General features: G+C 43.9%; 1 protein-coding gene across 1 annotated transcript; it reads right to left on the reverse strand.

Moving 5' to 3' along the window:
- Nucleotides 1-2,997: 2,997 nt before the first annotated feature.
- Nucleotides 2,998-50,360, reverse strand: LOC126235133 (transmembrane protease serine 9). Its single transcript, XM_049943865.1, has 5 exons — nt 50,255-50,360; nt 21,612-21,798; nt 14,635-14,968; nt 10,004-10,129; nt 2,998-4,966 (listed from the first exon to the last, which is right to left on the reverse strand). The coding sequence occupies exons 1-5, from the start codon at nt 50,358-50,360 to the stop codon at nt 4,805-4,807; spliced, it is 915 nt and encodes a 304-aa protein (XP_049799822.1). The 3' UTR covers nt 2,998-4,804.
- Nucleotides 50,361-72,089: the final 21,729 nt, after the last annotated feature.

Below are 72,089 nucleotides of genomic sequence, written 5' to 3' on the forward strand. Positions count from 1 at the left end.
AGACGTAGGTTGGAAGTGCAGCTCTGAGGTGAAAAGCTTGGCGTAGGAGAGGAATTCGTGACGGAACGCATCAAGTTAGTTAGAAAACAGATGAATCAACAATAAATGCATAAAAAAAAACTGGGACATGTAGATAGTCATTTTTCTCTCCCTCAATAAGCAGGTGGAATAGGATAGAACATATTGGTGAGAAATACCGTGGCTTGAGAAATATGTATGTAGATGCAGAATTACTTCTTCATATTACATGTACCACACTCTTTCTTTTGAAATTTATTACACGTTATTGCCCATATCGTACGTTTACCAATGTATTCATTAGTGTTTATAGTTTTAAGATGTCCTTCAGGTGATTTTCTTGAAGGGAAATATGGCCACCTTGGAATCCTATTCCTGTTTCTGAAGTATATAAAATGAATGAACAGATCACCTTTCGATTAATTTAATCTGGCGACCTGCTGTCCATGATGTCACGGTTTTCAATTCAATCATTTGAACGAAACACACACTATGACTATTTTAAAATCAAGGAAACAGAAAGTTTTCTGTTGATCAAGTTTGCATCTCATTGAAGACATGTGACAGGTGCCAACATAACAGAAGACAGTTTTGATAGCGAAGTCATCTCTATCCCAGGCGGAGAAAGTTCCACCTTGACTTTAATTAAAAGTACAAGGAACTTGAATTTAGTGAGAACGACTGTTTAAGTATACATGAAGAGGTAATTCCTATGGTGTAGTAGTACTATTACTAATGTTAAATAGCAAATCGTGGTAGAGTGAGCCTGCTGTCTCCTCCCACTCCTCATTCATTCCCACATCAAATAGTTTCCTCTTATTCCTGGTGTCTGTACCTAGAGGCCTGCACTAATGTTTAAATAGTACATACTCGTCGCCATCCACTTCTTCGAGGCCTTCTGCTGGCGACCGCCGGCAGCGCCACTAGTTCCACAGTTCGCCACTGCGGCCCTGCTATAGTTGCCGAAACTAGGCCAGCGATAAGCGGAGCCCGCAGCGACCCAGTTGGCGGGAGGCCCTGGGTTCGGCTCCTGCTCATACGATTCTACCTGATATACCGGCTTCCATATTTACTGTAGACAGCTCAATACAGAGAAAGCGTTTCCTGTATCACGAATGCAAAGTGTCCCGTCTATCAGTGGTATCAGAGGCCTGACTGGCGTATTTGTGATACAAACTGGGTTCGCGTAATTATTACATTTGTTGTCTCTATGAATCAAGCAAAGAATTAAGTGTGTAGTGCTACAAATTTGTATTCTCGAATACTGATTTCATTAGCTGTTTGGATGACGTCAAAGGAAAAGACACATTTTGGAAAACCATCAGAAAAAGTTAGATTTATAATCATAAACATTTTTTATTAATTTGAAGAACGACAAAGAATACAATTTTTGTTCACATAGCTTTCGAAATAATATTTCATCTTGCAATAATTTCGTTTTAAAATGTGATTGAAATACAAGAGATACGTATAAGATATGCTACCCGTGTAAAATTCAGAATAAACATGGATTATGCAGCAGAAACCCGAAACACATCATCTGAACTTTTGTATTTATGTTTTGCGCTTCATATACGAAAATGTAATTTACATAGTCAGTTGCTGGTTCACTTTACTAATAATATTTTTCTTTGAAATCTTTCATCGTCACGAGGCTAAGATGGTGCAGTTGAAAGTAATGATAAGGACAGTTCCAAAAAAAGAATACAGACATTTGGGAAAAGCTTTCGACTTTGGCATTCGGTGTAATGTTATGCATTTCCTGTTACAGAATCCATGTTACTCAGAATTCATTGATGATATATTGGCACTCTAATGACTAGAAACGCAGTGACGCATGATAACTGAGTGTTGGTGTTAAGTCACAAAAAACGTCTTTGACATAACTTAAGTACCAGTAAACTCAGTTATTTTAGGATAGCGATAGCTGTAAGTTTCAGTACAGTCTTACGTCTTTTCTGCTTCATCAGGAAGTGGTAAATAATATTCAGGTACAATGTAGCCTAGATAATAGGTTCAAACAAAAAATGTAGCTTTACAAAAATATTCTCCTCTTAGATTTCAAAAAGCATCGAATGATGTTAACTTCGCAGAATTTTGGGTGGAATTATTTAGTTTTAACAAACTACTACCCTTATATTAGTTTAAGAACAGATCATTTGTCCTGTCTTTGACATTTTAGTGGTCAATAAGAGATCTGTTTACAATATGAATCAGTAGTGTTATTTGTGTGGAAGACATCAGTACGTTAAAAAATTGAGATAGTTTTTCGCATTATAATATACTAATTACCTGAAGTCTTTTAATACTACCCTGTGTGCCCGAACAATTTCAGTGATGATTTTCCAAGTCCCAGACATAAAAATTGCGTAGAGTATTTGGGTCCACTCATATTCTAATCTCGTTTCCAAAACTCTAAATGGAACTTTCACCCATGAATTCAAAGAAAATTTCTTATCTTAAAGCTTATAGATATATACTGCTCCTAAAACGTAGCTTTAATTAATAAATACCAATAAATAATGATAATGAAATGCATGATGAAGACGGATTCACTGCGACACAACAACATAAAAAGAAACAAATGTTGCTGAAACAGAGAGGACGAAGTAGTGCTGTGTTACATATTCGAAGGAAGTTAACAGAGGCTATCAGTTCAGGGAGACACATCTCGTAGCAGAAGAACGCTTTCCTGCAGACCTCACAAAAAATGCCTAAGAAGGAATATCATTACCATGTACTGTTGGAGGACTATTATTTTTGAGGCAATCTTTAGGGAATTTTAGTGAGCTCTGGAAGCTTGTGCGGTTTTACGTGTTTGAAATGCCGTCGGAAACAGCTGTGTCAGGAATGACCAACATCTTGGTCGGAGGTCGAAAATTTCAGACATGCAATAGGAGAGAGCTCTGGCACTTATTACGAGGTGGTACGAAATTGAGGTTTTGTGTGTGTGTGTGTGTGTGTGTGTGTGTGTGTGTGTGTGTGTGTGTGTGAGAGAGAGAGAGAGAGAGAGAGAGAGAGAGAGAGAGATAGAGAGAGCGAGAGAGCGAGAGAGGAGGGGGGAGGGGGGTGAGTTGAATGAGAGAGAGTCTGGCATCTCGCCGAGATAGAGCTCATTACAGTTTGATTTAAATTAGTTGGCATCTGAATTTTAAAGTGCCGAAGTTGCGACGTTGTCCCGACAAATATTGTCACCAGGTAGGCGCCACAGCACTCCACTTTAAGTGGTGATAGACAATCGCTTTAATCTATTAAACTCGCGTAAGGAAATTCACATATGGCATAGGCCACTGTAGTGACTAAGGAAGTCTAAATTTTATTCTTATTTTTAATTAAAGCTAGAAATATGTTGGGGGCGGACACTGTATACTGAATGAAAGCAAAAATGGACGCTTGACGCTTGTAGGTAGGCGAGAGCGACAGCCGCAGACCTGGCGCCGTCCTGACGCACAGAGGCCCACGAAGAAGGCAGGCCATATCGCGTACATCACAGCACGAGTGCCAGTGCTCTCCGGCGGAGAGCGAGTAACTGTTTCAGAGGAGTTTAATAATTCCTGACGGCGCGTTTAAATACGTGCAAGCTCTCTTTTTCACTTACATATTGATTTCTTGTGGGCCCTGCACGGAGCATAGCGATCACGAAGTGCGACGGACAAGCCGAGTAGTATGACGTCACAGATTCGATGAAGGGCCCGTATTTCTATTGAGCCCCGCGTTGCACCACCTGACTTTACTGGTCCCGCGGCGGATCAGCACCACCTTAATGTTCTGTTAGTGTTGGGCGGACCGCAGCTGCTATGAGCTGCCTAAAGCGTTTTGCGCGCAAGCGTGGCTTCGGCCCCCTCCGGAAGATTTCAAATGCCTCTGTGAGGCCTATATAAGTGAAACACTGTGCCGGCTACTGCGCTCAGTGGCTTTTACTCCTGATGATGGTGGCGGGGACAGTCGTCGAAAGCTGGAGTGTTTTATTTGAAGTTTTGCTGCTTGTAAACCGAGAAGTTTTAATTCACAAATAAGTTAATTTTTTTTATACCCGGTAACAATTTCCCGTCTGGAAACCAGCTTTAAATTTATTCCGTCACATCTCGTAAACTATTTAACTCGATGAAACACTATTTTGTTTTTGCTGATTACGAAAAGACCGGTCTTTCCAAAGTTATCTACGGCATTTCTTTGGTACGTACAAGCTTTGGGAAACGGCGTTTTCTTGCGATTATATTAGTTTTTAACGTGAAACAGGTATTAAGTTTGAAGTCGCTAAAAAATCTGTAATTCGTATATGGTATAAAATACCTATAGTGACTCTAAGGGTGTCAAAAATATTTTTTTCATTTTAATTAGGGACGGAGTTAGTTTTTTTTCGTGGAATAGGCTCATTTTCGTATCCGTGTAAGTTTTCTACTTGAGAATTGATAAGCATTATACTTTACGCAGAGGAAGTGGCCATAATGCCAGCACAGCTCCCACTGGTGTATTGCTAGAGGTAGCAGACTAGCACGCTAGCTGTCAAACGCCAACTACTTTAAATCGGTCTACAGAGGGCTGGGCATTAGAGGGAATAAGTGTGGAGAATAATGACGTAATCCACTTCCGAAGAATGGAGACTATTTCGTTAGAAAAGGGGTTCTCTATCGAGCTGATGTGCCTGATTGTCCTTTAAGATGACGCAGAAGAAATGAAGTTTCCCGCGCGACGGTCGCGCCGCCGCAGCAGATTCGCAGCGCAGTCAAGTCCTCGGCGGTCCGGCACCTGTCAGTGGGTCCCAGCTGGTGGAGAGCGGCGGGGGCTAGGGCTCGCGCACGTGCTCCTGTATCCACAGGACGTAGTCGGAGAGGCGCGTGTAGAGGCCGGGCAGGCGCGGCCGCGCGCACCCGATGCCCGTCGACACGATGCCCACCACCGTGGTCAGCTCTCCGTCCGCCACCATCAGCGGGCCGCCGCTGTCCGCCTGCAACGCAACGGTCCTCTCACAGTCCTTACCAGCCAGAGAGCCTTGTCGCTCATATAGCTCCGTAATTCACTACAACATACATCTCATACTGTTACATACACTACTCGCCATTAAAATTGCTACACCACGAAGATGACGTGCTACAGACGCGAAATTTAACCGACAGGAAGAAGATGCTGTGATATGCAATTGGCGACGGTGGCGACACCCACAACGTGCTGACATGAGGAAAGTTTCCAACCGATTTTTCATACACAGACAGCAGTTGACCGGCGTTGCTTGATGAATCGTTGTTGTGATGCCTCGTGTAAGGAGGAGAAATGCGTATCATCACGTTTCCGACTTTGATAAAGGTCGGTTGTATACTATCGCGATTGCGGTTTATCGTATCGCGACATTGCTGCTCGCGTTGGTCTAGATCCAATGACTTTTAGCAGAATATGGAATCGGTGCGTTCAGGAGGGTAATACGGAACGCCGTGCTGGATCCCAACGGCCTCGTATCACTAGCAGTCGAGATGACAGGCACCTTATCCGCATGGCTGTAACGGATCGTGCAGCCACGTCTCGATCCCTGAGTCAACAGACGGGGACGTTTGCAAGACGACAACCATCTGCACAAACACTTCGACGACGTTTGCAGCAGCATGGACTATCAGCTCGGAGGCCATGGCTGCGGTTATCCTTGACGCTGCATCACAGACAGGAGCGCCTGCGATGGTGTACTCAACGACGAACCTGGGTGCACGAATGCCAAACGTCATACTTTCGGATGAATCCAGGTTCTGTTTACAGCATCGTGATGGTCTCATCCGTGTTTGGTGACATCGCGGTGAATGCACACTGGAATCGTGTATTCGTCATCGCCATACTGGCGTATCACCCGGCGTCATGGTATGGGGTGCCATTGGTTACAACTCTCGGTCACCTCTTGTTCGCATTGACGGCACTTTAAACAGTGGACGTTACATTTCAGATGTGTTACGACCCGTGGCTCTAACCATCATTCGATCCCTGCGAAACCCTACATTTTAGCAGGATATTGCACGACCGCATGTTGCAGGTCCTGTTCGGGCCTTTCTGGATACAGAAAATGTTCGACTGCTGCCCTGGCCAGCACATTCTCCAGATCTGTCACCAACTGAAAACGTCTGGTCAATGGTGGCCGAGCAACTGGCTCATCACAATACCCCAGTCACTACTCTTGATGAAGTGTGGTATCGTGTTGAAGCTGCATGAGCAGCTGTACCTGTACACGCCATCAAAGCTCTGTTTGACTCAATGCCCAGACGTATCAAGGCCGTTATTACGGCCCCCGGTGGTTGTTCTGGGTACTGATTTCTCAGGATCTATGCACCCAAACTGCGTGCAAATGTAATCACATGTCAGTTCTAGTATAATATATATGTCCAATGAATACCCGTTTATCATCTGCATTCCTTCTTGGTGTAGAAATTTTAATGGCCAGTAGTGTATTTCTCCGGAAACACTGATCTGACGATACCGCTCGTCTGCTTTGACCCTGGACGTCTTCACAATGGGAATTCAGATGTCGGGTAAGTTTGGGTGAATCGGGACAGCGGCTGAATAGGGACAATTTTTGAATGTCTGTTTACCAGTAGAAATGGGCTGAAACTACACTTAGGTGACAAAAGTCATGGGATAACGGTATGAATACACACAGATGGCGGTGGTATCGCGTACACAAGGCTTTGCGTTGGCGGAGCTGTCCTTTGTACGCAGGTGATTCACGTGAAAAGCTTTCCGACAGGAATCAACAGACATTAAACGCAGTGTGTTAGTTGGAGCGAGACGCATGCAACATTCCATATCGAAAGTCGTTAGGGAATTCAGTATTACGAGATGCACAGTGTCAAGGGTGCGCCGAGAACACCACATTTCAGGCATTACCTATTACCGTGGACTACGCAAGAGAGCAGCGCATTTTGATTACATTCGTCAGAGCTAACAGGCAAACAATGCGTGAAATAAGTGCGGAGATCAAAGTAGGATGAACGACGAACGTATCTGCTACGACAGTGCGGCGAAATCTGGCTCTGATGGGCTAAGGCAGCAGACGACCGACGCGAGTGCCTTTGCTAACAGCGCGACATCGCCTGCAGTGCCTCTCCTGGCCTCGTGACCATATCGGTTACACCCTAGGCTATTGGAAAACCGTGGCCTGCTCAGCTGACTCCGGATTTCGGCTGGTAAGAGCAGGTTCTACGCAGAGTAGGAGAGGAAAATGAATATGTGGAAAATGTTGACAAGGAGGAGAGACAAGATGACAGGATATCTCTCAAGACATCTGGTACCACAACCAGACAGAAATTGAAGTACATCCAGAAAATAATTGAGCACGAAGGTTGCAAGCGCTCAGAGAGAGAGAGAGAGGAAGAGAGAGAGAGAGAGAGAGAGAGAGAGAGAGATCGTAGGTTTCCAATGTTGCGCAGGCCCCACGAAACCATGGACCTGGGTTGTCAACTGGGCTCTGTGCAAGATGGTGATGGCTCCATTGTGATGTGGCCCGTGTTTACATGAAAAGCACTGAGTCCTCTGGTAAAACTGCTGAACTGATTGACTGGAAATGATTATGTTCGGCTGCTTGGACAATATTTGCAGCCATACAACGATGGTGCGTTGTCATCCATAAAAATTCCGTGTCACCTTGTCACAATTGTATGCGATTGGTTTAAAGGGTGAACAATTCGAGCAAATGATTTGGACAACCAGATCGCCCGTTACGAATCCAATCGAACATTTATGGCACATAATCGAGAGGTCACGTCGTGCACAAAATCATACACCGGCAACACTTTGGCAATTATGGACGGCTAGAGAGGCAGCATGGCTCTGTATTTCTGCAGGGGAGTTCCAGCGTCTTGTTGAATCCACGCCACATCGAGTTTCTGCAATACGCCGGGCTAAAGGAGGTCCACCACGTTATTAGGAAGTATCAGATGACTTTTCTCACCTCACTGTAAGAAGTTGTTTCCATCCCCAGATTATTGTCTGGATGTATCAGAAAACTACTTGACAGAGTGTGAGTCTAGTGTCATATTCTTAATTTCTCACAACAAATATCAGGTGTTGAAGGTAACACGAACAGAAACTTTCGATGTCCGATATTTTGTTCTTTAAATTTAATATAATTAGTTAACAGTTACCCTTATTATGTACTCGTTTGTGCTACATTTTAAATAAGGTCTGAAATGAAGTTATGGTATTCTCCTGTTCATGGGAAATGGTTTCAGTGGTACCAACCTCTGTACACTAAAACACTACTTTTTTGGTGAATAGGGACATTGTATTAAGGATGAATAGGGATGACACATCTTGATTTATTTTTCACTGTTCTCTCGCAGATGGGTAATGATAAAGGTGGTTGGGCTGAAGATGATATGCGCAAAACTATGCGCATTCCACCAAGAGAGGAGCATACGCCGTGCTGAATAACTATTTGGGGTGCCTCGGTCATGTCTTCACCATCATCGACAAAGTGCTAATGATCTACAGCTTAAGAAGAAAGGTGGCCAAATTACGTTTACCGTCGAAGAAGAAAAGCAGTTAGAACGAATGCTTAGGTTGTCCGCTCGTAGTTCCGGAGTGGATTCTAACGTCGTAATAAAAGCGAAACAACATGAAATGACAGGAATTAATTGGGAGTGTCCACAGCAAGTGGAGATGTAGAAGAAACGGCAACAATTGTTTACCAAAAATGATGAAATAAACACTTTGTTTCATATTCACGGTAACTTGACTGCGATGGACACAAATCATGGTACGGAAAGCACCACCAAAACATTACAGAACCACCTTCGGCCTAAACTACACCCACCAACAGGGTTAAACACGCAACTGGTCCATCGCTGCACTAGATACCTTGCATAATTTGAAGAGAGACAAAATCGCGATTCGTCGGAGCACACTACACGCCTACAGTCAGTTAACGCCCAGTTCCTCTGTTGCTTGGCCCACTGAAGGCGCGCAGCATTTGGAGCCACTGCGAGCAATGGCCTTTTGGGAGATACCCGACTCAAAATAACGATTGCTCGGAATTCCATTCGCAATGTTCCCTCCGACGCTGATTGAGATGACCTGCATCCACTAAGATCAGTAGCTCCTGTCGGGTTATTATTGACTAGACATGACTTTCTTGTCAACTGGGAAAACCTGCATTTGCTATGCAAACTCTGATCATTTCTGAACAAGAGAGTCTCTGTTTCAGAATTTGTTGATGATGCTCAGAATGCTTGAATATACAGAGTATCTAGTTCCGTTAGGATAGCTTGTGTGACATTCCAAACTGCATTGCTATCTCGTGGCAAGTTGTGGCGCTACGATCTTTGAAGTTTCAAAACCAACTGTGTAGAAAGTCAAAACTCTAACATTGATTCGACCAGAATACCGAGATCCAGGTTCCTTCTTGCTCCTCCGTGACGACACCTCAGCTACAAATCGAACACTGTGCATGTGTTTTTGGCCAGAAATGGATCACAGTCCTGGATCACCCACTGTATTCGCCCGATTTGGTCCCAAGCGACTTCTGGTTGTTGCCCAGACTGAAGTTGGCAACGAAATGACATCGCTATGACGCAGTTAAGAACATCCCATAAAATTGTACCGCACTTCTAAATGCGACTCTAAAGAAGGACTACAGTGACTGTTTCAAAACAGTTTTAAAGCGATTTCAGCTGTGTTTTGATTCAGTAGGAGACTATTTTGAGTGAATACAGTGATTTTGTGAACGTAATCCATGGCTTATTTTTCATAGCCACAGTCCTAACGTAATACATCGCGTATTTTTAACTTTGTAAAAGTAACAGTCGTTTTTAGACGGTTTTTTTAGCTCTATTCTATATAGCTATTGCACTATTCGTTAATTTCTCCTCAGTTACCGCATCATATTGGTTGAGGTAGGCCTTAGCCAGCCTGGTATATATCGTTAAGTAATAATACATAATAGTTTTTTTAACTGTAGGACATTGGTTTGTGCTGCAGACCGCACGCACCGGGATATCACCAACACACTCACCCAGCAGGAGTCTTTGCCTCCGACTTCGAAGCCAGCACAGATCTGCGAGTCCAGTATTTTGGTCTTCTTGCCTTGAGATTTGTACCAATCACGGCACTGCTCGTTGTCCACTACTTGCACATTCACCTGAAATGGAAATTTTGTCATTCTCAAGAGGACAAATGATGAAAGAGATGGACATGCTAACGATTTGTTACGCCCCGTTCGAGAAATAAACTACTTTTTTTGCTGGATGTAGACAAGATTTTACCAAGAACATTTACTTGCGAAAAATTTGTTAAATGTCATAAAAAAGCACAGTCTGGTAATGAGTTCCGAAAACACTAGCTGTCGAAATGTACAACAGTTTTGAGGAAATGCTAAATCTTTAAAAGTATTGATTACAATGTGACTCCTTTAGTCCCAGAAATGAAAGTTGTACGTAGTATTTTGAGTCTCTCTTATTCTAATCTTGCTTTTAAAATTCCAAATGAAAAATATAAATGCTGTAATAATTTTAAAGTTTACATATCGCTCCTAAAGCGAAGCTTTAAGTACTGGTCGTTAAAAAAGTGTTTTGTATTTTGAGAGGTGGTAATATGGACCAATACAAGACAAAAATATCCATAAAACCTGAGTCAACATCCATACTTTAAGAGCTCTGAGTACTTATTCATCTTCACTATTATGAAATATCTCCTCTAATGCAATCTCTTTGTTGTTACCAACGACCTGAAGGATGCAGTAAACAAATGAATGTGTCTGTTTACTATTAGATGCGACCTGAACTCGTGAGCCATCCTAAAGGAGGTGCTGTGTACAGTGTCCATAAGAAGACCTGCTTCTGTCCGATGTCTCAGCGAATCACGCCCTCCTGGAAGTCTACGAAGTGACCGCCTTCGTCTCTTGGCACTTTTACGCGCTGCTCAACAAGTTGACGAAGGCTGATTGAAGCTGGACCGCTGACATTGCTGCAGTATCGTCCGAAATGTTGTGCCGCAGTTCTTGAAGACTATGAGGGTTGTTGCGATACACCTTAGACTTGAGGGCTCCCCACACAAAGTAATCGCACGTTGACAGATCAGGTGACCTGGATGGCCAGCTACGGCCGCGACCAAACTGACCTCTGCTAACAGCTCAGTCAGGCGTGAAGATTGTGAAAATGTGCTCCAAGATTCGGCTGGCTGTATGGGCTGTTGCTTCATCCTGTTGGGGAGTAGTTATGAGCATATATTCACGTCCAATCGTATCCACTCTGCCAGGGTACTTATGTGTTACACCCTGTACATATTAATGGGGCTTGCATACACCAAAGGTTATAAGTGTCCCCACAACCAAAAATCCAAAAGATTAACATCGGGGGAACGAGCTGGCCGACGTGCAGGACCTACCGAAGAATCCATTGCTCATTTCACATTTCACGAACTTAGCAGAACACAAACCGGCTCCATTACGACTAATGTATGCGCTGCATTTACCCGGAACCGTGAATACGCCTTACGTATTAATGCTAACGGATGTTTACTGCTTTCTGGCTCTGAGCACTATGGGACTTAACATCTTAGGTCATCAGTCCCCTAAAACTTAGAACTACTTAAAGCTAACTAACATCAAACACATCCATGCCCGAGGCAGGATTCGAACCTGCGACGGTAGCAGTCCCGCGGTTCCGGACTGCAGCACCTAGAACCGCTCGGCCACCGCGGCCGGCTTACTGCTTTCTGTATCGACGGTCAATAGCAGAGGAATCTGTCAGTGTCTGTTTGCTGCATTCCGTAGGTCGTTCGTCACAGTTACGAGCTTGCAGTAGAAGAGATGTATTTCACAGTAGCGAAAATGTACAAATGGTGATAGCTGTTACGGTATGCATTTTGGTGGCCATGTTTACTGGACATTTATGTCTTGTTTTGGTCTATGCTACCACATCTAAAAGTAGGGGATACGTTTTTAACACTCAATATAACAGCAAGTAATGATAATGGAATGTATTATTAGACAGGTTCACTGCAATACCAATAATTTTAGACGTAAGTATAGTAGCGGAACTCAGAGGAAACTATGCTGAAAAATGCTCTAATCACTACCAAATGATATCATATAATGCCTTTTGTTTCGGCGAACAACGAGAACATGAGACAATTCAAGCATTCTACGTAAGGTATGCAAATAAATATTAACTGCTTAGGTGGGTGCCTGTCATCTTTCTAACTACAACATTTCTCAATAACTGCTTACATGGCGTGCCGACAGTGCTGCATCAAGGATGTCAGAAATGACCACAAGCAGCTACTTAATTTCTGTGGTGTGGTGGCATTAGATATTATCTACTGAACTTTGTGATGCCAATCTAGGAACTATTTGATTTCGGAAGTAACCTCATGACTACAACTGTTAGAGGAATTTCAACATATTACCGACTACCGAACTAGAAGAAACATAAGGCAGCAGTTAGGTGCTTAGCCGGCCGAAGTGGCCGTGCGGTTAAAGGCGCTGCAGTCTGGAACCGCAGGACCGCTACGGTCGCAGGTTCGAATCCTGCCTCGGGCATAGATGTTTGTGATGTCCTTAGGTTAGTTAGGTTTAACTAGTTCTAAGTTCTAGGGGACTAATGACCTCAGCAGTTGAGTCCCATAGTGCTCAGAGCCATTTTTTGAGTTAGGTGCTTAATAGGGTCAAGAGCGTAGATTTAGACAACAGGAAAAGAAGAAAGTGAATTGAGGTGGAATAATATAAAAAAAGTTTCTCAACAACCATCTTGCTTTGAACTTGTGTGAAATGTGTGAACCAGTCTTGACATCACCAACACTGAATAGGATAACACAAGAATTTGGATCATATGGGAGCCCAATCGAGGTGATTCCACGGACTCTCAACTGGCTTTAAATCCGCGGTGATTGGTGGTCAGAAAAGTACAGTAAACATATCCTGGCGCTCTTCTCACCACGCACGTACACTTCGAGCTGCGTGAAACGCTGCATTGTCCTGCTGGTAGATGCCATTATTCCGAAGAAAAACAACCTGCATGGCGGATGGGCATGGTCTCAATGATAGATGCATACTTTTCTAGATCCACTGTGCCTTCAACAAAGACGAGATCACCCAGGGAGAACGTAACGAAAACATTGCCGAGACGATAACGCTCCCTCCTCAGGCCTGGATCCTTCCGAAGATTGTTACAGGGTGGTTCTTTTCACAAGTTTCATGCCGTACACGTCAAAGGCCACCTGTCCGATGGAGCATAAAACGTGATTCACCTGGAAAGGCGGCCTGTCGCCACTCAGTGGACGTCCAGCTGCGGCACTGGCGTGCAGTTTCCAGCCTTCGTCACGATGATTAGCAGTCTGCATGGGTGATTCAAGCAGGCGCCCGGTGCAGATGCCTGTAACCAGCAACTTTCGCTGAACGGTCATTGAGGAGACACTGTTGGTAGCGCCCTGGTTCAACTGGGCAGTCAGTTGCTCAAGTGTTGCACGTCTATTCGTCCGTACGGATCTCCGCAGCAGCCATTCGCCCCTGGCATCTATGATCCTTGGTACATCACATTTGGCTCGGCGCCGGTTTTGGACTGCGTCATTTTGCCATACACGGCATAGTTTATCCACGGCAGCATGCGAACAGTTATAGATTTAGCCATTTCGGAAATGCTTCCACTCCCGGCTCGAAAGCCAATGATCATGCCCTTCCCGACGTGAGATAAATCGCTTCGTTTCACGTTACAACGACTGCACTGTTTTCGGCGTCCTCCCGACACGCTTTATATACCCTCCGCTGCTAATGCTGCCACTTGCCGTGTGTGAATGGTTATTGCATGTTGAAGTGGAATATAGGCAGTGGTCACAGTGTGAGAGGACCGAGTAAACAAATAATAAAGTGTTGTGTACATAGTTCCGCGTAGTCAGCGCGTACACAACTTTCCCAATAGAGCGCGCCCCGCTAAGCACAACAGCGCAGGCGCAGCGCTCGTCCGTCTCCGCACTAAGAGATGGCGCTGTCTTAGAGACGGACAAAATTCTGCTTCCGCCGATCCGCGTATTAATATGTAACGCAGCCAATGAGATTGCTGCTAACGTAGAACCTTTCCTCCTCGCGGATCACATTTGCGCAGTGATACCTGAACGCACGAGGTATTATAACGAGTGTACAGACCTCCGATTAGTCAGTCTGCATTTGTCTGCATTAGTCTGCAGTCAAGTTTCAGTCTGCGCCTAATAAGATTATCATATTCCTGTACATAGCCATGAAGAGAAATGTATAGACACTTTGTCAAGTATCAGAGATATGTGAGAATAAGATTAACGTACCAAGACCAAAAGAACTTCAGATTGTCAATTGTAAATAGCATCCAGAACCAAGTTAAGTAGTTTTTAGGCTTGTTATTATTTTAATAAATGTGTGTGAAAATTAATCAAATTGGTCACCGTCAATCTGCTACTCTAAGCGTGCAAGTGGCATTTCTATCGTCTGACCTAACGGCAGAAGATAAACGCGCCAAGATAAGACCACGAGACATATTGCTGACACTCGCCTACTTCGTTAGAGCGACAAGTCAAATAATCTGATGGTGTGTGCACCGAAGGTCTTACAGTACGCACACCACAATAAGTAAGTGTCGTAATAGTGTAGATAAAAGGTATAGTGAGGGAAGTGCTGACCTTCTGCAGGACGTCCGCGCGCACGCCCTGGTTCTCCTGCATCCAGCCCCAGCCGGCGGCCGTGGCCTCACGGCCCGAGAAGCTGGAGGACCCTGGCGACCCGGAGGGCGCCGGCAGGCAGGCGGGCCACGCCGAGTCGGGTCGCCAGCGCACCTCCGCGGCGAGCCGCAGCAGCGCCACGTCGTGCGCGAACTTGCGGCAGCGGTAGCCGGGGTGCACCAGCAGCCGCTCCACCGCCAGCGCCGGGCCGCCGCCGCCGCCACGGTGCGCCGCCGACAGGTCGTGCGCGCCCACGGAGACGCGCACCTGCGAGATGGGCAGCTCCACGCTGCCGCTGCACCGAGCGCGCACCCCGTTAGCACTTTCTGTGGTCGCCGCGCGGCGCACATAGGGGTATTTTGCCCTAAAAGCTGGCCCGAAGTCCACTTTCCAAATGCGAGTAATTCCTAGAATGCGTAGCCTCCTGCTGTAGTCTGATCGGTGGGTATTGCTGAGGCAGCGTGTTATTTGCTTATTGTGCACCGATTCGTGGTAGAACTTGTCTGTATTTACATCTGGCTTGCAGTGCCTCTGAAGCTCTTCTGCTGGCTTAAAATCAATCTGTGTTTGTGAATGTGTTAAAGGGTGTTTTTGCTTTGAAGTGTGGTAAAAAGAAATATAGATTCCGAAGATCCGGGTATGTACCGTTATTTGTAATTATTTTCATTCTTGTTATTTACTACTTTTATTGGTAATCTTTTTCTTAGTTATAGCTTAGGGTGTTTCCCTGCATATTTGTTAATACAGTGTGATAGAAAAAACATTCCTCTACTGGAAATTTAAAGAAGTAGCCGCCGAAAACCGCAGTATGATTTTTTACGATTATTTTAAATTAATGAGTTGTCAGCTATAAACAGTGTCTTCCTCATAATTATGAAAGCAGTTTGTTTTCATCATAGGTTCTTCGACAGTCAAAATTATCACAAGAAAAGGTCTTTATGACCTTATGAAGAAATGTTCCGAAAAAGAGTTTGTAAAAAGACTGGATTTTGTGGAAAATTACATATCGCCAGATCCTACCGTCGCTGATGAAGAAAATAAAGGTCTTAAAAATAAACTGTTTTACATAAAGTCACACCTAAAAAACGACGATCTGCTTCACACAAAATTGAAAATTTTAAATGCCGCGCGGGATTAGCCGAGCGGTCTAGGCCGCTGCAGTCATGGACTGTGCGGCTGGTCCCGGCGGAGGTTCGAGTCCTCCCTCGGGCATGGGTGTGAGTGTTTGTCCTTAGCATAATGTAGGTTAAGTAGTGTGTAACCTTAGGGACTGATGACCTTAGCAGTTAAGGCCCATAAGATTTCACACACATCTGAACATTTTTTTGAAAGTTTTAAATGATCTACCCAAAAAATAACTACAATTAGCTGCGAACTACCGTTAAAATTTCATGTTTGCAAAACTCGAGTTGGTAGGCAGTCGAGAGGGTTCCAAAGTAGTTAAAGACATTACTTCGTCTCCTACACGAGTTGCACCGCTGACAAGGAAACAATAGGAAATAATCCGAAAAGTTGATAAGGTCTGTCCATGTTAGAGTATTCTTCAAGAGGTTAAAAAGCAGCGCTGCCCTGTGACTGAATCCTATCAGGTGACTGCCAAATAGTCGCAGATTCAACTTTAAGCCTTACTTAATCAAACATGTGAATATATTATATCTGGAAGAGTTTTTAAATGATCTTCCAAGTGATGACATAAATGTATTCGAACTCCGTTATAAACAGGGGTGTGATGGTTCACAGCTAATTCAATTTAAACAAAAATTTGAAAACAACCATGAATATGATGCGAATAAAATTGAGTCATCTTTAGTGAATCCCCTACTTATCAGTCACACGAATAAAGATCTAATTGTTCGGAAAAATCCTACACCATCATCTCCGCACTATTGCAGACAAATAAGAATTAGATGTGTTCATGAAACCATTGATGTTAGTAATGAAGCAATTGGTTTTATCAACAGACAAATTAAAACATTACAAGAAACAAAAATTTCAAGGACGGAGGATGATTTAACCATAAAAACACATTGCTGAGGACTATGGTGGATGCAGAGGTGTGCAATGCAACAACAGAGATAGCATCGACAATGAGATGTTACATTTGCGGGGCCACCTCAAAAGACTTCAGTGGCTTGCCAAAAACCCATGCCCGAATTAGATTTTTCGAATTTTTGTTGCATTTGTCCTATAAAGAAGCGACAAATCCGTTAAAAAGACGAATAGAAGCTTATTCAAGAGAGGAAAAACTCACACAAGAAATGTTTAGAAAACTATTGCAATTAATTGTAGATGTTCCCCAGCAAGACTATGGAAACTGCAAATGATGGAGATACCAGTAGAAGACTTTTTTCACACCCTGAAACATCAGCAGAAATAACAGGTGTAGATCTGCAACCTATCTATCGATTTTGGGCTATCCTAGAAGCTATTCCCAGTGGACATAACAGAGAGGTGGACAAATGTTCTGCTTATATGCTGAAATAGCAATACTAAATGTTGATTTATATCCATGACATTCTATGTCTCCCATTGTACACAAGATTTTGGTGCATGTCCCTACTGTCAATGAACTTACCCATAGGCAGTTTATCAGAAGAAGTGTCAGACGCCTGCAACAAGTACATTCATCCGTAAACGTTTGTTAGAGAATTCTCATGAGAGGAATGCACTCTGGGTATAATAAATAGACTTCTACTGACATATGATCCATTAATAACAGGAATGAGACAGGAGCCAAAGAAAACCAGGAAAATTTTCTGAAAAGAAATATTATATTTACTGAAACTTCCTGGCAGATTAAAACTGTGTGCCGGACCGATACTCGAACTCCCGGGTTCGAATCTCGGTCCAGCACACAGTTTTAATCTGCCAGGAAGTTTCATACCAGCGCACACTCCGCTACAGAGTGAAAATTTCATCATTATATTTACTGTTCCCAAGCGAAGGATGGATAGCCAGGCTGAAAATGATAATGAAGGGGAGTCCCCAATAGAAATAAAGTAGTCAGACGAACAATACCGGGAGGCACCACCTGATTAATACGTAATGTTGTAGCTAAGGAATAAAGAATCTAATAAAAGTACTATAATTTTGTATTATTTCATGTTATGAAGTATGTAAATACATTATCATCCTACAAATATGTTCTCAAGGATCTGATAGTACAGAAAATATCAAAGACTAATTTTGGCCAACTTTTTGCATGAACTACCCCCATGTGCGACGTCCTTACATTTCAATATAACCAACACAATGACCATTGTAGTTGTAGTAATAGTAGTAGTAGTAGTAGTAGTAGTTGTTGTTGTTGTTTCAGTGTTCAGTCCGAAGGCGTTTCATACAGCTCTACATGCTACTACAAACCTCCAAATCTCTGCATAACAACCTACATCCATTTGAACCTGCGAGCTGAACCAAGACATGCTCCACCTCTGCTACTTTTAACCCCGCTCCTTGCCCTCCACACACACTTTCCTCCATTACCAAATTAACTACTCCTTGATACCTCAGAATCGGTTCAATCAGCCTACTATTTCCTTTAGTTGAGTTGTTTCATAGACCTCTTTTACCTCTGTAAGTTAGACGCACCGTGAAGCCAACCCCAAGCCGCAAGACCAACTCATCAGTAGAGCTCCGTACACGCTTCTATGTTTTCTAAGGCATTATAGACATTCCAGCTGCACAGTACCTATCTGTCTAAGGTAAGACATATGAATGTGGTGTTTTTAATTAGTTTGCTTAATTATACGGTAGTTAGAAATTTAAATAGGTTTTCTGGCTTCCTGTCTCTTACAACTGCTCCTCGATCCCAACCAGTTTAAACATGGACTACAGCTTTGGTGTGCTATCTGTTTATATCTTGACGATGAACGATGGAACTTGGCTCTAAGCAATCACTTTGCCGTGCCATGACTGCTTAAAAAACCTGTGAGTACTCAGCTCTCACTGATACATAGTGCTTTACGGCAGTACACGTCTATTTTTCAAGGCACTCCAATCCTGTAATGTTTCAATTTCTCGTACAGATCGCCCGAAGATGCATCTCTATTGATGCCAAACCTGTAGAAACTTTTATTAAAAAGTATTTTAACAGCCACTGCATAGGATTTTATTCACCATCTTTTACCCCCCCCCCCCCCCCCCCAGTTGGATTCTGTTCCTTTCATGAGTTACTTTAACTACCCGTCTCATCTTCTGTCACGCCACAGGGCTTCTATTTTCCTTTTGTCTGTACTGTTCACCATTCCCGTTGCCCTCACACATAAAGTTGCATTTCAGACAAGTACTACCGGAAAAGATTGTTAACACTTAAATTTATACTCTGTTTTTCATCCAAGCTTCTGTTGTCACTCCCACATTCCCAGACAGTCTCTACTAAGGCCGTCATAATCTATTTTCCTGCCCATATAGCAAAGTTTATCAGCTACTTTTAGGGTCTCATTTCCTAATCGGATTCCTTCATCATCGTCTGAGTTAATACGACTACACTCAATTAACCTTCTTTTGAGAAGTTCGTCTTCTAACATCTTTTTCCAGACAAAAATATTCGATTTGTTCGATGGAGGTTACAAAGCTGAAACTTGTGAACGTAGCACATGCTAATGTTTTAACGATAATTATTAGCGAACAAAGTAGCTACTTTTGATCAAAAATGATTGAAAGGTGTGCCATGCTTGGAAATGATCACCTTATGTTTGATGATGAGAGATGAGAGATGAGCTTCTAAAACCAATAGAGACAGTCAATAGGATACGAGGCTGAAATTTAACAATTTACTAAGATAAATATTTACGTGACTGTAACATAAATTTCACACATTAATGCATTTCATAATGAAATTAAAGAAAATCTAGTACCCATTCAATGCTGGTCACCTTAAACATTCTCACAAGTATTTCTGAAGATGGGGCGAGCTGCACAAACACAGTCATGAGAGAGTTGTATTACATTTTTAGAATTAACTGCAACTTCTCTTGTCAAAACAACATCTCGAGGAATATCGAACAGGAAAGATGAAAATATCTATGTTCCGTGATGAATTTGGACTGTTAGTAGAAGAAAATATTTGATTTTGCTTATCATTACGTACGTTGAAGCAAAATTATGTATCATTTTTGGATTCAAAGCACCGAATTTCAGCAATCTTTCAAAATTTTACTAATATCAGGGTGTCGCGTGCGACATTTCTTAGCAGTTGTACAAAAACTGAAACCTCTTTTATCCACTTTTCCCAGTTCTGTTGTGTTTGACAACTTTGATACTATTTAGTCCTCTAAAAATCAAATGAAAATGACGAGTCCATTGAATCGTGAGGCAGAACCATCAGACGAAAATATAAAAAGGAATCAAGTAGTTGTCGATCAAATTCCGGAAGTGATCTGTAATGCGATTGAAAATGGCTCTGAGCACTATGGGACTTTAACATCTATGGTCATCAGTCCCCTAGAACTTAGAACTACTTAAACCTAACTAACCTAAGGACATCACACAACACCCAGGCAACACGAGGCAGAGAAAATCCCTGACCCCGCCGGGAATCGAACCCGGGCGCGGGAAGCGAGAACGCTACCGCACGACCACGAGCTGCGGCCTGCGATTGAAAAGTTCGTTTCTAACAAAATAGGAGGATGTTTGGTAGATCTGATTTCAATAAGAAGTTACTTAACCCAAGCCTTTGGAACATCGTGAAAAAGAAGTCCTTGACGCTCTAGAACGAGTTATTGAACTGAAAGACATATACGATTCGGCTGAGAGAGGTATGAATCTCATGAAAGACTACAATAAATAATTTAGAAAGAAACGGGGAACAGAAGAAGTATGTGCTTGAGGTTGTACATGAAGATCGCCATGAGTTTCCAGGGTATAAAAAAGTTTCAGCAAAGAATAAGAATTTTTAAAGAGAAATATGATTTTCTTCTCATCTTAGAAGTATTTGTCTCAGAAATATTCTGTTTAGTAGATTTATAGAGCGTAATATAAAAAAATTAATACTCCAGTATTAACAATTAAATGAGAAGTAAGAAAGTTATTAGTAGATAAAATACTTATTAGCAATATTTTTGGAATAAAAGTAAACAAGGTTTTATGAGACTGTCAGTTTTTTTTAATGTACTTGCTGGAAAGCACCTTATTCCCTATTAAGCCAAAATAGTGCAAAACTCATTTTTCTAAACTGGGTGTGGGGGTTATTTCCAAAATTTCAGGAGATAACTGAACTAAAACTACAAGACATACAGAAAATAGACACATATCAGTGGATAGAGCATCTCTCCAAATTTTTAACTCACGTTACAGGTGGCAAACGTGAATACAAGTCTACTGTTCATTGAAGTCACTGACAAAAATTGCCCAGAAAAAGTCAAGCCCAGGAAACTGCTCCTTGGATTGTCTAGCTGCAGGTGCAGATTAATCCTTGCGAAAATGTGGAGCAGATGTTTTGTTTACATGTTCTGACACGCCTGCTGCCCAGTGCAACTACGTCACGGCGCTTGTTACGAATCGATACTCGGAGAGCTGGTCTGTTCACTCACATGTGCCATTTTTCTGTCTTGTAGTTTTGGCGCAGTCGTCTTCAGAACCTCTGGAAGAGCTTACAAATAAACTTATAAATAAGCAGCAGCAGATTAAAGCTGTGTGCCGGGCCTAGACTCGAACTAGGGACCTTTGCCTTTCGCGGGCAAGTGCTCTACCATCTGAGCCACCCAAGAACGACTTTTCGCCCCGAGGGCAAGAGTCGTTCTTGGGTAGCTCAGATGGTAGAGTACTTGCCCGCGAAAGGCAAAGGTCCCGAGTTCGAGTTACGGCCCGGCACACAGTTTCAATCTGCTACGAAGTTTCATTCCAGCGCACACTCCGCTGCAGAGTGAAAATCTCATTCCGGAAGCAGCAGCAGAATGGCAGGTGTTACACAGAGCAGCGGGCGGCAGAGTGCTACCGACCTGCACATGCAGTGCGCGGCGGTGACGACCCAGCGGCGCGTGAGCAGCGTGCCGCCGCAGAAGTGTCCGCCCTGGCGCGTGATGGACACCAGCCAGGGGAACTCCCCGGGGGCCGCAGACTCGCCGCCCACGATGCGCGCGCCGCGACGACCCGGCGACCACTGCCGGCCGCACTGCACGTCCGACACTGCGCACACACCGGCCTCCCGTCAGCAAGTGTCTTACCTTCTAGAGTAGTTTCCTTTCATTTCTCACGTCATTTATTTACATTTCTCCACTCACACGGTGAGGGTTCGGAGTTATTTTTAAGCTATCGTGTCTTCTGAGTTGCGCTCTTTTTGCGAGCGTCACGCGGCTAGTAGGGTTCCGTTCTAGGGGGAAGTGGGAACGCTATTTGTTACCGCCCTCTTCTCCAATACAACTTGTCGTAACCCCAGTTTTATCGGTCCGGACATGCTTAGGTTTTAATAACAATAATAAAATATATACAGGAGGGGGAGGGGCAAATTTCGGCTGAAAAAATGGGGAATTTGTTGTGGGACATAGCGGATTATTCGCGCTTCAGCCCGTATAGTTTCATCAAGTTCCGTGGTGTAGCCGCGCTGTCAAGAAGGATCTGCAACGAATTGACGCATGGTGCTGAGAATGGCAATTGAATCTCAATGTAATAAAGCACCGGGACCATCCGACCGCCGTGTCATCCGCAGTTGAGGATGCGGATAGGAGGGGCATGTGGTCGGCACACCGCTCTCCCGGTCGTTATGGTAGTTTTCTTTGACCGGAGCCGCTACTATTCGGTCGAGTAGCTCCTCATTTGGCATCACGAGGCTGAGTGCACCCCGAAAAAATGGCAGCAGCGCATGGCGGCTGGATGGTCACCCATCCAAGTGCCGGCCACGCCCGACAGCGCTTAACTTCGGTGATCTCACGGGAATCGGTGTATCCACTGCGGCAAGGCCGTTGCCTGGATCTCAATGTAGGCAAGTATAATGTGCTGCGAATACATATAAAGAAAGATCCTTTATCATTTAGCTACAATATAGCAGGTCAGCAACTGGAAGCAGTGAAATCCATAAATTATCTGGGAGTAGGAATTAGGAGTGATCTAAAATGGAATGACCATGTAAAATTAATTGCTTGAATACTGCTCAGCAGTGTGGGATCCGTACCAGATAGGGTTGATAGAAGAGTTAGAGAAGATCCAACGGAGAGCAGCGCGCTTCGTTACAGGGTCATTTAGTAATCGCGAGAGCGTTACGGAGATGACAGATAAACTCCAGTGGAGGACTCTGCAGGAGAGACGCTCAGTAGCTCGGTACGAGCTTTTGTTAAAGTTTCGAGAACATACCTTCACCGAAGAGTCAAGCAGTATATTGCTCCCTCCTACGCATATCTCGCGAAGAGACCATGAGGATAAAATCAGAGAGATTAGAGCCCACACAGAAGCATACCGACAGTCCTTCTTTCCACGAACAATACGAGACTGGAATAGAAGGGAGAACCGATAGAGGTACTGAAGGTACCCTCCGCCACACACCGTCAAGTGGCTTCCGGAGTATGGATGTAGATGTAGATGTAGAATTGTCACCACGTACCTGCAAAATTATATCACCGTAGGACACAGTTCGGGAGATACGACGCCATGAACACTGGGATGCGTGAAAAACAAGGTTTTCTTAAAACGATGTGAAAATTAGCCGTTTTATACTCATACACTGTTTGGTAATGAGAGCAGCTGGCGACTTCCAACAATTTTTAAATGCCATTTCAGATCTCAACTTTTTTTCGATTAACATTTTATCTCATTCGTACTGTAATCAGAAGTTTGAAGCTGTTCTGTACAGGGCAATACGATTCTTTAAAGAATGGGAGGATTGCTGGTTACTTGCTGTCTGGAAAGAAGCACTGTGGGGATAAGAACCACCTACATCCCAAAAGGGTGGGAATGAAAAAAGAGCAACACTGACACATAAATCAGGAACACCTGGAGCAATTTCAATCAAATTTGTTATGTGCATGAATTATTATTTCTATAAAAATACTGCGGGAATAAGATCCCTCACTACCACTAGGAGAGGGGGGTGTGGATGATAAGGAGTGACGTAAAAATGTTCGAGAACGACCTCTTGGTATTTATTTCCTGTATTTAGTTGACTTGGAACAGTTTTAAAATTATGATGTGCGATTTTCTCTTATTTATGCTGTTCAGTGTGTCAAGTATGTCGCGAGAGTGAACACCGCAGGCAGCCAATAATTTCGTCAATGTGTTTCCGGACCTAAGATCATGTCACACGACTGAATACAACAGATAAATTTAACATTCTCTCTGGAGCTGTATACTGTTAAACAGCAGAGAATCAGATTTTATTTCGGTGTGGTGATGGCGTAAGTGCAGATGTTTTTATTAGTGACTGAGGACAGTGTACTGAACAACATTTCATCACCATTTACTTTATTGGCTGACTAAAATAATACCTATTAGGAGCAGTACGTTTTCAGATTGATTAGTACGTCCGAGTACATGTGGCAAGAGCAAGTGATTAATGCTTATTTTCCCTGAGCAGCGAGTCAGGTGTTGAATTGTGGATACGTGGATGGTAAACGTGTAACGCCGGAAATGCATATTCTCCTATTTCCATCTATTGTACTATAATATTTTTTCCATATTTTGTTACCTGAATATATGACGTTTCTGTGTCTTTGTATATTGTAATTGTTTTACTGTTTATATATATATATATATATATATATATATATATATATATATATGTTGGTTTGTTTTGTGAATATTATTTGTATTTATACGCTGGGTCTGGCCTAGGGAAAACTATGCTATCGGACGAATACATCGATAGGTCGTGTGGAGAAGAAAAGTGTTTAGGATCTTTGGTAGTGTGAACTCGGCCGCGTGGAGCGCGGGCAGAGCAGAAAGTGTCTGGCTGGAGTAATGCAGTGGAGGAGGTGTGTTATGTGACGCTCCCGCGAGTTGCCGCGCGTTCGGGGTTGGGCAGCATGTAATTGCGCTCGACTGGCTATAATAGTTTCTAGCACGGTGTCGCGGACGGGAAGCATTAGCTGGCGCAAATCAAGAGCCCGTTTCGCCTGGTGACCGTGTCGAGAAGAAGGCGCGCCAACATCCAGCTTCTGCAACAGCGACGGCCGACAATGAATGACTGTCGCCACCTCCTCGATCGACGACTTCAAACCTTCAATCAACCAACAAGGAAGACTAAAAGCACGTAAAGTTTCAGAACTGTATGGCAGACCTCAGCTTTTAAAATTGTTGCATCACAAAATTACAGCAACTTAGCATGAACCTTTGTTGCTCATTGTCCCAATTGCATTGCCAAGCAGGGTCCCTTCCTTTTCCGAAATGAACCCGAGTCTCGTTGAAATTCAAACGCCAGCATTAAAATAATATAATTCGATTTCACTGCTTTAATTTCAAAGTTCAGTTAAAGTATTCATAGCTGGCTACAATATTTAGATTACACGAGCACAAATTAAGAGTGCGAGGTATGTTAGCATATTTTAGCTTACCTGTGACTGCAGCTCAGCTTGGTACGTACTAAATTTTACTATTGTTAATTGTTCAGAATCATTTAATTCAAGTTCGAAGTTAAATCTCTTACTTCTAAATTGCGTAGATTCAAGTAGCTTTTGAAGTGATTGTTGAGGTAGCCCAAGACTAACTGCATTTTACTGAATTTCGATATGCTTCAGAAACAAAGTTCACTATTAATCTCAGTCACTAAATTAACTTTCAATTTTACGGTTTTATTAATTCTTTTGCTAAATTAAGTCAGAGTGTAGCGAAATTTATTACTTCTGACAAACTTTGAGTTTTCACACTACACGTGTCAACCTTCAGTTGCCACGCTTCTAGTGCTAATTATATGTGTAATAACCTTTCTTTTTCAGTTACTATAGTAATTGTCCTTAGGACTGGCGACCGTAATTTCCCCCAAATCTCAAATATCTAATTACCGCTAGTTAATTTTTGACGTAACGGCCGCACATTTACTTTCTGTATTAACTTTACCCCTTTTCAAAATTAATTTCCACCAGTTTCATTTGCATTTTTCTTTCATTTAGATGCAACCCTTTCCTCCCTCTTTACCGACAGATTAACTTCGGTGACGATTGCTTTTCCCAAATTTCCATTAGGTACACGCGGTTTAATTTTTCACTGTCATTAAGGTCGATAAGTGAGGCGGAGGTTACAAACGGTTAGTCTATACTGCCAGGGGTAATCCATTAAGTGGTACAGTTACGACTGTGTAGAAACATCAGGTTGTAAATTACACTCTATGACGTGTTTGCGGGGAGACTGTTACATGCAGACTAAACACAACAAACACACTGAGGTGCTTACATATTAAGGTAGCAATGGTATCTCTGGCGACAGAGCACAAAGCTTGTGCACACACAAGCGTTTCGGAGCACACCGTCCATCGCACGTTATTGAATATGGAGCTCCGCAGCCGACCACCCCTACGTGTTGATCCAAAGACATCGCCAACCATCGGGATTCCACAGTCGATCAATGGAAACGTGTCGGCTCTTCGGGTAAATCACATTTTGGCTCCACTAGGTCCATGATCGTATCCGCAACCACCTTCATCGAGGTTAATGGCGGCTCGAAACGTGAAACGCGTCACGGGCAAAGGCTGAAGGGAGTTGTATTATGCTGTGGGAGATATTCTCCTGCGCTTGCATGGGACCTGTGGTAGTAATCGAAGACACGCTGACAGCTGCGAACCATGTGCATCCCTTCATTCTTGATGTCTTCCCCGACGGCGATGTCATCCTTTATTAGTGTAATTGTCCGTATAGCGGAGCCACAACCGTGCTACAGTGGTTTGAGGAGCCGGCCGGAGTGGCCGCGCGGTTAAAGGCGCTCCAGTCTGGAACCGCACAACCGCTTCGGTCGCAGGTTCGAATCCTGCCTCGGGCATGGATGTGTGTGATGTCCTTAGGTTAGGTAGGTTTAACTAGTTCTCAGTTCTAGGGGACTTATGACCACAGCAGTTGAGTCCCATAGTGCTCAGAGCCATTTGAACCATTTGGTTTGAGGAACATTATAGTGAACTCGAGTTTACATCTCGGCGACCAAATTCGTCTGATGTAAATCCTATGGCACCCATCTGGGTCGCTATCGGGCACCATCACCGGCCTATTATTTACGCGAATTTCATGATCTGTGCGTAGACATCTAATGGCACATAAATCCACAAACGCTGATACGCAGAATCAGTGATGCATTTCGTTCAAAATTGAACAAGCAAGCCATTAAGCAGTGATCATAATGGTTCAAATGGTTCAAATGGCTCTGAGCACTATGGGACTTAACATCTGAGGTCATCAGACCCCTAGACTTAGAACTACTTAAACCTAACTAAGGACACCACACACATGCATGCCCGCCCGCATCTCGTGGTCGTGCGGTAGCGTTCTCGCTTCCCACGCCCGGGTTCCCGGGATCGATTCCCGGCGGGGTCAGGGATTTTCTCTGCCTCGTGATGGCTGGGTGTTGTGTGATGTCCTTAGGTTAGTTAGGTTTAAGTAGTTCTAAGTTCTGGGGGACTGATGACCATAGATGTTAAGTCCCATAGTGCTCAGAGCCATTTGAACATGCATGCCCGAGGCAGGATTCGAACCTGCGACCGTAATAGCAGCAGCGCGGTTCCGGACTGAAGCGCCTAGAACCGCTCGGCCATGATCATAATGATTTGGCTCATTAGTGTATGCGACACATACATACGTGGGCGAAGCTGCCCTTAAAAAGCTAGTAGTATAATAATAATAATTTGTTTACATCTGTGCACACTACGTCTCTTTAGCATATCTTCCAAGGAATTGTAATGCAGAGCAATAACATCTGGAAAGGATTCGTCCCAAAATTTTAAAAGCGCCTGTCTCATGCAATAAACTGTCACAAGTTTGGAAAAGTTATAATCTACATGCCGGCCGCTGGTGGCCGAGCGGTTCTGGCGCTACAGTCTGGAACCGCGCGACCGCTACGGTCGCAGGTTCGAATCCTGCCTCGGGCATGGATGTGTGTGTTGTCCTTAGGTTAGTTAGGTTTAAGTAGTTCTAAGTTCTAGGGGACTTATGACCTCAGCAGTTGAGTCCCATAGTGCTCAGAGCCATTTTTTTTATAATCTACATGAATTGTGCACTAAAATGGTTCAAATGGCTCTGAGCACTATGGGACTTAACTTCTGAGGTCATCAGTCCCCTAGAACTTAGAACTACTTAAACCTAACTAACCTAAGGACATCACACACATCCGTGCCCGAGGCAGGATTCGAACCTGCGACCGTAGCGGTCGCGCGGTTCCAGACTGTAGCGCCTAGAACCGCTCGGCCACCCCAACCGGCAATTGTGCACTCACCACAATGTGAGCGTGTAAATGGGAGGGTTGCTGTTTCTTTCCGTCGTGTCCAAATACGTTCGGGAAATTAAATCTTATTATTTTGTTACTGGAATGTCTTTCCCTTTCTGTTTCGTTATAATCAGTTCCCTATGGGTCGCTGATTCTACCTGTGTACTCACGAACAATGTCGAATTTGTGGATGAGCTTCTTTTCCTGGCCGGAATGTTCCCTACAGGTGGACAAGCTGCGAGCCAATCCATGTAAGCAAGCAAATGAAAATATCTGTTGTTAAATAGAAATTTTCGTTTGTAAAATTCCTTGCCATTTTGGCAATACTCCTTGTTTTCATGTTATGTTACTGTCCGAAAGTTAGTTGAAAATTTGTAAATTGATGCATGGAAAAATATAACCACGCGTATTAAAATATTTCTCTTATGGGGAGGAGGGGGAGGAGGGTAGCATAGCCGCCAAGAATCCTCCCTCCCCCCACTCCCCATTTTACGCGCGCGTGGTCCGGCAGGCATTTCACCACTTGACATGGCTGTATAGGACTGATACAACTCGTGCGGACGCTTAATCGCATATCTACATACATAAGGGAACCAGTAGTTGAGCAATCGTCACTGCTTTATATTAATTTTATCCGTTATATGGAAACGACTCTCTTACAGGGACACTTGGGGGTACCTCTGAATACATTAGCTGTTATGATCTAATGTGAATAATTTTGTTTTTACCAGTACCAGGACCAAAACTCGACGATGCATTTCTAGCATTTCATAAGCTGTCACTTTAACCGTTGTGACTCCCAAGAACACTTTCTGCGCTGATCCAAATACTAATTCCCTCTCGAAGGTTGCCTCCAAAATTCCAAATTCTTATGCACAAGGCTTTTCCGATCACGGAAGTAAAGCCACTGAAAGGAATGATAGCGTAGTGTCAGTACTAGAGAGACGTTATATTGTTTGGGATATTGCTAACAAGTCCTCCAACATTTCTCGCAGTAGTACTAATCTTGTGACGGGACAACCTCGGCATGGAAAAGTGCGGAAACTAAGAGACAATCATCGAGTTACAATGAGAATATTAGTGTCGTATTTCCTTGTCTTAATACCTCGGTATCACATGATTTAATTCAACTACATTCACTTAACCTTTTTTTACTGTTGTTGGTGTTCATGTTATAACCTCTTCTCGAGACGCTGTCCATTCCGTTCAACTCATCTTCAAAAGTCCTTTCCGTTACTGACAGACCTAAAATGTCATCCGAAAATCGCACAAGTTCTTCTTTCTTCTCCCTGAACTTGCGTGTGTCTAATTCACCTGCCGGTGAGTGCAATTTCACTGTCATTTCTATTTTGAGTCCTGATAGCCAGTTGTAAAATGTGTTTTACTGGGAACGACTGGTCCCATGTCTTAGCAATAGAAGGTAGATATGTAAATATTGCAACGAAGTGTTGTATCAACCACTAAGTACATCGGATTATTCAAATTTCATTGGCAGCAGAACTACTGTTTTCATATTGTCTGCTAACATAGATTAGACGAAATATGAGCGTGACTCAAGAAGTACACGACCAGTCTAACTTAAAAGAAGCACGAACTAATGTAACACTATGGGTTGAAGGTACTGTATCAGCCTCTTTATAGCCCCTAATTTGAAATCCAGCGATACATGCCACATCTGATAGTTGAAGCAGCTATTGTGTGCTACCGATTTATGTAACGATGTCTTGGTGTATTCCCTTGGCTCTTGCCTTGGCACTTTTTTTTCCTCTGCCCTTACAACCGCTACCCTTCAATCGTTTTCGACCACTTCTATCTCCTGATGGACCATGTTAATGAGTAATCTTACCCAGACGCATGGACAACATCACAGCCCGCATCCTGTGACGCCTGATTCAAAAACTAACGTGTTTACGGAGGTGACAGTAGAACTTTTGGTTTGGTCACCACGTTGGTGTGGACGTGGAGGGGCCCCATCCTTTGTGTTGTGGTGTACCGATGGAAGAGATATAACGAGTGCTTTGAACAATAAAATGTATACTAGCGCCTTACTATAGAGAATCAACGTGGCTGCCTGTGAAATGCAATTTGTCCACGGCAGCATGTTACCTCTTCCTCAAACTTTTATTTATAGACCGTTTCGACCAGTTGTTAAATTCTAAGATTTTTTTATTGATTATGTTATTACTTCTTGTCTTCCTACTTTAAATAAACTCGTGTTAAATAACACAACCAGAACATGTATAAAACTAACCCTGTGGTTTATACCTTTTCTCTTACAAATTCAGATCAAGCGTTTAAATGTAGTCTATTATTGTCATCAATAGTATACAAATTCTCACTCTAAAAGTTTCGACGTGTCATGAGACGCAAATAAACAGCAGAAATCCTATTGTGAGTGTTTAGCTGTCGTCTTCAAATGGCTCTGGGCACTATGGGACTTAACTGCAGTGGTCATCAGTCCCCTAGAACTTAGAACTACTTAAACCTAACTAACCTAAGGACATCACACACATCCATGCCCGAGGCAGGATTCGAACCTGCGACCGTAGCGGTCGCATGGTTCCGTCGTCTTCCTATCAATTAGCTCCTCGTATGACTTTCCACATTTACATTTTGACAATGGATTTATTCACACTGTGTGCCTTGGAGCCATCGTGGAAGCTAATAATGGGTGAGAAATTTCCGCAGGATCTGGACGTGGAATAATTTCTTGTAGCTAGAAAAAGAGCAGAGTCACGTATTCTTTGCCTGCGATGGCGACCCTAACAGAAATTATAGCGTAAAATTAGCTTTCCAATGACATCGCGCACTCATGATGATGAAGGACAGCTGATGAGAACCGGAGTGATTGAGACACATCACTTGGATTTTATCGGACATGGTTCGGTTCTGTTGCTTTCTTTCTCCGTGAATGATATGTGAAATTCGCTGTTTGAATCAGTGTACGTTCATTGATACTATACCAATTTGAATACAGCATTTCAACAAACGTCGTTCTGTAGAATGAGTGTTTTCAGGTTCTTCAGACTCTGCTATTACTACGTAATCGAGTAAGGGGGGAAGAGGGAGGGAGGGAGAGAGAGAGAGAGAGAGAGAGAGAGAGAGAGAGCGATTTGTCTACAGAAATCTTTTGTGGTATTACGGAACGATAGGTTTTCCACGTCACTACGCTTAACTGCGTCTTATAAGCGAGCATAACATCCTGTAGGATTTCTGCCAATCACGATACTTTTCTTTGGCAGAGACGTAGCTCTTCAGAAGGGGGTTAATAAAATCTTACTTGTAGGTAAATATTCTTATTTTAGGAATTAACTCGCCAAAGACCTTTGATCGGTTCGGAATTTCCGGAAGGCTTAAGAGAAACACACGTTAAGTTCCAGAAACCCACCATGAGTAAGAAATACTGAGAGTTGAAAAATAAAATTAGGACTCCTCGCCTTGCATCCACCATATACGAAGATGCCACTTAACCACTAACGAACAATACTGGAAAATTGTTTGTGGAAAATAATGTACTGAAAGTCGTGTTTGGTAAGCATCACATTTTATTTATTTATTTTTTTAACTGTACGCTTATGCTAAAGAAGGGAGTCTGTATTGTCAAATAGAAAAACCAGAGATCACGGGGACGTATACTGATAAAATTCTCTCGATCTTCTAGTCGCGACAAGTGGTTTGAAACCTACGAACTTTCAGTCGAATACTCCTCAGCTACAGACATTTCAATTAAGAGTCGCCTGCCAGACAAACACTAAGTGACTGTCAGTTCCAAATAATTTGAAACTCAGCCGGAAGCTCGTGGATTTTAAGCCACTTGACTCAGCTGGAACAAGAGAGAGTTTTATGTAATTGAACGTGGAGGGAGAGGGGGGGGGGAGGAAAGGAAAGGGAATGAACTAATGATATCAGTTGCATAGGAACTTAGTGCGGAATCAGCGATGACGAGTGAAAATGAGTGACTTGCCGGTACTCGAACCTGGGATGTGTTGTTTACTAGGCAATTGCGGTAACCACCGCGCCATCCGGACACAGTGTTCATCACAAATGCGTGAACTGTATCGACACGCCTCTCACATTCCCACCTAGCGCCCCGTCTATGTCCTCCATGCTCACTAATTTTAGATTCCCACGGGAATTCGAACGTAAATGTGCCTCTGCACTGAAAGTTGTATATTCATAGCCCATCCGGGCGAATAAATTACATAAAAGCGTGGCGTCTGTTCTTTCGGACAGATACCACATTTTCAGAGAGAGTTTCGTCACCAGAAGTTTGCGTTTGTACTGAACGTCTAGGCTGATAAGATACTAGGTCGGTCGCGTTACCCTGGTTATGCCACCATTAATGAAACCCACACGCACATATTATGGCTGCTCTGTGGTAATGTTTTGAGTATGATATTGAAAGTAAGTAGCCATAACAGACACGCCTCATTGTACCTGACCCAAATTAAGGAAGCGATAAACACATGTTTGCTAAACAGAGCGTGCTCTGCACTGTGCCTTCTGCAGCGGGTTATCATTACGCTCTAGTTGGAACATTAAGAGCTTCCATCTGGTGGAACGAGGACAGTGTCGTTCAAATTAACACGGAATGTCATTGCAAACAAGGGCCCCTTCGTGATTCGTAGTCAAGCTGTTTACTTGTTACCATTAGATGGAGTAAGAGATTTTTTCCTTTTTTTAAAGAAAGACTGTCATATTGTCAAAGGAGAGGTCATTAAGGACGAAGAAATTTTGACATCAATTTGACGTCTAGACATGACCATGTTCGGACCATATTCTGCTAGATTATACCGTACGTAGCCAGCATTCTTCGGAGCTTCTCGCACGATGATAATGGGCTGTCACACTGGGAGAATACGATTTCAATGCAACCTCACGGTTCTGAAACAAAACTATCCTTCACAGATCGCTGATAGCTTGTGACTAGTCAGAATTATCTGTACGCGTTTTCCCGATGGTGCTTTTCCACTAGCATCTTGAAAGAGCTAAATTTTTTGTTTGGTCATCAGTATTCTAGTCGGCTTGACGTGGCCTGTCACGATTTTGTAGCTATTGCTGACTCTTCATCTCAAAGTTTCACTTAAATTCAACATCTGTTATTTATTAGATGCGTCGGAATCTATGTCTTCAATTTTTGCCCTCTGTGGTTCCTTATAACGATGTTTGTTACTGTTTTCCTTTCCTCGCTAATTCTGCGAAGAACCACTTTACCTCTTAGCATTCCAAAAGCTTCGACTCTCTTCTTTTAGAATGTTGTAAGCGAAAAGTTATGACCACAATCCTGTTATCTTGGGGAACCATCTCATTCAGTTTTTTTATCTTTAGAAGCTACTTCAAAGTCCCGAAAATAGTGGTATATGCGTGGTTCACAACATAACCTCTTGCCATGGTAGCTTAACAGGCGGTGGTAATGTGAATCACGAAACTTGTTATATTCCACACATTTTTATATTCAGTATAGAGAGCAAGTGGCAAATGCACTGAAATTATCAGACTAACAAAGGACGTATGCATATCCTCTCCCTCTGTTTGGTTTCGAGAACATGAAGCACTGCAGATTTTCGTCTAGCTCTAGTTCGTTTGCGTGGAATATTACAAGGAGTCCATTACTTGTTCTATGATGGCAGGCGCAGATGTGAAGAGATTACGATGTGATTGATGCTCGATTCTCACTTGTGGCGGTCAGACGCAGACGACTAGAAACTTGACGACGAGTATGACTGCCTTCACGTTCCAGTGCATTCCAACGTCTGGCCATTGTCACATCCGACCGCGTCACATCTGGACATTGCACGATTCGACCAGCAGGACAAACGGAGACCTACAATTAGGCTCCTTCCAAACTTACATGCGGATAACACTTTTTCACACGAGTACCTGGCATTTCCGTGTCCTTCATAGTAATCACGCAACGTCTGACGCTGTTCACGCCTCCTTGTATACCCAACGAGGCCTGGTAACAACACTGAACATAGAGAACAATATTGAGGTCTGGGGGCTGTTATACCTGTCACGAAGAATTGCGCCTCTAATCATTTACATACCCAGCGAAGGTGCGCACTTGTAAGGCATTACATTGTCATCCGACCATGTCTTCTGGGTGCTTCACTTCTTTTCATCATGCAGTTTAATTAGATTAACTATTAAAGGACTTGTACAGGGAAAAATGTTTGAGGTAGGTAGAATTAAACATGAAGTGGAGAGGAACTGGGAGGAACACAAAAGGAAATGAGTTCAAAAATGGCTCTGAGCACTATGGGACATAACATCTATGGTCATCAGTCCCCTAGAACTTAGAACTACTTAAACCTAACTAACCTAAGGACAACACACAACACCCAGCCATCACGAGGCAGAGAAAATCCCTGACCCCGCCGGGAATCGAACCCGGGAACCCGGGCGTGGGAAGCGAGAACGCTACCGCACGACCACGAGATGCGGGCGGAAATGAGTTTGTGAACAATACTTACCAGATGACAGAGTAAACAGGTGGTATATGCAGGATGCTGACATTAAAATCTGTCAAGATTTTCATCTGATAATAACGAACTTGAACTGGATGGACTGGAAGAAGGGAAAAATTATGGTGGTAGACAAAGACTTCCTATAATGATAGACGTAACAGATATTGCAGAAATGCCCCATGAGAGGTTTGTTTCTAAGCCTGATACGTCCAGTATGTCTCACACACCTTTACAGTCTACATCGGTGGATACCTGTAGCTCTCGTTGGACTCTCACTCGAAGAATGAGACTGACGAAGAGTGGTTCGGTCACAGCCTAGGGCAAAACAGTTTCAAAATTTTTAAAAAAGTATGATGAAGACTCTAGTTGATTGAAACTATAGATTTGTCTGCGGAAAATAATTTCATGGGTCAGATGGCAGCTCTCTGGGAAACCAAGTGCCCATGTTCGAGTCTCAGTCCAGGTTGCAGAAGTCGGCATTTCGGCTGTCCAGGAAGAGTTCCACCTCGAAAATCGCCTCGTCATCATTCTGAAAATGCCTGCCGAAAGGTAAATAAATCAATAATTGACACGTCAAGAGTATACCACCGGTGAGGCAAAATTTGATAGCGCAAAGTAGCAACAGCTGTGTCCTGTCGAGAATGAGCTGGAGCGTTGTGGACCAACAATCACCGCCTTGGAAAGCTTCCGGCAACGATTCATCTTGACCGTCTCCCGTCAACTCGACAAGTACAGTCCCGTGACGGTTTGCCCAGACCGTGACAGTCCCATAAAAACATTCATCAAAATCGCTTTTTTTCTGTGGAGCCACATCATTCCGCTGTTGGCTTCGCTTCTTTGTCTCGAAATTATAGCGATAGTCCCAGTACTTCACCATGGTGATTAGGGGCAGAATAAGTCATCTAGATTGGCGTGATACAGCTGCAACATTACCGCTACTGCCTCGGTTCGGTGGGCTTTTTGGTTATATGTGAGCAGTCAAAGAATCGAGCAGGCGCTCCGAGCTTCGACGTTAACTCATAGAATCTGGTTTACTGCCGGTGGACCACGTCTTTCCAACACGATGTTTCGACGTCGTATCTCCTTGTCTTCATCAGGTATCTCCAATCTCTTCATCACTCGGACTTGTTAGACCACATTGCAAGCGTGTGCGCCACGTGTCATGTTATGGTGCACTGTTTCCGTACTCCTCCAGTAACTCTGCATGGATTGTTGCAGTAGTGTCCCCCTTCAAACGCAGAAAATGAAATATCGCTCGATATTGCCTTTTTGTTTTGGCTAACCTTCCGGTGCGCTACGGTACGGTGGCACAGAGATTTCAGTGTGTACGTACCTGTTTCTATGATGTGATAATGAGAACTTTACGGCTATGTCTTGTAATCTATAAGAAAGGTAGTGTCCATTATGGGGAAGGATACGTCTGGTGTGACTTCCCAAACAAGTGGTCTAGTATTCCTGCTTGGACTAAGCAACGACGTTAACTCATAGAATCTGGTTTACTGCCGGTGGACCACGTCTTTCCAACACGATGTTTCGACGTCGTATCTCGGTGTCTTCATCAGGTATCTCCAATCTCTTCATCACTCGGACTTGTTAGACCACATTGCAAGCGTGTGCGCCACGTGTCATATTATGGTGCACTGTTTCCGTACTCCTCCAGTAACTCTGCATGGATTGTTGCAGTAGTGTCCCCCTTCAAACGCAGAAAATGAATTATCGCTCGATATTGCCTTTTTGTTTTGGCTAACCTTCCGGTGCGCTACGGTACGGTGGCACAGAGATTTCAGTGTGTACGTACCTGTTTCTATGATGTGATAATGAGAACTTTACGGCTATGTCTTGTAATCTATAAGAAAGGTAGTGTCCATTATGGGGAAGGATACGTCTGGTGTGACTTCCCAAACAAGTGGTCTAGTATTCCTGCTTGGACTAAGCAACGTCTGTAAGCGTCCCAATTACGTTATGTCCCAATGCGAAAAGCTAGCAGCTGGGAGCACAATACGTAACGCGGGGTTGCAGGTGCTGCAACCACGGCGTGTGACCCGTTCTGCTCTCTTGTGTTCTGCTGTGCGGCTGCAGATCGCATCGGCCACCAGGTCCCTGTCAGCCAATCGGCCCACAGTCATTCATCATCCGTGTCGGTCGCTACCTGTTATGTTAATGGACCAGCCCGGCAAGCAAAGCGTTCCTGACGCGTCGAGGCCGACAATGGATAGGTAGGTCAGGCCTACACAAGTTAAGTCCTGGTATGTGTGTGTAACCAAGTGTGTAGCTTAGGCAACTGATCAGTTAATCTCTACACCTACATTTGCATCCATTTCTTACCAATATCGGTCAAATGTGTGCCAGGTCATGCTTTTCGCACTGTCAGGCGCATTACAAGCACAGCGTATAATACGTTTGTCACTATCAGGAGACATCACGCTCATATTGTATCTAGCCTCCATATGTTTGTTCGGGTGTTCCATATCTAACTGAAGCCGCTCATTGATGATTAGATCATGTAGAGCTACCTTTCTGCGTGCTTGTTGATTGCTACATTTCAGCCGCTCTTCCACATAGTCCCAGACATTTTCTGTTTGATTAAGATTGGCTGATTTAGCGGGCCAGTTGATGTGCAATATGGTACCAGGAATGTGTACGTGCTGCCCTGTGAACGCGTCCGTTGTCATCTTGGAAGACTGGAATGTCCACAGCATACTCATCATGAAGATGGAGAAGAAAGGGCAACACCTGGTCACAGGAATGTAGGAACAAACATCCTGTTTGGTTTTCACGGTAACGTGAACGAGTTGGTACAAGACATGGTACGGAAAACTCCCAAACGTCACGGAACCACCTCTGACCTAGTCTACACCCTCCACAACACTGCAGGTCAAAACGCCTCATTGGGCTGCAGGTGCAATCTACCTCTTGCATCATTTGAAGAGGCAAAATCGCGAATCCTGGGCCCACATGACCTTCCTCAGTCACTTTACCGTCCAGTTTCTGTCTTGTCTGACCCGTCCAGCTTTACGAGCAGCTGTCAGCAATGGTCTTTTACGACGTACCCTACTCCAAGTGTCCACTGCATACAGTTCCCTTCGCAGTTTTCGCTCTGAAACTGTGTAAGATGGACCTACATTCACCGACACCAGCAGTCCTTATCATTTTTACAACCGATTGTCATTGATAAGGTGTGACGCTAGTTTCCGGTCCCTGTTGGTTGGCATCTTTTTGCGCCGTATTATATGGCTGCGAGTGGACAAATTAGGCAGTCTGCGATGACAAAGCATCAAATCGTGCAGTTTCTTTCACAGTGGTGTCCTCCAGTATTCTCCAGTCATGGGGTGACGGGATTTCAGGAACTAGTAGGGTTTGCTATCCATGCCCACTGCATACTACTTACCACAGTAAATCGATAGAGTGAGTTGCAACAAGAAAACAGTAAGATTGAGTGTTTCCAAGTGGAGAAAGGTATTTAAGAAATGTATCAGGAAGTTCAATTTTTCTGGGCCTACCCCTTTTCATACAGAGAAGACGACTGGATGATAGGCAACATACAATGCGCACGAACGCCGGAGAGTGCATACATCGTGCCATCTCTCAGGGGCTTAACTCATACAAAAGAAAGTCCAGCGTCGCTGAGAACTGTAAACAAACATTTTGTGTTCCTCGGTACGTGGTCTGCCGCTCCTAGACGTTTGACGCAAAGAGTGTAGTCAGAAACAGTCTCAAATGATTGTAAGGGTGTTAGAGGGAAGTTTGTGGTGTCACCGCCAGACACCACACTTGCTAGGTGGTAGCTTTAAATCGGCCGCGGTCCATTAGTACATGTCGGACCCGCGTGTCGCCACTGCCAGTGATCGCAGACCGAGCGCCACCACACGGCAGGTCTCGAGAGACTCACTAGCACTCGCCCCAGTTGTACAGCCGACGTTGCTAGGAAAGGTTCCCTGAGAATTACGCTCTCATTAGCCGAGACGATAGTTAGCATAGCCTTCAGCTTAGTCAATTGCTACGACCTAGCAAGGCGCCATTTATCCTTTGCTATGTATCTAATGAAGCATGTACAGTAACAAGACCAATGTTCACCAATTGTGGATTAAAGTTAAGTATTCCAGCAGCTACGTACTTTTCTTTATAGCATTCATTAAGTATCCTGTTACAGACCTCACGCCATCCTGCGTGAGCTTATAACGTGCATTTCGGCTTCCTCAAACAACACGGTGTTGGCACTTCTGCCGACACATCAAAGTTCATGCTGCAAAATAATTGTTAAGAGAAAAAATCAATACGTTACCCCATTTCCGAGTTATTTTAGTTTGAAGTTAGCCAGTCTGGTCGTCGCAGGCGCAAATTCAAGCAGCCTGCCGGAGACAGTGTCGCCAAACTTTTTCTTTGTTTGGTTTCCTCAAACCTGACAACAATGGCTTTTACCCACTTAGCTTTAATTATCACTTCCAAAAAAGGCACATTTTAGCTGGTAATGAGCATTTCAACACCTGGTAACGAACGGACCCACAAATATCAGTGAATTGCCACATTTTAGTGTTTACAAGTGCTTGAATTTACTCGTGCAGTGACCTCACTGGGCAATTTCAATCCTAAATAACTGTGAATCTGCGCAACGTTTCGAATTTCCCAGCACAACCTCCCCTGCAATATCCTTACAAGCTTTTCAGACTGTTTGTGACAGCCTTTGCATCGCTAGCGAATATCAATAATAATACAAGTAAACTGGTGACTCGATTTCCGCACACACACTCACACAATTGAGACAAACGTAAGCCTTAGCATTTAACGGTTGTGTTGTCACAATGTAAAGTATGGAACCCTGCGCAGACGGTCGGTCAATGCGATTTAAGCAACGTGCTGTCATTGAATTCTTGACAGCAGAAGGTGTCACCCCAAAGGAGATTAATCAGAGAATGAAAGCAGTTTATGGTGATTGTGTTGATGTGAGTACTGTGCGTCGTTGGGCGAGTAAGTTTAAAGATGTTGAGGCGGGGTCATCTGACCTGCGTGACAAACTAAGAGTTGGACGTCCTGTGACAGCAACCACCGAGTTTCACAAGCAAAATGTCGACAGATTGATTCAGGACAATCGTCTCATCACTCAGAGAGAAATTGCAAGTACAATCGGCATTTCACAAGAACATGTGTGTCACATTATTGCTTTGCTTGACTACCCGAAGATCTGTACACGATGGGTACCTCGGATACTGACTCCTGAAATGAAACCGCTCAGACTTGAAATTTGCCAGGAACTCCCCTAGCGTTTCGAGAAAGAAGGTAACGCCTTCAATTGTGTCAGGAGACGAAACGTGGGTACACCATTACGACCCCGAGACGAAACGTCAGTCTATGGAATATCGACACAAAGATTCGCCCCAGAAAAAGAAATTCAAGACGCAGCCCTCAGCTGGAAAAACCATGGCCACAGTGTTCTGGGACGCAGATGGTGTTATCGATGTTGATTTCCTTGATCGTGGAACAACAATAAATTCAGAGCATTACATCACAACACTGCGAACTCTGAAACGACGGCTAACAAGGGTCCGAAAGGAAAAGGTAAATGTTTTCCTGAAGCATGACAATGCCAAAACACACACTTCACGTGCCACCATAGCATAACCTCAGAGACTGAGTCTCATCACCGTACGGCATACTCTATACAGTCCAGATCTGTTCCCGATAATGAAAGACGATCTGCGGGGACATCACTATGCTTCGGATGAAGACGCTGAGAGATCTTTGAGACTGTGGTTGCGGAAACAGTGTGTCCTCCCGTGACGGCTTCAGAAAACTTGTACATTGTTAGCAGAAATGTACCCAATTGGCTGGTGATTATGTGGAAAAGTGAATATTGGTAATTAAAGATCACATTCTAAGGATTATTTGTGCGTTGGATTTATTAAAATATTCCCATCCAAACTCAATTAATGAAGGTAGAGGCATTACTTTTCATTCAACCCTCGTACATATCAGCTACTATAATTGTTGAGTATAGCAACCCTCAAAGGAGTTCTCTAAACGTAGAGCAACACAACAATTGTTACTCTATTATACACTTTCATCTCTTTTCCCTCTTACGTAGCACAGAATATAACTTTTTGGCGAATTCTTTTCTTCTAAGTTGGGAGTACGTGCATCTGTAAATCGACTCATGTTTTTGCCTGAAATCTCATAAGTGTAGTACTTGCCTGCGAGCAGAATACTCAGGTAGCTGTCCACTCTCTAACAGCTGCTGTACAACATTCGTACTGAAGTGGTGTAGCAGGTTTTGTTCTTTCCACTGATCTTGTGGTATTCAATTAAGAGTTGTAAATATCAGTGATATAAAAACTATCCTTCTATACACCTTCACTGCGCGTTGCATGATTGAAAAGGCAGCTGTCATCTGGACTTCAAAGGGCAACATCACTTACTCCGTTCTGAATTCGAGGGCAATTTCAACTACTGCTTGTGGCTCTTCAGAATTTGAATCACGGAAATACAACTCACTTGCTTCATTATCACAGTCGAAAACACTATCAACAAGTGATTGTAAGCCTTCGTTATTATCATCACGAACTACTCTCTTCGCCACCTTGGTTGTTTACTAAGATCATCTATCACGTGATACACGAGGATTTACTCCGTTTCAGGGTACATTTAAAAGCCATCTTTTAGCTGTGCATTCATATAGAGAAGCGCGCATTTTCGAGATGAACTCGTCATGAGATTTAAGGGGAGGTTCTGGTCGAGACCGATAAAAATGATCTTTTCTTACAGATTTGCATTCCTGAAGTATACACATCGTGGCTACAAAAGATTTTCTGATTGTAAAAGTATTTCAGAAGTTGTTGAAATAGCAACATATATAGCTGCAGGTGTGTTCAACGGGGGTTACTTATCTATTCTGAAGACAATGAAAGTGTTAAGAATCGTTATATGAACGAACAGCAAAAATTTGTCTGAGTTATCTGACCGTAAATCTGTGGCCGCCGCGTAGCAAAGAATGCCTTAGTGTGTTAAAATAGGACGGATTGAAAAAGTACAGCACCAAATTCAGAACCAGAGCATGTTTGAGGATGAGGAAGGATGCCGCTATGGTCGTAGGATCACAAATCATCCGTAAGTTTTGAAACAATGGTTTTTATTACTCCAAACATAAACGCGTTTTCTCGATACATTTTTCAGCACTCGAAACGCTCTGTAGCCTCGACAGATTAACCGATATATTTGAGTTTTTTGAAGCAAAAGTATTAAATTTAGGGGGCTTTCGAGAGAACTTTTTTGTATTTGAATTTTTTTTTAATATTTGAACTTAGAAAAACGTCAAGAAATTGACATGTTTTCAAATAGCTGCAATTTTTCGAGATATTTTTTATTATCTTATCGTGATGTTCCCCAGATTCATTCCAATTTAAGAATTTTCTGTTTCTAGTGGTTTCGGAAATAGCCACGAGTCAGTGCAACACTTTGTGCAAAATAGGATGCTTTGCGGAGTGCATAATGGCTACAACCATTATTTTTAATTATTTATGGGATAATTTTTTTTCATACACGAATATATGTATAAAAAAGTAGCAAAACCCGCATTTTAATAAAAACAATTCTTGTATGAAAAAATGGCAACGACCTTGCCGCAGTGGATACACCGGTTCCCGTGAGATCACCGAAGGTAAGCCTTGTCGGGCGTAGTCGGCACTTGGATGGGTGACCATCCAGGCCGCCATGCGCTGTTGCCATTTATCGGGGTTCACTCAGCCTCGTGATGCCAATTGAGTAGCTACTTGACTGAATAGTAGCGGCTTCGGTCAAGAATACCATCATAACGACTGGGAGAGCGGTGTGCTGACCACACGCACCTCCTATCTGCATCCTCAACTGAGGATGACACGGCGGTCGGATGGTCCCGACGGGCCACTTGTGGCCTGAAGACGGAGTGCTTTTGTATGAAAAGATTCTGAACTTCACCCATTTTTCGTGCTTCTCGACGAGGTCCTCCCCTTAAATGCTATAGCAGCATGCTATCACAGCTCGTAATTTCATACGATTCGATTTAAGTGTTCATATATGTCCAAGAAATTTATCGCAAGGGCCCCTTGCTGCAGTCGGGACGGCAGTTCCTCCCATTTACCCTCCTCCAAGCCATCCGCTCCCACTCTTTTTCGGGTCTGTGCGTGTTTCTATGATGATTGTATGCTTTCTTCCGTAACTGTTGAAATTCCTGTACAGGTAGGATATGTGGGCTTCCATTCCGTGAAGACCGATCAATAGCAGCAGTTTCCCCTGGGAAACAGCGTTTGGTTAATAGCGTAGAAGATCTAAGTCCCACTGGCTGCCTCGCACGTGGTCAGAGCGCGCGCGCTCCAGCGGAGGCGTGAGCTGCCCCCGCGCCGGCCCCCTGGTGTCGTGGCTGCATTGCTGCGTGCACCGGTGCGCATCGCGGCCACGCGCGCCGGCTCCAAGTGACAGCCAGATGCGGGCCCGTGCGCTGCACGTGGCTGCCGACGTCCAGACGGCGTCCGGCCGCCCTGAGCCCACGTGGCCGCGCGTGCGGCCGTCGCAGCCCTTATCTTCGCCCTGGCTACGCTGTCCTCGCTCCAGAGCGGACCGTCCCGTACATCTGAGCACGCTTCACCCTGGTAGCAGCCTCGGCAGATCAGACGTCCCATTCGGCGAACTTAGCTGAACCGCGTCTGCAGGACGGAGCCCGGAGAACCTAACTACGCAGTTGGTGCGACCCACATCCCCAGAGTCGCTTGCTTAATCGGTATCTGCCCTTATCTTCCTGCTCATTTGTAATTGCCAGGCCAGTGTTTTCACATTCGCCGCACCTACAGGTCCCGAGGCCTGAGTTGGTAAATACTTTCTAGTTAACGATTGCGTCACTTCAACTACTCGTTTCGTGAGAAAAAAATTCCACTGAAGCACAGATGTTGCTGTCATCGTTAGGTATTTAGACCGATGGATATTGCACGCTCCATGGCACTAGACACAGCGACCTGACGAAATTTCTAGGTCTGTTGCGTCATCACCCATCAGTATCAATGGTCAGAACATACGCTGGAAAAAGATATCGTAATAACAGCACAGTCGTATCGAGGACGAAACCTCAAATTTGGGCGTATGTTCCCTTCACAGGAATGTTTATTTTGGCCCAAACGATAAACAACTATACACATTAGTGACGGTTTCAGTAACTTCAACAAAAATAATGTTAAGTAGACAGTGATGGATTATCTAAGTCAGAATGGAGAGCATCCTAAGGGGTCAACAATGTATATTTATCGCAAAAAATACGAATATTGCAGAATAAAGAACGTTAAAAAATAAAATGAATTTTCTACTGGTTAGTAAGTAAAGGGAAGGTAAATTTCCAGTGTTACATTTACATTAAAAGCAGTAACCTCTGAAATATCACCAATAACTGCGCACTGACCTTAAAAAAACATCTTTGGGAGAAAAATGAATTCGCGTTGCGTCAGATGCAGCTACTCGCGTTGCTCTTCGAACCGGAAAACCAGACGGGAGCGGACTCGGCGCCTGGCGCGAGCAACCTGTTCCGAAACCTTGACCGACTAACGCGGCCGTTTGTTTACACAACAAAGCAGAGCTCACATCGCGGTCACAGTGGCCGTCATTTGCGTATTCCGAAATGGTTTCAACTGCAGACGGCTAGCTTCTGCGTTGGTGCGAACGATAACAGAGTTGGCACAGCTATTAATCTCGTATCGTCCAATATCGGAGAATCACAGCGGAATGGGACATCTCTCTTAGAGTTTTCATATTATGTGTAAAATTGACACATAGCTGAAAGGAACGGCAGTTAAGTTAATTTCTCCACACAGAAGCTCATTTCCGGAACCATCTTCGCGAGTGGTAATGTACGATAGCATAGGAGCAGAAGGAGTAAATTACAATAGCATATGAGCAGAAGGACAATGTGTGGATGTTAAGTTTTCAGTGCTACGAGTCACAGTAGACAGTCTATTTGCTGTTATATACAGATAAAACACGATAAGCGTTTCCACACCTACACTCCTGGAAATTGAAATAAGAACACCGTGAATTCATTGTCCCAGGAAGGGGAAACTTTATTGACACATTCCTGGGGTCAGATACATCACATGATCACACTGACAGAACCACAGGCACATAGACACAGGCAACAGAGCATGCACAATGTCGGCACTAGTACAGTGTATATCCACCTTTCGCAGCAATGCAGGCTGCTATTCTCCCATGGAGACGATCGTAGAGATGCTGGATGTAGTCCTGTGGAACGGCTTGCATGCCATTTCCACCTGGCGCCTCAGTTGGACCAGCGTTCGTGCTGGACGTGCAGACCGCGTGAGACGACGCTTCATCCAGTCCCAAACATGCTCAATGGGGGACAGATCCGGAGATCTTGCTGGCCAGGGTAGTTGACTTACACCTTCTAGAGCACATTGGGTGGCACGGGATACATGCGGACGTGCATTGTCCTGTTGGAACAGCAAGTTCCCTTGCCGGTCTAGGAATGGTAGAACGATGGGTTCGATGACGGTTTGGATGTACCGTGCACTATTCAGTGTCCCCTCGACGATCACCAGTGGTGTACGGCCAGTGTAGGAGATCGCTCCCCACACCATGATGCCGGGTGTTGGCCCTGTGTGCCTCGGTCGTATGCAGTCCTGATTGTGGCGCTCACCTGCACGGCGCCAAACACGCATACGACCATCATTGGCACCAAGGCAGAAGCGACTCTCATCGCTGAAGACGACACGTCTCCATTCGTCCCTCCATTCACGCCTGTCGCGACACCACTGGAGGCGGGCTGCACGATGTTGGGGCGTGAGCGGAAGACGGCCTAACGGTGTGCGGGACCGTAGCCCAGCTTCATGGAGACGGGTGCGAATGGTCCTCGCCGATACCCCAGGAGCAACAGTGTCCCTAATTTGCTGGGAAGTGGCGGTGCGGTCCCCTACGGCACTGCGTAGGATCCTACGGTCTTGGCGTGCATCCGTGCGTCGCTGCGGTCCGGTCCCAGGTCGACGGGCACGTGCACCTTCCGCCGACCACTGGCGACAACATCGATGTACTGTGGAGACCTCACGCCCCACGTGTTGAGCAATTCGGCGGTACGTCCACCCGGCCTCCCGCATGCCCACTATACGCCCTCGCTCGAAGTCCGTCAACTGCACATACGGTTCACGTCCACGCTGTCGCGGCATGCTACCAGTGTTAAAGACTGCGATGGAGCTCCGTATGCCACGGCAAACTGGCTGACAGTGAGGGCGGCGGTGCACAAATGCTGCGCAGCTAGCGCCATTCGACGGCCAACACCGCGGTTCCTGGTGTGTCCGCTGTGCCGTGCGTGTGATCATTGCTTGTACAGCCCTCTCGCAGTGTCCGGAGCAAGTATGGTGGGTCTGACACACCGGTGTCAATGTGTTCTTTTTTCCATTTCCAGGAGTGTATTTATGTAAACCGCGAATAGTATTTTGCAGCTAAATTCAAGCTCTTTTACGGTTTCTCCTCCTTTCGTAGTTCGGTAGGAACGTCAAGTAGCTCAGCTGGACAGGATGAGCCAGTAAACTGCATGACCTCGTTCAGTGGTTCAAATAAATATTCGCTTGAAGTGTCGTTTGAAGACTGAAGTAACTTAAACTCGATTTTCCGGCGGAGATTAGCATTTCGAACACACACCGCAGCAGCTATCTGGGTCTTTCAGCAATTCAGTCGAAAGGTATACATCGTAATTTGAATACGACACACGAAGCTGGATCTGGTAATGCGTTCATGGACTGAGCTAGGAGCGAAACCTATATATTTCTTTTATACGGTTATGTGACAATGGTGTCCGTAAAATCCCCAGAAAAAGGTGATTTTTCGGTAAATGACGTCGTGAAATGAAGCGTGTTAGCTATGCAACATTTGCACACACGGGGTTGTACGATGTGCTTTGGGTACACATCGAGGTCTAATCGGAGGACCAGAAAAAAAAGAACTAGACATTAACATCCGCTCAACGACAGCAGCATTATTACCGAAGGACAGAAACTCGCTACTCGACAATCATGGGCAGTAAATCGGCAGCATTTGTTTTAAAGGAATCTTACTGAGATTCAGTTCAAACATGGAGGGTAGGACAGGGTTTCGAATCCCGCTTATCCCGAATGTGCGTCAACTACTGTTCCGACAACCTCGACACCAGCCTTAAAGACGCTGCTTTTAGTTTCAATGGTTTCTCTCAAATAAACCTGGACGAATACCAGTAACGTTTGCTGAAGTTGGCCGTAGCATTATTTCTGCAGTAGTTATCTTCTAAGATGAGGCTGCTGTAGACGACTGACTTTCAGTCTATTCGAAGCCAGAGCATCATTTGACGAGGTAATGGCTGCACCTCACTGCGGTCAGCCTGAGCGCGGTTTTCTGGACGAATCCTGTTTCTGAGCTCTAGACCGAGCTGGAAGACGTGTCTTTCTGTTCACGTGAACTACAGTAAAATGCATTAAACTTGCGACAGACTGTCTAACAGATGATCCCATGCGGTAAATATTTTCATTAAATGTATTACAAATCGTTTGCTTAATTCAGCACTGGTTTGAATGAGTGCGACTGATTAGGTGATGCAAAAAGCAGCGACTTACGTTTGTGTCTGTGATTTACATCTAACACGCGTTTCGATTGTCTTGCCATCATCATCACGTAGACTTCGGTCACTTTTACATCTATAATTGAATTTAAATCATAGATATGTGCTTTGTGTTCCCATTCTTGGCATGGGCTCGTCAAACTTTTTGGCTTTATACTCGTCACTGGCTGTCAAAAGCTTGTTTGTAGTGGAATCACGTTTCAATCATTTGTTCATATGCTTTTTTTCGTAAACGGTAGTTACTGAAGTGCATTGTAGAATAACTATTGACTCTAGTACACTAAAGGGGGGGGAGGATGATACATTGGTACTAAACGATCAAAATTTTACTACTGCATATTTTATTCAAAGAATGTCATAATGTATAGTTACGGCAGTTGTTAATTTCACTTTTAAGGTCTGCAATGGTATGTCAGATGCAATATAAATACAAAATATCCTGTTTATACCCTATACTGACAATATCAGAATAGCGGGACGCAAACTAGTACCAGTTGCACTAGTTAATTTTACGAGGGCTTAATAATTTAAGGTTAAGAATGACACCAAGGAAATGTAATGGATGGCTGAATGGCGATGGCCAAACGCCGATAAAGAAAATGAAACTTGACACAGGTACAAAAAGAAAAGAAATAAATGGTTTTTCTCTGTCATAATATCCATTAGGAAGTATGTTTTTATTTCTTGATGGTGATTAGTTTCGGATACCTATGTATATTTTCAAACCATCCATATCGTGTGACAATACAGGCGCAAGCCCCTGCAGTGACCATCAAAGCGGCACTATGCCGACACAACAACAGTAGACAGACCACATAATAAGACATTGATCGTCACCGCAGGAGCAATTTTTTGTCCATAGCCTTTAGCCTGTATTTTCACGCTTACGATACCGATGGTTTGAAAATGGACGTAGGGATCCCAAACAAGTGACTATCAAGAAAAAAAACTCTTAATGCACCTTATTACCATTTATTTCAATTATAAAACAAATTGTGGACCTATTTTTCACCTGCGGTATGCTGCAAGTTCGAAAAAAAAAAACTACACGGGTAAAAAAAGGAATCCAGCTGATGATGACGGTGGCACGACCACCGAAACGGGTAGTGCACGTAAGCAGAGAGTGACTGAAGCACAAAATTGTTTTTAACTAATTTATTACTTCAGCCTTGACTCGCCATGAGGCAAGGATGCGTCCCAGTCTTCAAGAAGGGTCGTCGAGCAGATGCGCAAAACTATAGACCTATATCTCTGACGTCGATCTGTTGTAGAATTTTAGAACATGTTTTTTACTCGAGTATCATGTCGTTTTTGGAAACCCAGAATCTACTCTGTAGGAATCAACATGGATTCCGGAAACAGCGATCGTGTGAGACCCAACTCGCTTTATTTGTTCATGAGACCCAGAAAATATTAGATACTGGCTTCCAGGTAGATGCTATTTTCCTTGACTTCCGCAAGGCGTTCGATACAGTTCCGCACTGTCGCCTGATAAACAAAGTAAGAGCCTACGCAATATCAGACCAGCTGTGTGGCTGGATTGAAGAGTTTCAAAATGGCTCTGAGCACTATGGGACTTAACAGCTATGGTCATCAGTCCCCTAGAACTTAGAACTACTTAAACCTAACTAACCTAAGGACATCACACAACACCCGGTCATCACGAGGCAGAGAAAATCCCTGACCCCGCCGGGAATCGAACCCGGGACCCCGGGCGTGGGAAGCGAGAACGCTACCGCACGACCACGAGCTACGGACGATTGAATAGTTTTTGGCAAACAGAACACAGCATGTTATTCTCAATGGAGAGACGTCTACAGACGTTAAAGTAACCTCTGGCGTGCCACAGGGGAGTGTTATGGGACCATTGCTTTTCACAACATATATAAACGACCTAGTAGATAGTGTCGGAAGTTCCATGCGGCTTTTCGCGGATGATGCTATAGTATACAGAGAATTTGCAGCATTAGAAAATTGCAGCGAAATGCAGGAAGATCTGCAGCGGATAGGCACTTGGTGCAGGGAGTGGTAGCTGACCCTTAACATAGACAAATGTAATGTATTGCGAATACATATTCTATGATTATATGATAGCGGAGCAAACACTGGTAGCAGTTACTTCTGTAAAATATCTGGGAGTATGCGTACGGAACGATTTGAAGTGGAATGATCATAAAATCAATTGTTGGTAGGCGGGTGCCAGGTTGAGATTCATTGGGAGAGTCCTTAGAAAATGTAGTCCATCAACAAAGGAGGTGGCTTACAAAACACTCGTTCGACCTATACTTGAGTATTGCTCATCAGTGTAGGATCTGTACCAGGTCGGGTTGACAGAGGAGATAGAGAAGATCCAAAGAAGAGCGGCGCGTTTCGCCACAGGGTTATTTGGTAAGCGTGATAGCGTTACGGAGATGTTTAGCAAACTCAAGTGGCAGACTCTGCAAGAGAGGAGCTCTGCATCGCGGTGTAGCTTGCTGTCCAGGTTTCGAGAGGGTGCTTTTCTGGATGAGGTATCGAATATATTGCTTCCAACTACTTATACCTCCCGAGAAGATCACGAATGTAAAATTAGAGATATTAGAGCGCGCATGGAGGCATTCCGGCAGTCGTTCTTCCCGCGAACCATACGCGACTGGAACAGGAAAGGGAGGTAATGACAGTGGCACGTAAAGTGCCCTCCGCCACACACCGTTGGGTGAGTTGCGGAGTATAAATGTAGAAGTAGATGTAGATGTAGAACGAGCATTGGCATCAAGCTTTCGTCAGATGATCAATGTTATCAGCGTTTTTAGAAATCGTACTACAATGTGACTACACGTTTATGACGATAAGGTGAAATGCACGAGTTCGAAATGAAAAAGTTCGCTGAACATTACACTTGAGCATCACATATTTGGGAAAACCGCTAGAATACGAACATAAATAACGACGAGCAAGTTACAATCGCAAGTTTTGGGCCAAAACACGCAGTAACAGTTCAACCGCGATAAAAAAAAAAACAGTTAAATGAGTAATTCGTGGCATTCATCACTAAAAACACATACTGCAAGAGACCAGGCGGTCTGTACCTTGTTAGGGAGCAGGAGGGGAAACACGTGCTATGAACAGAGGTCGTTCGATTGGAGGGTAGGTGTGAAGGACGCAGATAGTTGTGGGAACGGTTGACAGAACCACTCACAGTTGTGGGCAGCCGACGCCCCCGTCACGCACGTAGCCGCAGCCACCAATAGTACAGCGAACGACGCCGCAGTCGGTCCGCACGTGGTGGGGCGTGTCGCTGCCATGATCGCGCCTCCGCAAGCCACTGGCTGCACTGCGCCCGCCTGGCGGCGCCTACAGTTTTTAAACGCGCACAGCGGCCCCCTCCCACTGCCGTCGGCCGCCGAACACTGTTTACATCGCGGAATGGCGGGGCGCGCCGCGCCGCAGCGAAGGTGAAAGTGATAGCTTATCGCCGCTCGCGGAGGCTGCGCAGCGCAACTGGGTCTAGTTCACGCGTTGCGCAACGCCGCCGGTGCATCCAGGTAAGTGTGCCGGCCAGTCACGTGCCGGCGCAGCCGCTGCAACTGGCGAGCGCGTCACTCGACTGCCGGCGGCGGTGGGAGCAGAGAAGCCGCTTGCCGCTGTGACGTCACTACAGACTTTGGAAGTTGGCTGTTCAACAGCACTTTTTCACCTGCAATATTTTTGATTTCTAAAATGGCGAATTCACCTTTGCAATGTTTTGCAAGTACATTGTGTTGTCAGCTTCGATTTTTTTTTTTGGTCATTAGTCTACTCACTGGTTTGATGCGGCCCGCCACGAATTCCTTTCCTGTGCTAACCTCTTCATCTCAGAGTAGCACTTGCAACCTACATCCTCAATTATTTGCTTGACGTATTCCAATCTCTGTCTTTCTCTACAGTTTTTGCCCTCTACAGCTCCCTCTAGTATCATGGAAGTCATTCCCTCATGTCTTAGCAGATGTCCTATCATCCTGTCCCTTCTCAGTGTTTTCCACATATTCCTTTCCTCTCCGATTCTGCGTAGAACCTCCTCATTCCTTACCTTATCAGTCCACCTAATTTTCAACATTCGTCTGTAGCACCACATCTCAAATGCTTCGATTCTCTTCTGTTCCGGTTTTCCCACAGTCCATGTTTCACTACCATACAATGCTGTACTCCAGACGTACATCCTCCGAAATTTCTTCCTTAAATTAAGGCCGGTATTTGATATTAGTAGACTTCTCTCGGCCAGAAATGCATTTTTTGCCATAGCGAGTCTGCTATTGATGTCCTCCTTGCTCCGTCCGTCATTGGTTATTTTACTGCCTAGGTAGCAGAATTCCTTAACTTCATTGACTTCGTGACCATCAATCCTGATGTTAAGTTTCTCGCTGTTCTCATTTCTACTACTTCTCATTACCTTCGTCTTTCTCCGATTTACTCTCAAACCATACTGTGTACTCATTAGACTGTTCATTCCGTTCAGCAGATCATTTAATTCTTCTTCACTTTCACTCAGGATAGCAATGTCATCAGCGAATCGTATCATTGATATCCTTTCACCTTGTATTTTAATTCCACTCCAGAACCTTTCTTTTATTTCCATCATTGCTTCCTCGATGTACAGATTGAAGAGTAGGGGCGAAAGGCTACAGCCTTGTCTTACACCCTTCTTAATACGAGCACTTCGTTCCTGATCGTCCACTCTTATTATTCCCTCTTGGTTGTTGTACATATTGTATATGACCCGTCTCTCCCTATAGCTTATCCCTACTTTTTCAGAATCTCGAACAGCTTGCACCATTTTATATTGTCGAACGCTTTTTCCAGGTCGACAAATCTTATGAAAGTGTCTTGATTTTTCTTTAGCCTTGCTTCCATTATTAGCCGTAACGTCGGAATTCCCTCTCTCGTCCCTTTACTTTTCCTAAAGCCAAACTGATCGTCACCTAGCGCATTCTCAATTTTCTTTTCCATTCTTCTGTATATTATTCTTGTAAGCAGCTTCGATGCATGAGCTGTTAAGCTGATTGTCCGATAATTCTCGCACTTCTTCGGAATTGTGTGGATGATGCTTTTCCGAAAGTCAGATGGTATGTCGCCAGACTCATATATTCTACACACCAACGTGAATAGTCGTTTTGTTGCCACTTCCCCCAATGATTTTAGAAATTCTGATGGAATGTTATCTATCCCTTCTGCCTTATTTGACCGTAAGTCCTCCAAAGCTCTTTTAAATTCCGATTCTAATACTGGATCCCCTATCTCTTCTAAATCGACTCTTGTTTCTTCTTGTATCACATCAGACAAATCTTCATCCTCATAGAGGCTTTCAATGTATTCTTTCCACCTATCTGCTCTCTCCTCTGCATTTAATTAGCTTCGATTAGTGGAGCCAAACTCTTTGCGTTATCTGTTTATATCTCCATTGAAGCATGCTAGAACGATCAGCCAGTGGGAAACATTTGCTGGTGCCTAGGTCATGGTTATGGAGGGGTGAAGAGCGTTGGGGCTGGGTTGTTTGGGGAGAGAGACCAAACAACGAGGTCATCGGTCTCATCAGATTAGAGAAGAACGTGGAAGGAAGTCGGCCGTGCCCTTTCAAAGGAACCTTCCCAGCATTTACCTGGAGCGATTAGGGAAATCACGGAAAACCTAAATCAGGATGGCCGGACGCGGGATTGAACCGTCGCTGGTGCCTAGCTGCGAGGCTGTGTAGTTGAAATGGGTGCTGGCCATTCCGTTCTACCGAGCGAAGTGGCGCAGTGGTTAGCACGCTGGACTCGCATCCGGGAGCACGACAGGTCAGATCCGCGTCCGGTCATCCTGACTCAGATTTTCCGTGATTTCCCTAAAGCGCTTTAGGAAAATGCCGAGACGGTTCCTTTGATAGGGCATGTCGGACTACCTTCCCCATCCTTCCCTAATCCGATGGGGCCGATGACTTCGCTATTTGGTCCCCTCGCCCGAATCAACCAACCAACCATTTTGATTCGCTTTTCCTCACGACCTATCTCTATTTCTTTTCCTGATTTTGGGGTGCTGCAGTTGGAGTTCTACACTGATAACGATTCTAGATGAGATCTTTAGAATTACTGACGGTAGTCACTAATTCGCGATGTGGAGATTATTTCGGTCGTGTGTCAAATATTAAAACAATTATCTTGCAATCATTCCGCGTACGGAACTTGCTCTGAATTAGAACATGAAACACACTGACGAAAAAGAAAATCGCATCACCAAAAAATAATTACCGTAGAAATGGTTCAAATGGCTCTGAGCACTATGGGACTTAACAGCTATGGTCATCAGTCCCCTAGAACTTAGAACTACTTATACCTAACTAACCTAAGGACATCACACAACACCCAGTCATCACGAGGCAGAGAAAATCCCTGACCCCGCCGGGAATCAAACCCGGGAACCCGGGCGTGGGAAGCGCGAACGCCACCGCACGACCACGAGCTGCGGACAATTAGAGTAGAGAAATGAAATTATGATAATACATTTGTCTAGGTAACATACACTACTGGCCATTAAAATTGCTGCACGACGAAGATGACGCAAAATTTAACCGACAGGAAGAAGATGCTGTGATATGCAAATGATTAGCTTTTCAGAGAATTAACACAAGGTTGGCGCCGGTGGCGACACCTACAACGTGCTGACATGAGGAAAGTTTCCAACCGATTTCTCATACACAAACAGCAGTTGACCGGCGGTTCCTGGTGAAAAGTTGTTGTGATGCCTCGTGTAAGGAGGAGAAATGCGTACCATCACGTTTCCGACTTTGATAAAGGTCGAATTGTAACCTATTGGGATTGCGGTTCAGGAGGCGAATACGGAACGCCGTGCTGGATCCCAACGGCCTCGTATCACTAGCAGTAGAGATGACAGGCATCTTATCCGCATGTCTGTAACGGATCGTGGAGCCACGTCTCAATCCCTGAGTCAACAGTTGGGGACGTTTGCAAGACAACAACCATCTGCACCAACAGTTCGACGACGTTTGCAGCAGCATGGACTATCAGCTCGCAGACCATGGCTGCGGTTACCCTTGACGCCGCATCACAAACAGGAGCGCCTGAGATGGTGTACTCAACGACGAACCTGGGGGTACGAATGGCTAAACGTCATTTTTTCGGATGAATCCAGGTTCTGATTACAGCATCATGATGGTCGCATACGTGTTTGGCGACATCGCGGTGAACGCACATTTGAAGTGTGTATTCGTCATCGGCATACTGACGTATCACCCGGCGTGTTGGTATGGGGTGCCATTGGTTACACGTCTCGTTCACCTCTTGTTCGCACTGACGGCACTTTGAACAGTGGACCTTACATTTCAGATGTGTTACGACCCGTGGCTCTACCCTTCGTGCGACCCCTGCGAAACCCTACATTTCAGCAGGATAATGCACGACCGCATTTGCAGGTCCTGTACGGGCCTTTCTTGATACAGAAAATGTTCGACTGCTGCCCTGGCCAGCACATTCTCCAGATCTCTCACCAATTGAAAATGTGTGGTCAATGGTGGCTCGTCACAATACGCCAGTCACTACTCTTTATGAACTGTGGTATCGTGTTGAAGCTGCACGAGTAGCTGTACCTGTCCACGCCATTCCAGCTCTGTTTGACTCAACGCCCAGGCGTATCAAGGCCGTTATTACGGCCAGAGGTGGTTGTTCCGGGTACTGATTTCACAGGATATATGCACCCAAATTGCGTGCAAATGTAATCACATGTCAGTTCTAGTATAATATATTTGTCCAATGAATACCCGTTTATCACCTGCATTCCTTCTTGGTTGGCGGCTCAGTGTAAGGCCTCTTCGTCGGATGTCAGTTTTGCAACATTGAAATATTTCCTACGTTCTTAAAGTGGATACTATAATTAGAGTAATTCCGCGAAAATGTGAAGTTGGACCACATAAAATTAATTTATCGCAACGGAAAACAGTTTATCTTCTGCAGTATTTTCTTGCTCGTACTATATGAAATAGGTGACGTTGACCAAGTCATTTAGAGAGAATGATCGTGATGTTTAACAGAAAACATTAACATCCTCTGGCTCTGAAAGTGGCGTTTACCGCCAGTTTTCTAACATTTTACAAGCGCCCTTGCTAAGCGCAAGTAAATGAAATAGTGCAACGCAATTTCTTCCTCAGTTAATTTAGTTTTAATGTCATCTACGAATAATTAGAGATGTACGATATTAACTTGAAAAGTATTCCCTAGACATGTAGCGTTTCGCAGGGATCGAATGAAGGGTAGAGCCACGGATCGTAACACATCTGAAATGTAAGGTCCACTGTTCAAAGTTCCGTCAGTGCGAACAAGAGGTGAACGAGACGTGTAACCAATGGCACCCCATATTTGAGTGTTAAATAACTACTTGTTACAGTCCATTTGCCACAGCACGCCGCAAACATTTGCAGCGAACCAAATATTTACCTGTTCTTCAAGAAGTTAATGACAGTAATAATCGAAGTATTTGGTAACTTCATACTCTGCTATAATATTAGTCGATGTAAGAAATTTCTTCAATTAGCGAAAATGTCAAAATGCATTTGAATCGAGGCTGTGATGGCTAAAAGAGTCTTTAAATCCCGCTGACATGACAGTAACACGATTTCCGTGTCATAAGCCTGCCGATAATTAACCAGTTAATAGAGAAATGAATTTTTTCACGATGTCTAATTTGTAAGCTAAGCTCATCACACGTTACGACGCAGTCATGAATGTAGCAAATGTAGGCTTCAGTGGTCTCGTGGATTGATCCTTGCGAGATATGGGTTCGATTCCCACTTCCGTGCTGTATTTTAAACAAACAGGAACAGATCTCCTCCACGTCTCGTAACGCCAAATGAAGAACGTCAGATTGCACCGTAGTTCAGAATCCTCGTTTATAAACATCATATCCCTTCGCTACCAACAGGGGCCTCTAGAGCCGGTTTAGGTTGGCCCATAGCAGAGGAGCGAGTGGCGGAGAACAGAAGCTCTGTTGCCAGTGAGCTTCCTTACGCTATAAACTTTATTTTATTGAATGAGCCAATGGTCACATCAGGTCACAGGGCTCTTATTTTGTTTGAACTTGAGATGCTGAAATATTTAGCGCAGGACTGGGATTCGAATTCGGATCTTCTCTTGCGTTATATCTGGGTCACACGGAACAATATAGTTCGATCATTTCGTTGTTTATCCCAAGTTTGCAGACTCTTCTAGGTCTCCACGAAAGGCAAATATGTGGGTTCGAATCATAGGCCAGCACAGAAATATTCATGGTTTCATTTAAAGCTATAGCATGAGCACACTGAACAACTAGTGATAAATAATTTTCATTTTTAATGTCTCTTCGTGTATTGTCAACAGTAACGATAGGTGTCGTTTTCAAGTCAGACACGCACACTTCTGACTATTGGTGAGAAAACAATTTGTGGGCAGTAAACAACGGCGGTAGGTGCCGTGTTTGAACCCGATGCCGGCCGGAGTGGCAGAGCGGTTCTAGGGGCTACAGTCTGGAACCGCGCGACCGCTACGGTCGCAGGCTCGAATCCTGCCTCAGGCATGGATGTGTGTGATGTCCTTAGGTTAGTTAGGTTTAACTAGTTCTAAGTTCTAGGGGACTGGTGACCTCAGAAGTTAAGTCCCATAGTGCTCAGAGCCATTTGAACCTTTTTTTTTTTTTTTTTTTTTGAACCCGATCAGGCAAAAAAAAAAAGTATCCAGATTTCAGATCAAAACATCTCACATCTGGTGAAAAAATTCGATATCTGACATCTCAATTTCACTTAGTTAACAATCTCATTACGTGCTGGGTTCGAATCCCCGTCACAAAACGTTACGTCATGGTACTTCGCTTTAAAAACATGCAAACTTGTCTGCTTGAAATTACAGTAAATGTTTTCCATGGTTAGTTAGTAGGAAGATAAGGGTCTTGATAGGATTACAGACAGGGAACAAAAGTTCAGATCTGCTAACTGAGGTGAAAACTTCGATATTTGACACGTCTTTACGCCTGGTCACCAGGAACGAACGTTGCTGAGATCGAGTTTCGGTCAGGCACGGAAGCTTTGCTTACTTAAAATGACTATAGGTGCTTGATTTCAATCCAGATCCAGAACAAAACAGTTCGTAATGTCGTTTGAAGTTCAGATTGGTGGGCAAACAACTGCTCAGTCACTACAGAGAAACTACTGGTGATACGATATTAATTTTGAGGTTTCCATAGAGCGCTTGCCGTTGTCACTCGTGTTCCTTTTAACTGTTTAGTTCAACATCCAGCTTGAGAAAAACCACTCGTAACAGAAACGACGTTTCACTGGGGGGGGGGGGGGCTTTTTAAAAAATGCTTCGAATTTTCAGAGAATTTTGGAGTCCAGATACTGTCACAAAATATCTTGTTCATAAAAATATTTAATTTTACCTAGAGATTGCTGGATTGACTTATGTTACGGAGTTAGTTAACTCAGGTTCTATTGAATGTGGTAGTGGACTTGAAATGTCGCTTACCGTAATAAAATTGAGTTTAATAGCGTTAACTACTGTCTTATCTTTAATGACACGTTTCCTAGTATTTGCAACATCATGGTTTTTGTTTACATCTGGACTGATTACCTCAAAAACAGCGTTCTCTGGCGATCTTTTGTGGTATCCATTTTGTACAGTAAACGATTGTACTGCAAAGAGATTAGAGGACCTACAAGACAGCTACAATGTGTCGAAATGCAATTCAGGTCGTTCGGATACTTTTGGGTATGATAGTAAGTAACATCCATCGATTTCCGTCCCATTCGGATAATTCTTCGTGATGCGTGGTTTTATTTGTCTTAGAGCGTATAAACCTCCGTCCAGTGTCTTAGCAACTGTGTGATGACTCCTGGCTGTTGTATAAGAATACGATGTGCAATACCACAACGTATTCCCTGTACAAGGACAGAATTTCAAAAATGATATCCTGATATAGAGAGGCGTAATATGGGTTAACTGCACTGCTCGTTTCACGGAAATCGTTGCATTGTCCATGTTTTAATAATCAGCACTTTTAAGTAGCATTTAGCATTCGCGAATGTAAGTGATTCTATGAAAATGGGCCGCAACCTGTCAGCTATTTACGCAACTACAATTCAGATGTGTATTTTAACTATTTTTTAAAAACCAAATACACAAAATAATTTCGGCCAATAATGGTTTCGAAAAATTAACATTTGAAAAAATTAACAAATCTGAGAATTATTTTTTTTTTACTTGCTATTTAAGCTATACACATCCTCTACATGAGATAACAAATAGAACTTACCGCCTTTGGACAAAACCTCAGTTCGTGATATAATTAATTATTAGGTCTACAACTTTGCTTCTGCCGTTTTGCAATAGACGACAGTAGTGGCAAGTGAGGTTCAGATGGTTGGTCATAGGTGTAATACAGTAAGCTTAGGAATCTGTGAACATAATGCCATAAAAATATTAGTCGATTTGTGATTGTATCATAAGGTTATTCTCGATTAAGTACGTCAACTTACGTACCCATTTCTCGCCATTTGCGGAAAGTTTTAATTTTCTGCTCTAACATGAAGAAATCTACGGCTGTTGCTCTTAAAATGCTGGGTAACACCAATGGTGAGGGAACTATTAGCGGAAGAATGTGCAGAGAATGTTTTCAACGCCTTAAGAACGGTGATTTTGATGTCGAAGACGGCATGGCGGTGGAACACAGAAAGTTTTCGTAGCTACTCAAACAAACGAAGACAGTCACAGGACATCATTATCGAAAGCAACTGATGCGTTCGAGTCCAGCACTGAAACACAAACGGCCACATTACAGCGACAGACACGTAAAGGTAATTTTGCAGCATGTCAGTGCTCGACCTCATGTCGCTAAACCCGTCAAAATGTGCGTGGAAACGTTGAAATGAGAAGTCCTATCCCTCCCGCCGTATTCTCCATACGTTGCTCTGTCTGACGACCACCTTTTCCGACCAGTGGCATACAGTCTGGCTGAGCAGCACTTCCTATCACATGAACAACTGCAAAATTGAATCGATTCACGGATCCGCACAAAAGACGCCCAGTTCTTCCTCCACGGGATTCGTAAGCTATCCGAAAGGTGGGAGATCGTAGTGGCCAGCGATGGGCAATACTATGAATCATAATTTTTTTGTAAGTTTTTCACAATAAAGCCCCGAACTTCGAGAAAAAACGGCGGAAGTAAAGTTGCAGACCTAGTACTAAAACGGATATAGTTATCGTAAAACTGATATAGTTATCGTCGAGTGAACAAGTTGATCGAATCTTTATCGGCTTTATAGCAACTGAGTGGTAGAAATGTACTAACAACAATGCTTTTTTCAAAGATAGTTAACGAGACATTTGCTCGGGAAGATAACAACACATTATTTCTAATTTCTGCGTATGTTTTAACAACAGCAGTTGTCTTTTGTCACAGAATCACCGGTTTAACGATTTTCTGACGTTTCGTCTGCACGAGTGGTTGGCATCTTCAAAGCTTCACCGTTCATTGCTGGAGAAAAAGAGAAATGATTGATATGGTAGTAACGCTAGCAGGACGAATAATATGTGAGTCACAGCACTTCAGACGCAAGATGCACCATCGGGAATGCGTTAAGAGGAGCAACGGGTACTTACAAGAGAAATGTCGCGAACCTAATACCTGGCGAAATGAGACGTGTAAAGAAGAAATGTTGATTACGGTCTTCCTGTCATAAACCCCAGGTTAACAGACAAAACTGGCCGTATACTGTGCAGTCACGGTGCAAAAGCTATTTATAAACTGGCCAAAAAGACCAAAGAGTGTCTCAGATTAGCAAAAGATTAAGAGGACCCACTCACATTGTCGGGAATATACCGCATACCGGGGTTGTGAGAAAGTCCACGGTGGAATGACTGTACAATCTATCAGTATCAGGATCACTAAACGCGAAGGATATTACAGGGTGGGACAGGTGGAGAATCGACTGTGGCGTAGATTGTGCAATTGCGACGACCGACGACTTAAAACAATTCGCCAACGAGGAGTTTCTTTTGTGGAGAGCTGCCACAGGCGTTTGTCCAGAGACACAAGGAAATTCACGAACATGGTGATAGAAGTCTAAAGGTAAACGGATCCTGCATTCCCGCGCTGCAGCCAGTGACCGTTACGGGTAGCAAGCGGAGAATCACAGCAGTAATGACCAAGGAAAGGCCAGCAGACACTGGCGCGACAGGAACATACGAGGTGTGGCCGTAAGACAAAGGGACTATAGCTGTACAACATTTCATTTCAAAAACGTACGTATTTATTTATTGTCCCCCTCAGTATACTCCCTTCTTCTGTATCTACAATGCTCCATGCGAATATTCCGTTGATGGAGACAATACTGGAGGTCATCGTCTGTGACTTCCTTGGCAAAGCGTGTTGCTTTTTCTTTCTTTGCTTCAACGGGCTAAAACCTTGTTCTTTTTCATGCAGTTGGCGCTGGGGAATAAATAAGTCACCTGCTGCTAGGTCAGACGAGTATGGTGGGTGCTGTACTTCGTTAGGAAGTCTTAGAAGACAATGCGGTTTGAGCCGGTGCGTTTTCTTGATGCAGAACCCATGACTTGTTCTTCCACAATTCGGTTCGTTCTTTTCTTATTTTCTCACGGAGTTGAGCAAGGTAGTAATGTTGATTAATAGTTTGACGCCGGCCGGAGTGGTCGAGCGGTTATAGGCGCTACAGTCTGGAACCGCGCGACCGCTACGGTCGCAGGTTCGAATCCTGCCTCGGGCATGGATGTGTGTGACGTCCTTAGGTTAGTTAGGTTTAATTAGTTCTAAGTTCTAGGGGACTCATGACCAAAGAAGTTAAGTCCCGTAGTGCTCAGAGCCATTTGAACCGTTTGAATAGTTTGACCTTACAGAACCAGTGGAGGTACATAATTCCTTGAATATCGAAAAAAAAAAAACAATTATCGCTTTGGAGCTGTATTTTCACATTCCAGTTTTTTCGCTCTCGGTGAAGTTTGACCATTCCAGTGCATGGATTGTCGTTTAGTTTCTGGTTCATAAGTCAATAATCAAGATTTGTCACATGTTATCACTCTTTCCAAGAAATCAGGATCATTTTCAGTGGTTTTCAAAATATCAGTACAAATATTTTCACGATCTTCTTTTCGTTCAATCGTGAGAATTTTCAGCATCAGTTTCGTACACACTTTACTCATGTTAAGGGGGGTAGGACGTTAAACGGGCCGACTTTGAGTAGGAGAGACACCACAGGACATTTTAAATTCCACGGTCTATACTTTGACAAATAAATTCATAAAACGTTGTCAGCATGACCAGGAAGGATTCAGAATTCACACTCGTAGCAGTAAAAGCTCAAAAACATAAGGAAGTAAATTTTTTTTACATGTGAAATTTCATAATTTCTTCACTTACTATTGGCTTCATTCGTTGCTATAGGTACACTTTTCTTCATAAGTAAGAGAGATTCTGCCAAGAATTTTGCACTGATTGTTAAACACAAAATCCTTAATGCAAAACTCTACAATCTTCCAAATCTATTAAAATCTGAGGTAAAAGTTGAGATAAATAATTATAAAATTTGAATTTCTTCTAACATGAAGTTTAAAATGTAACAGGTCATTCATTTTTCCATAAATTAAATAAATTCTATAGTTTCATACACCTGTAAGTATGGTTTGTATGTGGTGTAAAATTCATCGAAGAATCTCTCTTACTTATGAAGAAAAGTGTACCTATAGCAACAAATGCAGCCAATAGTAAGTCAATAAATTATGAAATTTCACTTGCAAAAAAAATTATTTTGTTATGTTTTTGAACTTTCATTGCTATGAATGTGAATCTTGAATCCTTCCTGGTCATGCTGACAAAGTTATAAGAATTTATTTGTGAAAGTATACACAGTGGAAATTAAAATGCCCTGTGGGGCCTCTCCTGCTCCAAGTCGACCCGTTTGACGTCCTACCGCCCTTAAATTGGTTATTTAAAAATCGCCTAACGCATTCTTTATCAATTCCTAGAGTCTCAGCAATCTATCGAATACTCAACGGAAGGTATCACCTACTTTTCCGATATTATCATCCGTTTTTGATGATGAAAAGCGTCCCGGGCGTGAGTCATCTTCAAAATCTTCTCGACTATCTTGGACACGCTTGAATCACTTAAAAAGTCGGTACGCGAGTCTTCGCCATGCACTTCTTTTAGTAAAAGGTAGGTTTCAGTCGCAGTTTTTCCGAGTTCTATTATTATGCGTACCATTTTTCCAGCAAAACAGAACAACAGCCCTTACACAAACGAAGGCCATGGCCATACTGATTTGTCTACAGCCACCAGAAATGCCGCATTCGACCGAGAATGCTTTACGCTGAAGTATTTCAGGTTGGCTTGGGCTGCTTGGTGGTTTGTTGTACTTCACGTCAGGCACCAAACACCTAAATAGGTTCCTACCTGAACACTCATTTTATATACAATGAATGTTGTTTACTGAATATTCGGTCGCCGTTAAGTATTATTAACTAGGGTCCAGTTAGTCTGTGTCCTGAATCCGTGTGTCTTCTTTCTCCAAATTGGCTCAGACTTCGCTTCCGTACAGGCTGGAGTTAAAGCTGCTGAAAATTAAATTCTCGTTCTCATTCACTCCACCACATAATTAAGAAGTGAGATTAAATTCACCTTCTCATATTATCTTCAAAATTGAAACTCAATACATGATAAATGAGGACAGTTACCATCTCGTATACTGCCTCTCTGTAGCATGTACATAACAGATCTGATATTCACCTTCACAATTAACAATTACAATTTCATTATCTATGACATTTCGCGTTCTTAGATTTCACAGAGCTCTTCCCTTCGCACCGCCCGCTTCATGGAACTTCTGTCTCCACCTCAGCAGGTAGAGTCTTCGGCCTGCCACTCACTTCCGTACGGCCACTGGATTGTTATCTCTCGCATCAGCACCTACGATTTAAAACACCTCACAGCAGTGGGTGCTGACCACTTATCGACTACTCTATCACGAACATCTTTACTCTGTCATATGCATTTAATGCTTCACAATTATTGGTCGTTCATGATTGGCGCATGCGTACTTATTCTGCGACAACATCATTACAGCCACGCTCATATAACCTCTGGCCACGAACTCGACTTCTGTCCGCCACCAGCAACGAAGGGTGAACCTCAGACAATGCCAGCGACTCGCGCTGGCGAAACGTCAGAGAAATCGTTAAAAAATATCGACCGAAGATCCGAGAAGTGGCCACGGGAGCCACAATAAATTTGGACAGCAGTGGAAAGATAGTAAACGAGACACTGGCACGGAAAAAACACTATTCTTCCTGATCTCTGCAGAAGATGGAGAATAAAGGTTTTATTCAGTACAGTTGCGTAGTTGGGAGACGGAAGAGTTTTCTCAGCTGCAGAATGTACATTAGTAGACTTGCACTTAAGGGAATACTTTCTCCTGGCTGCTTTCTCCAAGCAGATTCAAAACTATCTGGTCGGCGTTTGGCTGTCTACTTAACAGAGCTTTGCGACATAGTTACGTAAAATATAATTTGTCAGTGGGTCAGCAACGAGCAGTGAAGAGAAGGGACATGTATGCCACCCATTTAGAAGATATGTTTACGTCCTCTTCTTGCTGAGTCACTCGTTAAACACGATACCCAGTTACCGCACAACACTTTACTTAGCTGGCCATGAAAACCAGTGCGCTGTTTAAGGTGAGATTATATAATCTGGTTTCTATTTTAGGAGCTTGAGCTCTGCATTTTAGATGTTAAGTAAAGTCTACATCCTGGAAAAAGAACAACTAGAAAATCATGTTTCAACTTATTATTGCTGACTAGCCTGTTCTTAGATGGTTGTTGATTGGAAACCATTTTCCGTGTATGTCGTAACTGTGAAATCACAAGGGATATGCACTAGAAGCTCGAATGATATGACTTTATCTTCTACTCAGAAATCAAAACTGATTCCAAGAACCGATGCTTCTGCGCATTGGGAGCGTTTTGCCATACCAGTCAGATATGCTAAACATCCTGATCAGCACTTAAGCAATTCTGGGCGGAAGCAACGATCTGCTGCCTGTATTATTAACAGGTCACCTGCCAAATCGATTGATGTGAGGATACCTGTGGAGATGTGGTAACGCAACAAACCTTATTTATCACATATGTGAATTTTTGTCTCAGAAATTATGACTTAAATTTCCAATGAAAAATACCAATAATGGGACTCGAAACCAAGGAAGCTGGTATTTGACGATTATTGTGTCCACAAAAGTGTACCGTTTGGTTGGTCTTGACACATCATCTTCTCATGGTGACTAGGGGAAGAACGCGATAGACAAAGAATATTATTCCTTGATGAAAAATAAGATGTCGTCACTGGTAGATCCTCCTCAAGGGAGAGGAGTGTTTAAAACAAAGACCAATGAGAAGGGGAGAGTAATTCGGTACAAGGGTATTTAGCTGTTAAAGGACGTGCACAAACAAGAGGAGTTGATAATGACTAGAACTAATTACCAATTATAAGGTTTTGTTTTGGCTGATCAGGTGCATCAGTAAATGCGTTACGGCAGTGAGGCATTGAAACTGAAATTTATCTTACTTTGACAACAGAGTTCTACTCAGAAATACCAATATATGTTTGTTACATTAACCGCTGTATGTTCTGAAGTAGCCTTGCAGACAGCGGATTCTGAAGTTCAATAATACTCGTATATTGCTCGAAACAGGGGTATTGCGTATACAGTTCTGTTATGAAATCAATAATGTTGTTAAATAGCGTATGTGGTCGAGCTACTCAGTTTTCAACCATCAGCAAATCAAACAAAGAGCAAAAACGTTAACAGAGACATTCTGCACGAAATAGATTGACTATTGACATAAATATAACTATATTGTGTAAAATGAAGCATTATTGAACTCTATACATTCGATTACCAACAGAGACATTCTGCACGAAATATGTTAGATTGCGTATTGACATAAATATAACTATGTTGTTGTTTTTCTGGTCTTCAGTCCAGAGACTGGTTTGATGCAGCTCTCCAAGCTACTCTATCTTGAGCAAGCTGCTTCATCTCCCAGTACCTACTGCAACCTACATCCTTCTGAATCTGCTTAGTGTATTCATCTCTTGGTCTCCCTTTACGATTTTTACCCTCCACGCTGCCCTCCAATACCAAACTGGATGCCTCAGAACATGTCCTACCAACCGATCCCTTCTTCTAGTCAAGTTGTGCCACAAACTTCTCTTCTCCCCAATCCTATTCAGTACTTCCTCATTAGTTATGTGATCTACCCATCTAATCTTCAGCATTCTTCTGTAGCACCACATTTCGAAAGCTCCTATTCTCGTCTTGTCCAAACTATTTATCGTCCATGTTTCACTTCCATACATGGCTACACTCCATACAAATACTTTCAGAAACGACTTCCTGACACTTAAATCTATACTCGATGTTAACAAATTTCTCTTCTTCAGAAACGCTTTCCTTGCCATTGCCAGTCTACATTTTATATCCTCTCTACTTCGACCATCATCAGTTATTTTGCTCCCCAAATAGCAAAACTCCTTTACTACTGTAAGTGTCTCATTTCCTAATCTAACTCCCTCAGCATCACCCGACTTAATTCCATTATCCTCGTTTTGCTTTTGTTGATGTTCATCTTATATCCTCCTTTGAAGACAGTATCCATTCCGTTCAACTGCTCTTCCACGTCCTTTGCTGTCTCTGACAGAATTACAATGTCATCGGCGAACCTCAAAGTTTTTATTTCTTCTCCATGAATTTTAATACCTACTCCGAATTTTTCTTTTGATTACTTTACTGCTTGCTCAATATAGAGATTGAATAACATCAGGGAGAGGCTACAACCCTGTCTCACTCCCTTCCCAACCACTGCTTCCCTTTCATGTCCTTCGACTCTTATAACTGCCATGTGGTTTCTGTACAAATTGTAAATAGCTTTTCGCTCCCTGTATCTTACCCCTGCTACCTTCAGAATTTGAAAGAGAGTATTCCAGTCAACATTGTCAAAAGCTTTCTCTAAGTCTACGAATGCTAGAAACGTAGGTTTGCCTTTCCTTAATCTAGCTTCTAAGATAAGTCGTAGGGTAAGTATTGCCTCATGTGTTCCGATATTTCTACGGAATCCAAACTGATCTTCCCCGAGGTCGGCTTCTACTAGTTTTTCCATTCGTCTGTAAAGAATTCGCGTTAGTATTTTGCAGCTATGACTTATTAAACTGATAGTTCGGTAATTTTCACATCTGTCAACACCTGCTTTCCTTGGGATTGGAATTATTATATTCTTCTTGAAGTCTGAGGGTATTTCGCCTGTCTCATACATCTATATGACTATATGTCTCATACATCTATATAATTATATTGTGTAAAATTAAGCATTATCGATCTCAACCTCTATACATTCAATTACCAACACATTTAGGGATTTATCGACTATCAGCTAATAAATCCTCTAATTCCGATAGCGACTGTGAGGGAATAAATTGAATTATCCAAAAATATTTGATTTTTCGTTGGTTACTATACTTGAAATCAGCAGGAAGTAACTGGCGTGTACTTCACCAAATTCGAGAATGCTGTGTCCTTAAGCAAAGACCTGCCAGCAAAATTAGTTTCCACATACTGTGAATAGCTTTAATGTTATCTGTAACACAAAATAATGACCTGAACTTATCTGAAGTCCTAAGATGTATAGAACATGCGGCGTTCTATTAACTAACCACAATATTTTCTGTACTCGATCCGCTTTCCCCGTCCCCATACTTATCGCCACAGTTAACAGTTACTTTCCAGAGAAGTATTCTCGGAACGTATCTTAGCCTCCCTCTCACACTCATCGCCCGGAAAAAAAAAAGGAAAAACCAAGAGCAGCGACCCTTTGGCCTGCAAGAGCCCTTAAACCTTCCGATTACCAGTGAGATCTTCCTGTTAGTCGCAACGTCTCTGACCATTTCTGCACTGCAGAACATGACGATCGGGTCATAAACATTGTACGTACAAAAACTGATCATACTCAAAGAAAGCGAATTGTAATCCGAGAGCTGAGTTCAAATAGTAACTTAGCGTTTTCTGAAAACTCGATAAATGCAAAAAAGTAAATTTTCGAGGAAACATATTTTTAAATAACATACCGAAATACTAATTACGTAAACGAGATAATTTAATATTTAACTTTCAACAACGTCATTGTAAAACTCTTTTGCTCCTTTAGGTACATTAAAACGATTCACTTGCTTTTCCTTTTCCTTGCTGACCATATTCTTCTTTTCCAAGGTGTCTGCTTTCCTCGCTTTCTGGCTGCAGTTTCTGGGCCGGCCGGAGTGGCCGAGCGGTTCTAGGCGCTACAGTCTGGAACCGCAGGACCGCTACGGTTCAGGTTCGAATCCTGCCTCGGGCATGGATATGTGTGATGTCCTTAGGTTAGTTAGGTTTAAGTAGTTCTAAGTTCTAGGGGACTGATGACCACAGAAGTTAAGTCCCATAGTGCTCAGAGCCATTTGAATCATTTTTTTTGCAGTTTCTGGAGTTCCGTACCTCACCCTCTACAGCAGTGTGTAGACAGGCCCTGTTTCCTGTGAATGCTATGCTTCGTTGGCTTGGTGAATGAAGGTTTCGGAACGGTTTCCCATCTCTAGTTTATTTTTCTCCTGTATGCCGAAAAACACTGGAGGTTTTAGAATATTCCAGGAGTCAAATTCAAAGTTAGATTCAAAGAACAGAGTGGAACAACCGACAAGAGGTGCACAAGTCACACACAATCCTAAAAACAGATTGCACCTTATATATAAATAGTTAACAGCATCTCCATGTCCAATAAGAGCTTAAAGCTAGGTACCTCTTCAAGGGACCTACGCCTTCCGTTAAGAGGCAGCGCACAGTCCGGATGGAAGGATCTTAATTGTGGTCCCTCTCTTTTGAGCCCAACCCGACGGATACCTATGGTAGATCGGGGAAAACCACCGCTCAGGCTGTGTTGCTGGCGGGGCCGGAAGGTGCTAACTGCCACACCACGTATCATTGTAAGTCTCATTGGCTCAGTGTGAACTGTTTGTACAACCAACCTACACAGCCTATACCTCAACCTCCACTATACTAAGAACTTCTCATCTGAAGCTTAAAGTTGGGCACCTCTTCAAGGGACCTACGCCCCCCTGGTAAGAGGCGGCGCACGTCCTGGATGGAAGAATCTTAATTGTGGTTCCTCTCTTTTGAGCCCAACCCGACGGATACCTATGGTAGATCGGGGAAAACCACCGTTCAGGTCGTGTTGTCGGCGGGGCCGGGAAGTGCTTGCGCCTGATGTACTCTACTAGGAGCCTTGTAGGCTCAACACAAACCGTTAGCGTCATTACCTTATTACTTTTACCACGAGTACCCTTTCATTAGCAACTTTGAGCCAAGCACAAAATCAGTTACCTCTCTATTGTATATCGTAAACAGTTTAGCAGGCTGGACATGGAGGTCTTAGTCTTAGTTTCTAACTTTAACGTACCCTAATCTCTTCTAGTTAAGGTAGTTTTTAGGATGGTGGATGTTAAAGGCATGGTGAGTAACGGCCAGCGTCTTGAGGGTCATTCCAAGACCCGGGCCGCCGCCCACAACCAGGTGACGGGCAATATTATACCTATAACTTCTCTATTCAGTTCTCCTCCTTCCTTCTTTCTAAATATTTAATTTCGTTTTGTTTATTAATATCTTACTTGATTTTGTATTAGTTACAAGTTTTTCTAATGCTGCACAAAAAAAAAAGATATCAAATGGATCTAAACAGAGCCCGTCTCCACGTGGCGGGACACGGGCAGCGGTGTGAGTGGGGACGGGAGCCGGTGTGGTGTTACTTTCAGTCACTGCGGACCCCGGACCCAGTCACAGCGGCTAAGTGCCAACATACGACCCACCATAAGAAATTAGACGGTGGGTCATAAAATATAAGGAGCTAGTGAAAAAAAACAAATTCCAGAAGAAAAATAAACTGCATATGGAACCGAGAGTCCAAATCCTTCATCCACCGAGGCAACGGAACATCGCGTTAACAGGAGACAAGGCCTTTCTACAAAGCAGCTAGCTCCATCTTTTCCTCTAATGATCGTGACAATCAGTCGCGATCACTGCGAGACATTTCATCTACGGTACGTCAGCGTACAGAGTCTCTTTTGCAGACGGGCGGTGGTGGGGGAGGGGGGCTGTGGCCTAGCAACACGCTCCAGCGCCTGCAACTCCGACACACTGCAGCGTCATTGGATGACATTTCCAGATACGGGGTCTTATCCTCGATTTGTTACTCAAGTCACGAACCTGCCCGTCCTCCACCACCCCAAAGATTATCGCAACATTTCTCGGACAGCCTGTGTAAAGTACACAAATATAGATTTAATCTACAAAATTTTTACTCCAGCAACGCTTTTTTTGGGTGTTATGGGACCAAACTACTGAGGTCATTGGTCCCTAGGCTTACACACTTATGAAACTATCTTAAACTACTCTAGCCGGCTGGTATGGCCGTGCGGTTGTAGGCGCTTCAGTCTGGAACCGCGTGACCGCTACGGTCGCAGTTTCGAATCCTGCCTTGGGCATGGATGTGTGTGATGTCCTTAGGTTAGTTAGGTTTAAGTAGTTCTTAGTTCTATGGGACTGATGACCTCAGATGTTGAGTCCCGTAGGGCTCAAGAGCCATATGAACCATCTGAAAGTTACGCTAAAGACACCACACACCGACATGTCTCTTTCATGAAACAGAGAAACGCAGTTTGCAAAAATATGTAAGGTATCTTGGCCGATTTACACAATATCCTAATAAAGATTCACAATATCCTAATAAAGATTCAGGTGCACATGGGCTACATACTTTTTTAAACAATAATATACAGGTTTGATGTTAAAATCGACTGTGAGAAATAAAACGTTGTGCTGTGCTCTGTTGTGAAGAGTGCAGTTTTGGTTTTTTTTCTTGCAGTCAGTCACAGAACAGTCACCATACGCGTTCTGCCATGATGCAGATTCGCCAATGCTGCCTACAGGAAAGCACCACTTGCGACAGAGACCATCACGGCCGCACTACTAACTGCGCCACAGGCTGCAGAAAGCAGGTGCAGACGTCAGACGAAGCAAAGGAAGCAAAGCACCAGATCCCAGCTTCCGGCGGACGCCACCCTAACGTCGAAGACCCACGACGCAGACACCGATGAAGTCCCCAGCGAACTCAAACGCTTCTGAGGATACTGAGCCACTCATGCGTCAGCTACCTGCACTCGTCGATGCAGTTACAGTGGCCCTCCGGGCCAACGCAGTTAAGAGCCAAGCTAAACATGGATAATGCCCATATCCAGCTGCAAGTTCAGTGCAAACAGACTATGTCTCCAGCAGGGCGAATTTCGCCAATTCCTACAGAACACGGATGTTGACATCTGCCTTGTGCAAGAAACCTCCGTCAAACTCGTTGTGAACGTGAGGGCAGAAAATTACTGACACTACCGAGACGACAGACCCACCCACATGGGCGGCACCGCCACTTACGTCAAGTGGTCGCTGCGGCATCGTCGAGTCCACCTATCAAAGCTTGCCATGTTGAAGGCCAGTGAGGTAACCATCAACTTTACCGCCGGAAAAATTATTTTACCGGCAGCCTGATAGATCGTTGTTACTGGAGTCCCAGACTAGTCATTGCAGAGGACTTCAACGCAAAAAACTGGAAATGTACCTCTCGCTTCACCACCACCAGCGGGCGCCGATTCTCCCTCGTCGTTAATAGAAACGGCGCAGTCAGCCTGGAGCCGTTTGATCCCACAAACTCCCCGCCTAGGACCACCTCGATGCGATCGACTTCGTCCTCCTGAAACGCATCGAACAATTCACATATGCTGAGACGCGGAATGTCTTGTCATCCCATTACGTTCCAGTCATCTTTGACATGGATGTGATTGGCGCATCTCTTCCAGACTGGCGCCCAGGTTATCGAAACCTGAACCGTTAGTGTTTCCACACTGAAATACTCGAACAACTTGAAAACGTTCCAAATCGCGAAGTAGTCGGGGTCGACGCAGCCGCAGCTTTCTTCAACCGAAGAATACGTCGAGCAGAAAACGCAGCCACCGCTAGGCGACCGCAGCTGCCGCCCCACAGCCTGTCGGCGATCACAGAGAAGACCGACTGTTCCGACCCACCAACGAGTCACGAAACGCCGCGTCAACCGCGTGCGGCGGTGCATTAAGGCAACAATCGCAGAACATAGGAGCAGTTAATGGGCGGTCTTGGTGCCCATGCTCAATCCCGACGAGGGCAGCGTCTGGAAAATCGTGCAGAAACTCCAGCGCCGCCGATAGCTCATACCTCCACTACGAGGTGAATTCAAGTTCTAAGGCCTCCGATTTTTTTTTCTAATTAACTACTCAGCCGAAATCGATGAAACTGGCGTTACTTCTCGACGTAATCGCCCTGCAGAAATACACATTTTCCACAAAGCTGACGCCATGATTCCATGGCAGCGGCGAAGGCTTCTTTAGGAGTCTGTTTTGACCACTGGAAAATCGCTGAGGCAATAGCAGCACGGCTGGTAAATGTGCGGCCACGGAGAGTGTCTTTCATTGTTGGAAAAAGCCAAAAGTCACTAGGAGCCAAGTCAGGTGAGTAGGGAGCATGAGGAATCACTTCAAAGTTGTTACCACGAAGAAACTGTTGCGTAACGTTAGCTCGATGTGCGGGTGCGCAGCCCTTCCCGGACGTTTTTGTTGCAGTCGAGGAAGGAATTTGTTCTTCAAAACATTTTCGTAGGATGCACCTATTACCGTAGTGCCCTTTGGAACGCAATGGGTAAGGATTACGCCCTCGCTGTCCCAGAACATGGACACCATCATTTTTTCGGCACTGGAGGTTACCCGAAATTTTTTTGGTGGTGGTGAATCTGTGTGCTTCCATTGAGCTGACTGGCGCTTTGTTTCTGGATTGAAAAATGGCATCCACGTCTCATCCATTGGCACAACCGACGAAA

The sequence above is a fragment of the Schistocerca nitens genome, chromosome 2 (assembly GCF_023898315.1).
Source record: "Schistocerca nitens isolate TAMUIC-IGC-003100 chromosome 2, iqSchNite1.1, whole genome shotgun sequence".
Lineage (NCBI taxonomy): Eukaryota > Metazoa > Arthropoda > Insecta > Orthoptera > Acrididae > Schistocerca > Schistocerca nitens.

Coding starts and splice junctions, on each gene's coding strand:
- LOC126235133 (XM_049943865.1), bottom strand. CDS start 50,360: ATGGCAGCGACACGCCCCACCACGTGCGGACCGACTGCGGCGTCGTTC. Junction 21,799..50,254: donor GGCGTCGGCTGCCCACAACT/GTGAGTGGTTCT, acceptor GTGTGTGCGCAG/TGTCGGACGTGCAGTGCGGC. Junction 4,967..10,003: donor GAGGCAAAGACTCCTGCTGG/GTGAGTGTGTTG, acceptor GTTGCGTTGCAG/GCGGACAGCGGCGGCCCGCT.